Source organism: Babylonia areolata, chromosome 4, assembly GCF_041734735.1.
Source record: "Babylonia areolata isolate BAREFJ2019XMU chromosome 4, ASM4173473v1, whole genome shotgun sequence".
Taxonomy (NCBI): domain Eukaryota; kingdom Metazoa; phylum Mollusca; class Gastropoda; order Neogastropoda; family Buccinidae; genus Babylonia; species Babylonia areolata.
In genome coordinates this window covers 44,361,158-44,421,157 of record NC_134879.1, presented here as the reverse complement: position 1 = coordinate 44,421,157, position 60,000 = coordinate 44,361,158, and the positions used below count along the sequence as shown (strand labels likewise).

At 41.3% G+C, this 60,000-nt stretch overlaps 1 protein-coding gene and 1 pseudogene across 2 annotated transcripts in view; both read left to right on the top strand.

Annotated features, from left to right (window-relative positions):
- LOC143281466 (uncharacterized) overlaps positions 1 to 5,270 on the top strand; it is a 36,966-nt pseudogene extending 31,696 nt beyond the window's left edge. The window contains exons 4-5 of the transcript XR_013055128.1: positions 911 to 1,123; positions 4,420 to 5,270. The product of XR_013055128.1 is annotated as an uncharacterized LOC143281466 (transcript). The remainder of the gene's footprint in view (positions 1 to 910; positions 1,124 to 4,419) is intronic.
- A 6,426-nt stretch (positions 5,271 to 11,696) lies between these two features.
- On the top strand, positions 11,697 to 46,198 carry LOC143281465 (son of sevenless homolog 2-like). The gene is made up of 24 exons (XM_076586677.1): positions 11,697 to 12,142; positions 14,824 to 15,081; positions 16,509 to 16,592; positions 18,569 to 18,649; positions 19,234 to 19,431; positions 20,720 to 20,860; positions 21,641 to 21,751; positions 22,556 to 22,657; positions 23,332 to 23,459; positions 24,278 to 24,408; positions 24,832 to 25,032; positions 27,433 to 27,550; positions 28,192 to 28,488; positions 30,978 to 31,097; positions 32,194 to 32,350; positions 33,346 to 33,447; positions 34,606 to 34,761; positions 35,159 to 35,341; positions 36,369 to 36,486; positions 37,826 to 38,019; positions 39,527 to 39,643; positions 40,986 to 41,212; positions 42,351 to 42,364; positions 43,895 to 46,198. The coding sequence occupies exons 1-24, from the start codon at positions 12,041 to 12,043 to the stop codon at positions 44,392 to 44,394; spliced, it is 3,840 nt and encodes a 1,279-aa protein (XP_076442792.1). The 5' UTR covers positions 11,697 to 12,040; the 3' UTR covers positions 44,395 to 46,198.
- Positions 46,199 to 60,000: the final 13,802 nt, after the last annotated feature.

Sequence of the window (60,000 nt, the reverse complement as noted above, 5' to 3'; positions counted from 1 at the left end):
AAATTTGATCAGAGACTGGTCTTCTTCTTCTTTTTTCATATCGAGCGATACAGAAACAGGATTTTGCTTTGATTTTGGTTTGGTTTGACTTCTTTGTTTTGTGGGGTTTCATGGTGGTGGTGACTGCTGAGGTAGTAGTTGTTGTCGTTGTTGTTGTTTTCAATTTTGCGTTATGGTTTTCTTTTGCCGTTGTTGTTGTTGTTGTTTTGTTGTCGTTGATTTTTTTTTTCTTAAAGTGGCGTTACCTTCCTTCCATCCCAGAAAAAAAATAGATGGCAAAGGATCAGGTCTCACCACCTTAGCGGGTTCACACAGTGCTGCACACCCCTACCCCCTCCACACACGCTCGTAAACGGACAACGTCAGCACACTCCCTCTTATCATTATCATTATTCTTTTTTCTTTTTTTCTTTTTCTTTGTGTGTGTGTGTGTGTGTGTGTGTGTGTGTGACAACAGATTTCTCTGTGTGAAATTCGGGCTGCTCTCCTGAGGAAGAGCGCGTCGCTACACTGAGAGCGCCACCCATTTTTTTTCCTGCCTGTTTTTTTGTGGGGTTTTGTGTGTGTGTATTGATGTTTTTGTTTTGTTTTTCCTATCGAAGTGAATTTTTCTATAGAATTTTGCCAGGGACATCCCTTTTGTTGCCGTGGGTTCTTTTACGAGCGCTAAGTGCATGCTGCATATGGGACCTCGGTTTATCGTCTCATCCGAATGACTAAGCGTCCAGACCACCACTTAAGGTTGAGTGGAGTGGGAAAAAATACTGGCGACTGTGCCGGGATTCGAACCAGTTCGCTCAGATTCTCTCGCTTCCTATGCTGGACGCGTTACCTCTTGGCCATCACTCCACTCAACACTTGCACATCAACACTATTATGAGAATACCCTTCTCTCTGCCCCTGGCTTCAGATCCCTGGATGACGCTGCTGTGTCGCGCCACAGCGCGTGGAGCCAGCAGCACGCGCTCAGCTCGCGCCAGGGCACGTGCAGCGACGAGACGGAGGAGGACTCGGAGGTGCGGAACGCCTCCATGGAGAGTCTCTACAGCAGCTCTGACCGGGACAGCGACGTGGAGGCCATGGCCAACACCTACTGCGAGGCCGCGGCTTCCAGGAGAGCCAGGTGTGTTGGTCTGTGTGTGTGTGTGTGTGTGTGTTGTGTGTGTTTCTTTCGTTCTTGTTCTCGGCCTCCTCCTCCTCCTCCTTCTTCTCTTCCTTCTCCTCCTGCTTTTTCTCCCTCTCCTGCTTCTCCTCCTCCTTCTTCTCCTCCTCCTCCTCCTTCTTCTCTTCCTCCTCCTCCTGCTTCTTCTCTCTCTCCTGCTTCTCCTCCTCCTCTTCCTCCTTCTTCTTCTTCTCGGCCTCCTCCTCCTCCTCCTTCTTCTTCTCCTTCTTCTCATCCTCTTCCTTCTTCTTCTTCTCTTCCTCCTCCACCTCCTGCTTCTTCTTCTCCTCCTCCTCCTCCTTCTTCTTCTTCTCCTCCTCCTTCTTCTTCTTCTCCTTCTCCTTCTTCTTCTCGGCCTCCTCCCCTTCTTCTTCTTCTTCTCGGCCTCCTCCTCCTTCTCGGCCTCCTCCTCCTACTTCTTCTTCTTCTCCTCCTCCTTTTTCTTCTTCTTCTTGTTCTTCTCTTCCTTCTCCTCCTCCTTCTTCTTCTCGGCCTCCTCCTCCTTCTTCTTCTTCTCCTTCTTCTCATCCTCGTCCTTCTTCTTCTTCTTCTTCTCTTCCTCCTCCACCTCCTGCTTCTTCTTCTTCTCCTTCTCCTCCTCCTTCTTCTTCTTCTCCTCCTCCTCCTTCTTCTTCTCCTTCTTCTCATCCTCTTCCTTCTTCTTCTCCTTCTTCTCTTCCTCCTCCACCTCCTGCTTCTTCTCCTCCTCCTCCTCCTTCTTCTCGTCTTCCTCCTCCTTCTCGGCCTCCTCCTCCTACTTCTTCTTCTCCTCCTCCTTTTTCTTCTTCTTCTTGTTCTTCTCTTCCTTCTCCTCCTCCTTCTTCTTCTCGGCCTCCTCCTCCTTCTTCTTCTTCTCCTTCTTCTCATCCTCGTCCTTCTTCTTCTTCTTCTCTTCCTCCTCCACCTCCTGCTTCTTCTTCTTCTCCTTCTCCTCCTCCTCCTTCTTCTTCTCCTCCTCCTCCTTCTTCTTCTCCTTCTTCTCATCCTCTTCCTTCTTCTTCTCCTTCTTCTCTTCCTCCTCCACCTCCTGCTTCTTCTCCTCCTCCTCCTTCTTCTTCTCGTCCTCCTCCTTCTTCTCGGCCTCCTCCTCCTACTTCTTCTTCTTCTCCTCCTCCTTTTTCTTCTTCTTCTTGTTCTTCTCTTCCTTCTCCTCCTCCTTCTTCTTCTCGGCCTCCTCCTCCTCCTTCTTCTTCTCCTTCTTCTCATCCTCGTCCTTCTTCTTCTTCTCTTCCTCCTCCACCTCCTGCTTCTTCTTCTTCTCCTTCTCCTCCTCCTTCTTCTTCTTCTCCTCCTCCTCCTTCTTCTTCTCCTTCTTCTCATCCTCTTCCTTCTTCTTCTCCTTCTTCTCTTCCTCCTCCACCTCCTGCTTCTTCTCCTCCTCCTCCTTCTTCTTCTCGTCCTCCTCCTTCTCCTCCCCATCCCTCCCTCACACGATCCACCCCTGTCTGACCCCTTTGCCGTGGGCACATAGGATCGACGACACATCGCACCGTGGGCACATAGGGTCTTTGGCACATCGGGCCGTGGGCACATAGGATCATCGGCACAGCGGACCGTGGGCACATAGGATCGTTGGCACATCGGCAGTGGGCACATAGGATCGATGCCAACATCGTGCCGTGGGCACATAGGATCGTTGGCACATCGGGCCGTGGGCACATAGGATCGTTGCACATCGGACTGGTCGCGGGCACATAGGATCGTTGGCACATCGGGAGTGGGCACATAGGATCGCTGCCAACATCGTGCCGTGGGCACATAGGATGGTTGGCACATCGGGCCGTGGGCACAAAGGATCGTCGGCACATCGGGCCGTGGGCACATAATTATGATCGTCGGCACATCGGGCCGTGGGCACATAGGATCGTTGGTACATCGGCCGTGGGCACATAGGATCGTTGGCACATCGGCCCATGGGCACATAGGATCGTTGGCACATCGTGGGCACATAGTATCGTCCACACATCGGGCCGTGGGCACATAGGATCGTTGGCACATCGTGGGCACATAGGATCGTTGGCACATCGGTTTGACCCTCCGTTCACTCGTATGCGCGAGTGATCTTTCATGTGCATGTTCGTTTTTAACCACCACCACCCGTATCCTCACCGTGAAATTGTATTTATTTTTTTCAAGAAAGTGGATATTTCTGCAGAATTTTGTCAGATCAGAGATAATCGTTCAGTTGGCGGTGCTGGGTATTTTCTTCCTTTTTTTTCTTCTTTTTTTTTTTAACGTGCGCTAAGCGCATGCTACACACGGGACCTCGTTTATCGTTTCATCCGAATGACTACCACCCAGATTTCCATTCAATGTCTGCTGGAGGCGGAGAGTAAAAATCCCGGTTCGTATATTATGGGAATCGAACCCGTACACACTCACTTGCTAGTCGGGCGCATTACCACTGGGCCACCGCGCGCCACTGTGCTGTCTCAACGGCCCACATTCAGAACCAGATCGTCCTCTCAACGGCGGGCGAAAACAAGTTTCAGTATCATGTTCTTCTCGAACTTTGTCATGATGATATTGTACTGGTGAAGCCAGTCGTCAGTTTTACGAACTGGTGTCTGTTGATGGAGATACGTTGGTAAGACTCTCCGAGCCAGAAGAAAAAAATAAAAGGGGTATAATGTTTTGTGTAAATGTCCTGATTTCCACATACATGGTTTGATTATTACCATGGCTGTAATTTCTGTCCGTGTGTCTGCTTCATATGTCTGTGGGTTTAGTGATGTGCATGAGTGTCGTTTAGCATAGCATTTCCTTTTCTTTCAGTACAAGAAAGAATTATTTACGAAGTCGTCTCTCTTTGTTTCAAGTCCATTGAGGCTTCTGGTCCACATTATCTTTCTGATCTCATTCATCCTTACATACTCTCACGCCAACTAGTTTTCAGTGATGTTTGGTATCTTGTGTTCAAATTTTCCTTTTTGATATTCCAATATGTGTTCCATTTGTAAACGCCTAGGGCTTATTTTCAAGATTGGGCGTAAATGCTCTTAATAATGATTTTTTTTTCTGTTTTATGTGATCTTCCACCCTCCCAATTTCTCATCCTTCTCCCCCTCCTCCTCCACACTGGATCTCTCTTCTCTCTTTCTGTCTCTCTCTCTCTTTGTTTGATATGTTCCCGTGGTATCAGTTATATTTCCAATAGTAAATTGTACGTGTGTCACCCCCCTTCAGTAAGGGGCTTTGGCCTCAGACTATCTCAGTCATGGACACTATATCTAAACAAACCAACACACTGTCCACAGACTCAGCCGACAAAGACAGCAGCGAGAACTACGCCGCCCTCTTCTCCGCCAAGCTCTCCTGGGCTCCTCCACCTCCAGCACCTCCGGCGGCATCGGAACCGCTGCGGGCGACCTTTCCCGGCTACGGCTACGGCAGCTGTTGCAGCGGCAGCCACAGGAACAGCCTGGACAACGCGCAGCTTGGTGCCCACCTCCTCCCAGACCATTTTCTCCCGTGCACCGCCAGCATGGGGGACCTGGACAAGCTCGACACCGACACTTCCGGAAACGGCCGCGGCATGGCGGCGGGAGGGCAGAATGCGGAGTCCTCCACGATGTTGGCGCAGCTGGTTCCCACGGGAAAACGGCGCAGCATCAGCATGCTGAACCTGACCCCGCCGGGCCGGGCGGCCTACTACGTGCCGGATTCCGCGCTGCCCGACGCCTCGCCGGTCCGGCCCCCGTCGTCGGAGATGTTTCTGGACGACACGCTGCTGGACGGCAACTTGGCGGAGATACTGTTCTCTGTGGAGGCCCTGTGGCCCAAGACTAAGTGACAGACGGACGGACGGTCAGTCAGTCAGTGCATTGACACCAATACCCTCTAATATGATTGAAAAGTTAAACGAGACTTACCTTGTAAGTAGAAGTTTGACCGCTGTTCTACCCAATGAAGGGCGCGAGTGGGTCTCATATAGTATACCATCGCGCACTCAACTGAAATCCTGACAAGCGCCCTCTCATAGGGTAGAATTGATAGTTTAACGAAACTTACCTTGTATGTAGTAGTTTGACCACAGTTCTGTCCTGTGAAGGGTAGAACTGGTGCTAATAATTATGAAATATCGGTGTCGTTGATCAGTGTCATTACACCTCAGCTGGCGTGCTCCTCGTTCGCTGCCTCGTCGGTGTGTTTTGGGGCGTTTTATAAGCATTGCTGTTTGTCCTATTGTGTACTTGAACCAAAGAACTTGATGATATATCATGTTCTTTGCTTGAGCTGTGGGTTCTCTCTCTCCGTCTCTCTTGAAGCTTTGTTGCATGTCTCCTCCTCCGCCTTGATCTGTCAATCTGGCTGGCAGTTTGTCTGTGTCTGTCAGTCATTTTTTGTGTTATTTGGGTTGATTTCAATAGCTTACAAAATCGTTTCTCTTTTCTACAGTCTAGCTCTTTTCATTGTATGCATTAACTGTTATCTTTCTTCGGACCCTCCAAGTATTTTTTCTATTGGTTTAATTGATTATTTTGCTTGTTTTTTGGACATCCATGACCAAACTGTCTGGATCGTGACAATCACAGCCTGTGGAGAAAGTCGAAGGTTTCTGATGTCGTGTTTCAATATGTGATGTGTACAAGATTGAATTCAGAACCATATTTTGTGGTTTGGTAATTGTGTTTCAATATGTGATGTATACAAGATTGAATTCAGAACCATATTTTGTGGTTTGGTAATTGTGTTTCAATATGTGATGTATACAAGATTGAATTAAGGACCATATTTTATGGTTTGGTAATTATTCATGTTCCAACCGAACCGCAGTGTCAAAGGTTTTGAAATGTGTGTGTGTGTGTGTGTGTGTGTGTGTGTGTGTGTGTGTGTGTGTGTGTGTGTGCGTGTGTGTTGTATTAGAAGTTCGTCTTGATAAAGTACTATAATTTCATTCTTGAAGTTGAGGACTTCGAGGTAGTTGGTCGAAGAAACGGGTGTATACCTAGTCATTATTGCAAAGAATGGAAAACGAATTTCGTTTTCTTTGTGAGTTCTTTCATCTGTATCAAGGTATCAAGACGAGTATATTATAGATATATACTGTTTTAATGTAGTGGCCACAGCCATATTCTGCATTACGAATCAGTATAGACCACTTGGAAAAACATGCGACTTTGTTTCTACTTGTTCCCCTGCCCACCCCACGGGCCCCCGTGTCACATAACATTCAGTTCTACTCTGAAACGGATTTTGCACCCACATGCAGTTAGTGCCCTCCAGTCTGGTACCCAGTTTATGGAAGTAGAAGAGGGATGCTGGCATTAGCTGTTGCTCAATTGTTTTTGCAGACGAATCATTTTTCGCAGCTTTCGACGAGTATCTAATACATGACAGAGGTTACTGTTGACATTATGATTTCTTAGAACTTGATATAGATTTTTGTTTATGAATAAGAGAACTGCTTTGGATATATGTTATGAAAATAAATCATTTTTTTTTTTCTTTTTAATCAAACCATCACATTATCTTTCAATTCTTTTAACAACCCTGGTACTGATTTGCTGTGGAAAGGGAGATCATCAAGGAATGGGCAAAGAAAAAAAATGTTTAATGAAGCTACATGGAAAAAATAGTTTTTAATATCTGAATTTGGGAAAGGGAAGGGATATAAATGGTTGTAAAGTGATTGATTTTTTCTGACAAAACATGCACATGAGCGTTAAAATAATTGTATGAATATTTGTATGTATGTCTGTACGCCTTTCTGCCTTTCTCTATGTGTTCTTGTCTCTGTTTCCTCCCTTGCCTTGCCCTCTCTTTCTCTCTCCCTTGCCTACATGCCTTAATATATCTACGCCTTTTATTCCAAATATTTGTTTAACTTTTTGTTTGTTGAATTCTTGTCTCCAACAAATTGAAGTCATACAAACGCCTATTATAGATAGCACGTTTCGATTTACTGTTATCGAAGGCGAGCTTTTCATTTTCCCAAACAGATCCTGAAAATGTGCGATTTTGGTTGTAGTAACTGCATACATTACAGCCATTTCATCTTTGTTGCGAAATTCGCCTTCCCAGTCGCTGGAGATGTAAAGTAGTATGTAATCCTGGCCAATGATTTTTTTTCTTCTAATTTTTATTATTGAACATTCCATTACTTTTATTTTAGTATTTGGTTGTTCTTCAGTGTCATTATCTTGATTGTGAAGCTCAGACAATCACTCACGTTTGAGCGGTACTTGCTCCATCCTGAAAAAATATATATATCATCCATAATTATAGTATCCAAAGACAGTTACTCAAATTTGGTTTCTCACTATCTGGTGTCATGCGCGCTGCTCTCTTCTATCAGTGTGTGTCTATCCATCTGTCTGTTCCTTTATGTCTGTCTGTCTGTCTTTGTCGTCTCTTTCTCCGCACACATGCGTTTGTCTAACACGTATGGCACACACACACACACACACACAACCTCCCGCCCCTGACTCCCCCCAACCCACCCAATCCTCCCACACACATGCACACACAGTTGCATATAGCCGTCAAGTTACTTTGACTGAGTGATAGACTTAAAATTATCTGGAATTCTCTTTCTCTGGATCTCTGTCACTCATCAACTCTGGCCTCTTTCTAACGGACTCTGGATGTGACGAGGCATTGTCGTTTTCTTGTCTCTTCCCACCCTCTGCAACCTCCCACCTTTTTCTTATTCCCCACTTCATGTAGTGTGTGTGTGCGTGTGTGTGTGTCATTGTATGTGTGTGTGTATGATTGTGTGTGTGTGTGTGTGAGTGTGTGTGTGTGTGTGTGTGTGTGTGTGTGTGTGGCGCGTGCGCGCGAGCGTATGCGTACATGAGGCATATTTCATTGTGTGTGTGTGTGTGTGTGTGTGTGTGTGTTTCACATCTATTAGATACTCGGATATGTTGGTACGTGAAAACACGAACAAAACCAACACGACACCCCACCCATTCCCGAATACGGAGTACGGCTGCCTAAACGGTCAAACTGTAACGGCGTGTCTGTGAGGTGTGTGTGTGTGTGTGTGTGTATCACTGAGACCATCATGCGTGCCCAACAGAAAGCACGAGGAAATCACAGCAGCGCCTCAGTGGCAGAGCCTTCGACTTGTTATCAGCAGCTGCTGAGGTACACAGCTGAATAACTAGCTGTGAATCAGTGGTTGGATGACTAGAACTGAGGAAAGAGGTACGTTTGGATTCTGAGCAGTTTTTTGTGTGTTTTTTTTCTCTCCCGGTGAGTGATTTCTAAAATATAAAAGAGATAATATATAACCGGAATTGTTGTCTGGGTGTACTAGTATTATTTTTTTAAAGTATTATTTTCTATTCAGTTCACGCATAAGCTAAAGAGATTATTGCTCGTAGTTCTTGTCATATTCATATAATAGGGTATATACCGTTTAAAAGGAACTGTACGTAACGAAACAACATAACAGACTTAGACCACTGAAAAGTCCAGTAATGAGTAGTTGTTTCACTGACTGGAATTCCGTCGAAGGCAGTACCGTTGGAAACTAGCCAATCATTGATAAAGTAATTGGTCTATGCTGGGATTCGGAAGCAGTATCGTTGGATACTAGTCAATTATTAATAAAGTAACAATCTTATAGGTCTATATGCTGGGACTGAGGACGGAGTTCAGTTTTGGATTCTAACAGACTGTTTCTGGTCCAAGTTATACGTGTTACACAACGATACAGGGAAATCCTCACAGAGTCATTGCAGAAATGGGTACCTGAGTACTCGCTGGAGTTGCGACCAACGAACAAAAGCTGGAGATGGAGTTAGGAGAAAAGAGGAGGACGAAGGCGAAGAGGGGCAGCAGGAGGAAAGAGGAGGAGAACTGTCATCAAGAAACACATACATCAGCACTGTTGTCACATAACACTGACGTCTCCGTAACTATAATCATACAAACTATAACTAGATACATATGACTATAATCATACAAACTACGTACATATAACTATAATCATACAAACCAGCCAAATTAACTGACAAAACCAACTAAACACAAACAAAATTGACATCCATATTGGATTTCCTCTTCGAATTTTACCAGTGGACAGCATGCACTTTTGTTGCCATGTTTTTGTTTTTTTGTTTGTTTTTTTGTTTGTTTGTTTTGTTTTGGGTTTTTTTTGTTTGTTTGTTTTTCAGTGCACTAAGTGCTTGCTGCATACGGAACCTCGGTTTATCGAATCACCCGAATGACTAGACGCTCAGTTTGATTTTCCGGTCAGTCTAAGGAATGGGATCAGTTCGAGCCCAGACCTTCATGGACACTGTATTGGCAGACACGAGTCTTGAATATACTGCTACATTCATCCTAAGTATACCTATGCCATCACACCAACCAACCAAACAAACTAACATCCTCACCCTCCAAACTTGAACCTACTTCCAGCAGCAGCTGAACAACAAAACAAAACTGAACAGCCCCAAAATCATAGTATCGTTGTCTTGAACTTACAGTTACTGGCACCACACACTGAAAAATTATACGCCATCACATGTCGCGTCCTTAGTCGCTAAAAATATGTACCATCACACACCCAAAATACAATTACAACCTTCATTTAAAAAAAATAAAATAAAATAAAGAGAGAGAGAGAAAAAAAAGAGACTATTTTGATTGCCATCAAGTCCACACGCCGAAATACCATTTTATTTCGCGGTTACACAATCATGCCATAAAAAGGAGTTTAAAAAACGAACAAACAAACAAAAACCCAACATCTACAAATAGTTGTTTGAGATCTCTTTATAATGTCTTATATCAGTACCAGATTGTTATCACTGAATAATAAGAAGCTGGTTGCATCACGCAATCAAATCTTAAATAACAGTAACGACAACAAGCATTACGATGCGCTCATGCAATAGTTATTGACCACTGGCGTGTAAAATTTACAAGACTTCCTTGCGCTAAATCAACCATCACACACAAAACAATCCCAGCTCTTTCCTACCACCATACAGCCTTGGTAAAAAAAGAATACCCCCCTCCCCTTCCGCCCCTCCAATCACGTACATGCAATCCACACACACACACACACACGTGCGCGCGCACGCACTCACACACACACTGGGGCGCGTGCACACACACACACACACACGCTGAGGTGCGTGCACACACAGACACTGACTGACACAGACACACACTCAGTTCATTGTCAGAGCAAAACAATTACGTCACCGTCATTCTTGCGTCATGACGAGCTTTTGAAATTGACCCCCCCCCCTCCAGACCCCCCCCCCCCTCGCCCCCCCCCCCCCAAAAAAAAAAAAAAAAAAAAAATATATATATATATATATATAGTACCATAATCATGATAAGGATAATTATGATGATATGAGCTATAGAGGGAAGAGAAGAAAAAGAACAAGAAGAACTCAGAGCTCAAAACGTTGTTTTTTTAATTCAAGGATTAAGATTTTTGGCATGGCCTATTCTCCAAGTCTGTCCTTGCTAATCTGCATCCGTTACAATAGCACCGACACATGTTTGAAGGAAAGGGGAGAACTGAAGGGCAGAAGAGAAAAAATCGTCGGTCATGCGGAAAGATAGTTATATGATGAAGAACACACACGCACACACAGACACTCGCAGATTGACAACTGGATATATAGTAGAGTGAGAGGGGGGGGGGGGGGTGAGGAAAGAGAGAGAGAAAGGGCCGGTGAGAGAGGATGAAAAATGTTATCAGTATCCTACTATATGAGAACTTGAAAGCAAACAACCGGATGACTAAAGGCAAGCTGTTGTTAGTATCATCAAATCAACGAACGACAAGACAATCCTCCTCATTGTTGGAGCGTTCCCCCGTATATGCACTGAGTCATGAAGACCGGCGGAGAGCGTCCAAGTCGGTGTAATACGGCCCGTTTAACTTCAACTGCAATACAAGGCAGTAGCGAGCCCACACAATAGCGGGCCCCAACACACGTCGCGCGCTGCTGCTTAACTCTGAAAGCGGACGGTTGTAAGAAGAGAACGCATAACACATTGATCATTCCACAACGCATCTTTGAAGCAGAAAACAGTTCTCAGTCACAACTGTATACATGTGTATTTGCTTGTTTTTGGACCTTTTTGAGAGGGATTAACGAAGCGGGGGAGTATCGACACGGGGGACTATCGGGCTGACCCCTGTGAGAAGGGACAGCCTGCAGGTAACGGGATAGGGGATCGGGGTGGGAGAGGTGGGGGTGTGGTGGGGAAGGTGGCGTGGGGCGTGAGGAGGTGGGGCGGGGGGGGGGGGGGCACTGGAAGTGTTGTTTACTGCTTGGAGACCCTTGACACAAAAGTGTAAAGCGTTTTGGCCTCCACAGCTACTTGTCCCTCACCCTTCCTTCCCAGCTCGGCGAATGTAAACAATGCCGTAAAGTGCATTGCATCCAAATTGTCTACCAACATAATTACACCTAAAAAATATCTCGGATTCCACTTTTTTCTAATTTCAAATTCACTGCAGCAACCATAATGTTGACAGTACATATTCCGCAACGTTCTACGCATTGTCGTAAACATAAACCTGGAAAACCCTGCGCATGCGCATAGGCTTGTTACATGTATTTCCTCCGAATGTTTTCTGAAATTTTTGACATCGTGACTTGAGTAAACAATGCTGTGTTGGAGCTCTTAACGTGGGAGGTGACCAGAGTGTTGGCCTTATCTCAATGGACGTCAACTGTTGACCTCATGAGGCCAGACATACAATGACTTGATGTAGTTTTATCCTGACCCCCAAAATTTGTTACAAGGTTATGTCCCTTGTATGTTAAACATGACAGGGAAAAGTTCTTTTCATTTTCAATTGAATGACCACAGTCATTGTTGACTTTCTGTTAGTAGATAGGATTCATTATATGCAGATGATAGACGTTGGTGTAGCCGCATTTCACCGATATGTTCCCCACGCTATCGGCGAGTGATAACCCTTCACATGGTGCACTGTTAATGGAAAATGCTGCGAAATGGAAAGGCATTTTTGTTGATGCACTGCGAGGGGTGAGTTGCAATTTACAACCCATGAGTATTATTTTGTTGTTAAAAAAATCCTTCTCGTTCATTCCCCGTGTCTAATAACAAAGTATAAATTTTGGACATGTTAATTCGAAGATAAAACTTGGATTTCTTTTCACAAACCCCCACGATAGCGATATTAATGTTATGTCAGTTATTCTTATCTGTCTTCCTGAGGCTATGGGAGAAGATAGGAGGAAGATCTTTCCTTCCTTGTACGTGATCCGTTCGCTTATTGTTATTTCATAAGATTATGCAAGGCAAAAATCCCTGGGCACAAAAACAGTGAATGCAAAAGCTATAATTATTGGACCTTAGTGGAAACTACCAGGAAAGTCTGGGTCGATTGGTTTGGAATGTTCAAATTCACAATTTTTGTTTGTTTATTTACATATATATATATATATATATTCATTTCACAATGTGCGTGATTGTTCAGTGCTAAGGGCATCAGCCTTTAAGTCTGAGAGTTTTGGATTCACAACCAGGCAGTGCTTATTGCATGAAAGATGAAAACATGTCACACAGTCATTGGAGTACATATAGTGTATCCAAAACACTTGTTACAAATCATATAATCTATCATCCATGTCATGTTTTTATGGCCAATGGAAATTTGAAAATTCCCAACACATACCAGTAATCATAGTCAATAATAAATTGGTAACTGTGTAAACTTAAACCAGTGAAAGAAAGAATTTGAAGGAAGAAATGATTGATAAAATGACTATTAGAGACTATTGATCCAGCGACAATTGACTGTGAAGACCTATTAGTATTTCTGATAACTGCATTGTAGTGTTTTCATGTACTGTTTTATGCTAGTTCTTATGATTGCATGCAGTCCAAGGAATTTATTGAAATTATTCATAGTACCTTTGTTACTAATGTGTAATACAATAGTTTCTGGGTTTGTAGTTACTGTGGTATCGTATCACCAATGGTTTTCATTAATCAAGCCTTGAAACTATCCATGGAGTTTGTGCTAATTTGTTATCGCATGATAAGTGAACAAATGCCATGCAAGCATAAGAACCCATGCAAACATTACAACAGCACATGCATGGTATGTGGAAGATTTTCACTAGGTTTGCCACTTTTTGCCCTGTTCGTTTGACATTTGCCCTGGATAGTTGATATAGTAAAGAATAAGCAGGGCATTTCCATTTGTACTTGATGTGTGCAACATTCACAGTTAAAATAAATCAATGAAAAGTGACATGTCAAAGAGAACGCAAAGTAGGCTGGTGTACCAAAGTTATACTGGGTGTGAAAACTCCCTGTTCAGCTCATAATCATAAAGATCATTTTATTACAGTATACATGTCAGGCTTTTTCTACAGATAGCGATTGTGGTCTGTTTAGCTTTAAAAAAAAAAAAAAAAAAGATCAGATGCAAGGCTGCCCACCTTAACAATCTGTTGGAGAAAAAAAAGAAGAAAATACGGTTTTTGCACTTTGCTGAAAGTAAATTAAGCTTTAGCAGGGAGTAATAACTCTCCATCATTCTTTGGTCAGAATGGCATGACAAGTTTTACAGATCAGCCCTTATGGTGGTTTTTTGTTTGTTTGTTTTTGTTTTTTTGTTGTTGTTTTTTACAGGAAATCTCAGGTGAAGATGAAAGTCAAAATATGGTGAAATGGAGAAAACTCAGAAATGGTGAAAAGTGAAGGAATCAACAACAACAAAAAAGGAAGAAAATAAAAGAAGGCAAAAGATACCTTCTCAAGTTACAGTAGAGTTTGATTTAATATAATGGTTATTTGATAAACTAAAAGTAGACTATTAAAAATGGTATTGGCCATTTGATGAGCCACAGATTAACAGTCTTGAATTTAAAAAATAAGAGTTTCAAAGAAATATTGATAAAATGTCTTGAATACACCACAGCTAAAGTGTCAACCAAATTGAGTGATTATGTTATGAAGGGAGGGAAGAGTGGGGATAGGGGCTTAAACTAATTAAAGAGGGAGGATGAGGGGTTGGGGAAGTATTGAATAGATAAATGTATAGAATCAATAAATAAGAAAGAAAACAGGTGGTTGTACGTGTAGTTAGAGGCAATTCATAAAATGGGGAGGAGTATTAGGCAATTTGTCTTTGATAGCTTGTCCACTTTTTCACCCAGAAACGGAGAAGATAACAACAAGAACAGGAGAAGGTATACCTGCCTTTGTGTTTCACAATGCAGAATTACCCTATGAAGATAGTTTTAACTGATAAAAATGTTAAAATGATAGTCCAACTTGAAGATTCCTTCTTGGGAACCCCAAGATTTTTTTAAATTTTTATTTTATTTTATTTATTTATTTATTTATTTTTTATACTAATCAGAAGCCCTGTACATACTACCCTTGCAGATAATTATCAAGTCTTTCAAACAGGGAGAAAGAAAAGTTTGCTCTACTGTCATTCAGGTGCAAAATATCAAGTCTTTCAAACAGGGAGGATGAAACAATTTGCTCCACTGTCATTCAGGTGCAAATTATCAAGTCTTTCAAACATGGAGAATGACAACTGTTTGCTCCACTGTCATTCAGGTGCAGATTATCAAGTCTTTCAAACAGGGAGGACGAAACGGTTTGCTCCACTGTTGTTCAGGTGCAAATTTGATCAGGTCTTTCAAACAGGGAGAATGAAAACGGTTTGCTCCACTGTCATTCAGGTGCAGCGTCAGGTGCACCCCTCGCTGACGGCCAAGGATGATGCGCTGCAGTACATCGAGAGCCTGATGCTGCAGCTGCTGCAGCTGCTGTGCTCCTCGCAGCCCCACACAGTGCAAGATGTGGAGGAGCGGGTGCACAAGACCTTCCCGGACCCCATCGACAAGTGGGCCATTCGCGACGCCCAGAACGCCTTGGACAAGGGCAAGAAGAACTCCAGCCTTCTGCTGCCCGTGGACAAGGTGCAGCCCTTGCTCAAGGTCAGTTGATGATATATATAGACACAGGCTTCACAAAAATAGTTAAGGATCACTACATAAGCCCTTGCTTAAACCGGTTAAGGTCAGTCGATGATATATATATGTAGATATATATATATAATAATATATAGATACAGGCTTCACAAAAATAGTTAAGGATCGCAACATAAGCCCTTGCTAAAAGGTTAAGGGCCACTTCTTAAAAGCGGGTATGTTTTCATAAACTGTGGGGGAAAAAAAAATATATATATATATCAAGATGTGATTTAACACTTTTATGACTGGCCCTACCTAGGCCTTATCGGCCTGCCAGCCTGAACCTGCAGCCTAGAAACTAAAAAAACATCAACACTAGTTGTAGAAGAAAAAAATTCCTGCAGGCCTGAATGGAGCCCAGTCTTCGTAAAATTTGTGTACTCAACAACAATAGCAACAAAAAAAAGAGGATGCAGAGTTAAAGCTGTGATATTTTGAAGATAGTGCATGAATAGTTTTAACGTAAGGCGATGTCTTGGAAAACAAGAATAATTACTGCTGAGCACAAGGCAAGCGTTGAACACCCCTGACTCTACCACATTTAGTCTGTTGATTTGTACTTGCGACAGCAGGATAATCTAGCTCTTACATAGTTTTTATACCCGTTTTCATTGTCACTATCACTGCTATTTTCATTTTCTTTGATTTGATTTTGAATGAAAAAGTTACCAGAATACCTCCTGCTGGCAGAAATGTCAAGATAGAACAGATGAAGACTTTCCTTGTTTGACAAAGGTTGCTTTTGAGAAATTTTTATTCGAATTGTCAAGATAGTGCAGATGAAGAATTTCCTTGTTTGACAAAGGTTGCTTTTGAGACATTTTTACATAGAAATTTTACCAAACTGTGTGCAAAAATAAGTTCTGTTTCCAAAATGGAAGCAGTGCTAGAAAGGAAAGTTACGCTATTGCCGCCAAAAGTGAGAACATTTAAAGCAGAGATAAGTTTTTTACTTTATATCACTGAGATAACCTGCATCTCAGCAGTGTGCAGTATTGACAGAATAAAATTACTTACATATTTCATCATGGATTTGTTCAGTTATGCAGGCTGCATATGATCTATGATGATACAGACCACAAAACATTAGATATATATGTATATTAAGGACCACTTTATAAAAGCAGGTAGATGTGTTTTCATGAAATGTTGAAGAAAAATGATGAGGTCATTTATATATATTAATTTATGCAAGCTGCATATGATCTATCAATACACTAACAGTTGTATTGAGAGTCATTCAGTGGTTTAGAAGCGATAGTTAAGCACCTCTGGTTATGAGTTGGGCTGCATACACTGCTGTTTGCCAAATATTCAGCATCATTTTACCAGTGTGCACATTGTCCTTTGTCTACGAGCTCTGGTTTTTACTTGTGTGTTGTGTTTTCCAGGAAGTGCTTGGGTACCGAGTGGACTACAATGTGGCAGTGTACATCGTTGCTGTGATAGAATACACTGCTGCTGACATTTTGAAGGTAGGGTGGCGCATAGCATTTATCATAGATTTATATAGTAATTTAGGTATATTTCAATATTTTATGTTTCATATAAAAATGAATAAGATATTCGTTTGATATTCATATATACAATATATATTTTTGATTTATATGTATATTGTAAATATCTCATGATGTGATCTCTTATGAACAGTTATACAAAAACTTTATTTTTAAATCACTATGATTATCTGTGAAAAAAATTCCTAGAACTTTCAATACAGTAATGACAATAATGGACATTTATATAGCGCGTTTCTCCAGAAATACTGCTCAAAGCGCTTTACATTTTGTTCCTCACTCCCCACCTCCCCATCGATACTCCTGTCCACCCACACCTCCCCCAACCCCCACACATGGAAGCATGTGCCAGAAAACACATACCTGAACATTGGAAACCACCCACCCACCTATGGCGCCTCCAGAAAACACATCCCTGCAACACGCACTCAGACACGCACACACACACAAATGCACAGACGCTTACCAGCACCCCGCCACACAAACATGGCAAACAGCCTCTCCACAACAAAACATGCACCCAAAACCAAATCACACCAAGATCAGGGAGGAATATAAAAAATGGAGGGGGGAAAAAAATGCTGTTACTGCTGTTGCAAAAGATGTGTTTTCAGAGCAGACAAAAAATTTCAGCGAGACAGAATGACACACATTTTCTGGTAGTTTGTTCCACAGTGACAGAACCTGGAAAGAAAAAGACCTTTGACCCTGTTGTTTCTTCTTTACAATAGGGAGTTTTAAAAGCCTAGTATCAGAAGCAGAGTGGTGACGAGTTGGAATGTACACTTCAAGGCGGTCAGAGAGGTATCTAGGACCAGAGCTTGAGAGGGCAGTAAAAGTCAGAGCAAAAAGCTTTTCATCTTAAAGACTTTTTGGTAGTCACTTTACAAAGTACATTGAAAAAAATTTTAATTACTTGATGTTATTTATTTTTTTAATATTATTTATTTGTTATTTATTAAATTATTTAACATTTACCACACTGGAATTTTACAAATTAAATTAGATAATAAGATATATTTTATGGAACTACCTTGAAAGACTTTGCAGATATTATTCCAGATGAGAAAGTTCCCCTGACTGTAACAGAATTTCTGACTGGCCCATATGTTCATCCATTGCTGTGATGGATGATGCTCACATTTTCCTTTCAAAGTTCTTGCTGCATGAAATGATGGATGTTTTATCTGTCATGGCTGTAGACATACAACCGGATTGTAGTTTCCATTTCCGAGGCACATAAATCATTTAGGAACCTCCTTCAGTTGAAAAATGAAGTCCTTCAGAAAAGATTAAGAAAAAAATGGACTTATGCTGACAGTAGTACCTAGTTCAGCAACTACTAGTCCATGTATCTTTGCATCAGAGGCAAGTTAGAAAAGATTTTATAATTCTGTGATTTATTTTTAATGATTAATATAATGGTTACATTTGTAATTTTATGTGTATGTTGAGTGAATGCTGTTGATATTTTCTTTCTGTTACACATTTTGAATTTACTCTTTTGTCTATTTTCCTTTTGTACAAGCTGAATTAGATTGTGTGTGTGTGCGTGTGTGTGTGTGTATGTGTGTGTGTGTGTGCATGTTTGTGCTTGTGTGTGTGTGTGTGAATCACGATGTTAAACATAATGTTAAATTGAATGATTAACCAATTGAATTGAATTGATAAGGTGATATTTGTCACATGGTGATAAACAGATGGTGATAAACAGATTTGTCATGTCATTATCTGAAAGCTGGTCAGATTTAAGAGAACAGCTTTAAATGCAGGCTTCGGTTTTTTTGTTGTTGCTTTTTTTCGCTTTTGCTCCCTTCAAACCAGCAAAGCAAGGAATGGTTGACAACAATCACTTGTCAGTCTTATGTGTTGAACATGTGGACTTTTTGAATGATGTCTTGCTGGATATGATTTGCACAAATGATTTGTTGCAGTTCACTGGAATATATGTGAAAAACATCCGTCATACTGAAATTACTTCACAAGACATCAAAGTGGCAATATGTGCAGATCAGGTAATTAGTGTGTGTTTGTATATCTTATTTCACAGTTTAATCGGTGCATATCCCACTATTTTCCCCTGTGCTTTTTTTTTTAAAAAGCTACTTGTATTTGATTGTTGTAATTGTAATTTGTGTCATATCATCATATTGCATTTCTTGTTGATAGATGTTTGTTTCTTTTGTTTGTTGAGTATTTGAAAAGTTCTTTTTTTTTTCTTAATTGCTGGAATGACTTGAGCAGTTTAGTCTGTGTGTTGTCAGTCAGTAGAGTAGATCAAATCATGTTTCAGGGCCGACATTCTTCGGTCTCTCCCATACCTCAGTGTTTTGTTTGTTTTGCCTTTTTTGCTTTTTCATGGGGAACCAGACCATACTGTACCTGTACACAGGCACAAGCTGTAGCTCTTCTTTTGGGTTGTCAACAGTTTAATACATTTCTGAAGCACTGGACCAATGATAGAGCACTTTATGCTTTGGAATGTAACATGTTGAAGCTTGTTCTTGGACAAATGGATATAATTGTATTAAAATGTTTGTTTGTTTCTTTATCTCCTTATTTATTTTCAAAATATTAATTTTCTGTTGTTTGATTACAGGTGCTGGTAGACATGTTCACGCAGGAAGAAGACATCACGGCCATGATGATTGAAGACGAGCCTGTGAGACGAGAGTCCATGACGTACGAGGAAATCGTCAAAGACTTCATCGTGGAGGAGACCCAGTATTTGCGGGATCTCAATATGATTATCAAAGTGTTCAGAGCCCCCTTCGCCGACCTGTTTCCACGCTCCAAAGTGAGTGTGTGGAGTGGCATTTTAACACTGGTGTACAATATTATGGAGGAGTTTTTGTTTAATGTCCTATCACCATATGGTGATAGTTGCCATATTATGTGGATCAAAATGGGCGTAAGATGCAAAGAGAAAAAAAAACATGCTGGAATTTGTATGGTAAGTTTAAAACAAATGGCTGATAGTGATGAGATAATGAGAGGACAGACAAAGGAACAAAGGTGTGTGAGGGCAAGTAGAATGTGGGTCAGATGTGGGGAGGGGCTTGGAGGATGTGGATTTTGTGTCTCCGATATTGTAATTGAAACGCCTACAGGCCCCTTCTCTTCCTTCCTCTGCATGGTCATCACAAAAGCAACGCCGACAGTGTGCATCCTTTGTACAGATGTCCTTCAATCTGGTTTTTGACAAAGCAGATGACATTTTAAAAGTATAGACCTGTATTAAAAATGGTAATGTACTGGCAGTGCAATGGCATACAAAGAAAGGCTGGATGACATTTTAAAAGTATAGACCTGTATTAAAAATGGTAATGTACTGGCAGTGCAGTGGCACACAAAGAAAGGCTGGATGACATTTTAAAAGTATAGACCTGTATTAAAAATGGTAATGTACTGGCAGTGCAATGGCATACGAAGAAAGGCTGGATGACATTTTAAAAGTATAGACCTGTATTAAAAATGGTAATGTACTGGCAGTGCAGTGGCACACAAAGAAAGGCTGGTTGACTGTTATTCCCTGTGGATTCGTGGTGGTATTGAGGTCTCTACAAAATGAGCATGGGTGTGACTGTGTTTTATAAGGAAATTGGGAAGTGGGTTTGGACAAGTGAATGGATGCAATTAGTGCCATTGCAATGGTGTGGAAGATTGGAAAGAAAAAATGACTGATTTAAGGTGGGTAATGTCTTTCATTTAATGATTTATCATTCATTTTGATCATGTCTTCCATGTGTTGTCTGGAAGAAATGAAGAGCTAACTGTCAAAGACTGACTCAACAAAAATATAATAAAAGTTTAAAGATGTGGGTAGAAAATAAAAAACAAAACAAAAAAAACTGACACATTTTACTTTTTAGCTCATGTGTGTGTTCAAAACTTTGATCTGGATCTATATTATGTTGGGGGAGTGGGGGGAGGGGGGGGATGCGCACCTTATCTGCAAATTATAATTTTGGTGTTTTCAGTTTTGTTCTTGAAGTTATTGAATCAGCAGGAATCGAACATTAGTCACAAAAGCTTCGCTTCTTGTTTTCTGTTTAAGCTGAACATGGATCCTTCTGTTTGTGCAGGACCTTGATGTGATCTTCAGCAATATCCTGGACATTTATGAGTTCACCACTAAACTGCTAAGCTCTGTGGAAGACCAGGTAGAGGTGGCCCAGGAGGATGAGCTGCCCTTGGTGGGAACCTGTTTTGAAGATCTGGCTGAGGTATGCCAGTGGTGGGGGTTTTCTCTGAGAGAAAGAGAAGCAGAGAGCGAGAGAGAGAGAAATTGTGTTAAAAGGACAGCATGTGTGTGTGTGTGTGCATTTGTATGTGCATTTGTGTGTGCGTGTGTTCTGTCTGAGGTTTGTAAACGGAATATCAAGGAAGACTTTTTTTTCTTTTTTTTTTCAATAGATTTTTTAAAATTTATTTTTAATTGATCTAAATCACAATTTCGGAAAGATGCTTTTATGAAATAAACAAAGAAATAAGCAAAATGTGAAAGTGTGTGTGTGTGAAGACCTGTATATACTGATTTAAATCTGAATTCCAGGTTTTGATTATATTCTTTTTATAGAATTAAGACAATTTCAAAAAACAACAACAACCCATAAACATGACTTTTGAGTGTACTTCCATTGGATTTTTTTTTTTTTTTTATTTTTTTAATCTGTCATTGAAACAAGTGTTTCTTAGCAGATAAACCAAATCTTCAATTATATGTTGAACTTGAACTTCAACAGTTGCAACCTTAGTTATTTATAAACTGGAAGGAGAAGCTGTTGCTTGACAGATATTCATAATGTTTATGTATGTTATGGGTTTGGGCGAGGAATGCAGTATCCAAGCAGATGACGTGTTTGCTCATGACACGTGTTCTGAAACAGTGATTTTATGGTGGTTCAGGGTGAGGAATTTTTCAGCATGTACAAGCATTATGTGGTTGACATGAACAGGTTGCTCATGACAGATATTCTAAATGAGTGATCATGTTCTGGTTGAAGGGCGAGGAGTTCAATGTATACGAGCGCTATGTAGATGACATGCTCTCACCCAGAGGAAAGGAACGCCTCAACACACTACTGCAAAGGGACGATGTCTGTGAACTGTTGAAGGTAACCACATCAGACAAAAACTGTTTTCTCCAGCCTACAGAACCCACCTAAACTCCATTGATTTCTGCTTACTCAGTTACTGTTTTCTATAAAATAAAATAAATTATGAAAAAAGAAAGAAAGAAAGATATTGTTAAATCTTTTGTATCCTCCATATGTATTTCTTTTTGATGGAACTTGTAGATTTTTATTGTTGTTGTTGTTTCTTTTGCTCGTTGAGTGGGCTTTTATAGTTTAGATTGTGACATCCCTTTTTTTGTAGTTTAGATTGTGATCATCACTCTTGTTTTGTTTTTTTATGGTATGTGTAAAAGATGTATTCATGCATTGTTTCAATACCCCAGAGGGGCACACAAACTTCTTGCCTTGCCTTGCTTGGCACGCTTTGACATTGGATACAAGATGTAATGGCCGGAACTTACTTGAAGTGTTCATGTTAATTTTAGCTCACCCACATTCAGGAGTAATTGTTAATGATTTATCATCTGTGTATTTGACATACTGTAACTTTTTTGTTGTTGTTCATATAGCTTTGAACTTAGAAAACGAGGTGGTGTATACATTGTAATATCATTCACATGATTATGTATTGGTTGTCGTCTCTGAATGCATGTGTGTATATGAGACAGAAAGTGAGGTATGTGTGTACATGTGTTATGGTTACTTTATTTTGTTTTCAAGATTGTTTTGTTATACCAAACAGCTTGTCAAATGTGTAAGCTTGAACAAGCATAGATGCTTAAAAAAAACAAACCAAAAAAACCCAACCTTTTTCAAAGATAGTGACATTGTTTGATTTTTCAGAAAAGCGGAGGCCATGGATTCAAGGATGCTATGAAATATGTTCTGCCCAAACTGCTGATGGGCCCTGTGTATCACTGCCTGCATTACTTTGAAGTCATCAAGGTAAGTCTCTTTTATTGTGGGAAGAATTTCCACTAAAGGTTTGGGTTGGGTGTTTTTTAAACTCTTTTTTTTTTTTTTTTTTTAAAGAAATCTTACCCCCTCTCAGGAATCAATGGCTGGGAAACAACCTGGTTTGTTGCATTATGGTCTCCAGATTTATTGCCTTCCTTGAATTTTCTTTTTACAGTGCATGACTAATCATGAAAGAGGAATGTGGCAGAATGGTTAAGACACTAGTCTACCAATACAGAGGGTCCTTTAGGGTCTGGGTTTGAATCCTGCTCTCACCCTTTCTCCCAAGTTTGACTGGAAAAAGCGTATAGTCATTCAGATTAGATGATAAATCAAGGTCCTGTGTGTAGCAGGCACATGACGCACCGAAAAAGAGCCCACAGGAGTGAGAGTGTTATCCTCTGGCAAGATTTTGCAGAAAAAAATCCACTCTGATAGGTACACAAATATATGAGCATGCACTCAAGGCCTGACTAAGTATGTTGGGTTATGCTGCTGTTCAGGCATCTCCCTGAGTGTATGTGGATTTTTCCGTACGCAGTGACACCTGCTTGAGAAACTTAATCTAATCAGGAAAGTTTAGTTTCATTGTGACGTGAGCTGTAGTCTGAAATTGTCAAGTTATCACATATTACTACATTATGCTATTGATGGGTTTGCAGGCTCTGATAGACACCAGCACCAACGCAGAGGACCAAGAGGTGTTGGAACAATCATACGGCTTGCTGCAGGCCCTCAAAGTATGGCTGGAGAGACGCTTTAGCGGAAACATTCCCAAAAGGAAACCTTGGTGAGTTTTAAAAGAGAGGAGTTACAGCATGCTCTGTATAAATACAAACACTTGGTGAGCAGTTGTTGAGAGTAAAAAGTTTGGAATCATGGGTGATTTTAAGTTACTTTCTGTTTGAACAACACTCTGTTTTAAGAGAACTTAAAATGAAAATCCAAGACCAAAAGAATTTGGAAAAGTCCTTGAAAGAAAAAAGAAAGAAGTGAAGTCAATTTCATGGCACTGTTCATGATCTTTTCCTTGTATTATGTGGGTTTTTTACAAGAAAGATTGACTGGAAAATATATATTTGTGAAGCAGTCTCACTTGTATATACTTCCTTCAACATCCTTCTTCTGTCATTTTTATGTTTTTTTGTTTTTTCATTTTGAAACATACTTTCCAAATCATAGTTGGACTTCTGATGGCACAGTTGGCACTTTTATGCAATTTAACAGAGATTATAAGTTGTGATTTAAAAGGTAAAATATTAGAATGAAGTTCTTATGCCTCATCTGAGAGGGAACAAACAACCTGATATTTTGAATGATTTTATTGTTATTATTTACTTAAATGTTTGATGCTGTCAAAATATGTTAATGTATGATTAGAGTTTGTGTTTCAGTGTAAAAGTTTGTCGGAATTGTTTGCATATGTGGATGAAACTTAGAATTTTTTGCTTTTTATTGCATAATCAAACCACTGTTGGATATGTTTTCTTGCTTTATGCTATCTGTTGAACATGTAAGTTATTTCTTAATGGGATACAGTCAGAATGTGATTTCTTTGAGAACCATTGTTTGGTACCATGTTTGAACCTTGAGTCCTTGGTGTCGCAGGGAAATTTCCCTGAGGCTGCACGGCCGGTCGAACCGCCAGGCCCAGGTGCAGAAAATGGCAGAACTTCAGCGCAACATTGACGGATGGGAAGGCAAAGACATCTGGCAGAGCTGCAGTGAATTTATCCTGGGTGAGTGGGATGGTGCTGTAGATGTGCTTTTCAGGAGCTGACACTGTTGTTTGTTATTGAACCAAAGTACAAATATGTGTGTAGCTGTTGAATGAAGGAAAGAAAGGGAAATGAGTACATTATTGTAATATGATAATGATATGGTGTTATCGCATCTTACCGGACAGAGGGCTGTACCAGAAAACAAGTAAAAATCATTTATTGTCTTTAAGAATGACGTGATGTTTTACATAGTGTGCGCTAGCAAAATAGGATCTGATGTTTAATAGATGATGTATATATTTTACACAAGATAAATAACAAAAAGGGTGTGATGTTTAGCAGAAAATGTACTAGCAAAAAACAGGATCTGATATTACACAAAAGGTGTATTAACAAAAAAAATGATGTGTATTAACAAAAAAATGATGTGATGTTTCACAGAGGGTGTCCTGGCCAAACAAGTGGGAGCCAAGAGGTGGTCTGAGCGCCACGTGTTCCTCTTTGACGGCCTGATCATCCTGTGCAAGCAGAGCACCACCAACTCCAAACGCATCTCCGGCACTGCTCCTCTTGTGGAGTTCAAGCTCAAAGAGAAACACCTCATCCGCAAAGTGGACGTCGTCGACAGAGAGGATACTGAAGGTGGGTTTCTTTTCTTTGCTGTTGTAGTTTTTTACATGGGATGATTTAACCTTTTGGGGGGAAACGATGAAATGGCCTTGCACAGTTGGCTGGCCTATAAGCAAATAAGATGATGATGATAATGATAGTAATGATAATGATAATAATGATGGCCTCAGAGCCATGGCAAAGTTTTCGTGAAGCCCTCATCAGAGACATGCTGTTTGCTGACAACACAGCAGTAACGACACACACCCAGCAGGAGCTACAGGCACTGTTGCACCACTTCTCCCAGGACTGACCATCAGCCTGAGGAAGACAAACATCTTGGGGCAGGGCACAGAGGAACCACCAGCCATCACCATCGACAACTACAAGCTTGACATGTCCACCAGTTCACTTACCTCAGCTCTACCGTCTCTGATAACCTCTCCTTAGACAGTGACATTGACAAGAGGAACAGGAAGGCAGTTACAATGCTTGCTCGCCTCACAGCCAGAGTGTGGACAAACCAGAAGCTGACAGTGAAGACAAAGATGGCAGTGTACATTGCTTGCGTCATCAGCACACTGCTGTATGGCAGTGAGACATGGACCACATTGTATTGTATTCTATTGTATTGTATTTCTCTTTTTTTTTTGTCCAGATTTCTCTGCGTGAAATTCGGGCTGCAGTCCCCAGGGAGAGCACATCGCTACACTGAGAGCACCATCCATTTTTTTGGTATTTTTTCCTGCCTGCAGTTTTTTTGGGTTTTTTTTTTTGTATTTTTCTATCAAAGTGGATTTTTCTACAGAATTTTACCAGGGACAACCCTTTTGTTGCTGTGGTACCTTTTATGTGCGCGAAGTGCCTGGTGCATGTGTGACCTCGGTTTATCGTCTCATCAGAATGACTAGTGTCCAGACCACCACTCAAGGTCTAGTGGAGTGGGAGAAAATATACTGGTGACTGTGCTGGGATCGGAACCAGCGTGGTCAGATTCTCTTGCTTCCATGGCGGACGTGTTACCTCTATGCCATCACTCCACCAATTCACTTACCTCAGCTCTGCCATCTCTGATAACCTCTCCTTCAACAGGCATAGGCCAGGCAGGAGAGAAGGCTCAACACCTTCCACCAGAGAAGCATCCGCTGTATCCTGGGCATACCCAGGCAAGACGGAGTGTCCACGCCGAGGTCCTGTCCCGCGCTGACCATCCCAGCATGTTCACCTTGTCAGACAGCACAGACTGCACTGGATGGGCCATGTCCGCCACATGGAGAATGGCCACATCCCCAAAGACATTCTGTACAGTGAGCTGACATCTGGGAAAAGAACCACTGGCCGCCCACAGCTGCGCTATAAGGACGTCTGCAAGAGACACATGGAGGCGCTTACTGACACCTCATCCTGGGAGGATCTTGTAGGTGACCGCATAAGGTGGAGAAGTACCCTGAACCAGCTCCTCAAGACAGGGGAAGAGAAACTGTTGAATGCAGCAGCAGACAAACGAGCACACAGAAAAGAGCGCTTCACCTCCAGCAGGCAAGACATGACACACAGGTGCATTGTGTCTCTACAGCCATATGTGATGCTGCTCCAGATGAGCAGATAGCCAAGATGAACAGGATGTTCACCCATGATCAACCCTGATTGACGGATGCCTACCACCAATAATGATAATCATGATCATGATGATTTTGGAGAAAAAAAAAGACTTGACAGATTTCTGATGATGACATGGGGGCTACATTCTGTTTAAAAAAAATCAGAAGATCCTGGTTTTACTTAAAATGCTTCAAAGGCAGTTTTTCTGTCCCCATTTGATTTAATGGGGTTGAGTTTTAATTAATGTCTAGAGCTGGTAAAGCAGTATGATGATTCAGCAGTTTGATGCTGCAGGACTGTCTTAAGGCATCCAAGCCATCATGGTTATGCAAATAACTCATAACTTCGTACCATGTTTTCATTTGGAATTCAGCTCCTGCATTTTATTGTAGTTGATGCCATTATCTGTTACACTGGATAAGGTTTTCCTCGATAAGATCCACAAGAAAAAATGGATTATATTTCCCTGTGCTATTGTTTGATAAAGTAAAATGGTTTATCAGTATGACTGACTGATTTTGTGATTGGTTTGTTGTTTTCCAGAAGATTCACATGCCCAAATGATCATAAAATTGATCATGAAATGTCTTTACCTTTTCTCAAGGCAGAGTCAACATTGGTGTTGAAGGTGACAAGAAAAGTGAAGAAAGAAGAGTGTTAGGTGGGAGCAGTTAATGTTTACAGGATAGAGAAGGGAGGTGAATACTGCACATGACGTCACATTAACCCTTTCAGATTTGAATATCAGTTTGATTTTTAATTTTTTTTTTAGAAGTTGTATTGACTGAGAAAATGTAAAGTTGTGTGTTTATCATTTATTTGTCCATGCAGACCAGAAAAATGCCTTTGAAATCGTTCCTCGTGACCACATGCCAATTGGGCTGAGCACCAAGACGCCAGATGAAAAGTGCAACTGGATGGCAGCACTTATCACTCTACAGACACGAAGGTAAGGTTATGAACCTTTCAAGACGGTTTTGGTGGGGTGGGAGGAGATGTAGGAGGGGAGGGGTTGGGATGGCAATGAGGGAAAATAGGGGGGTGGGGGGGACAAGTGGGCTTACTTGATGCATGTATGTTTATGTGTGTATAAGCTTTTATTTTGAATGTGACAAGCTCTGTGCCTGGGATGTGTGAGCGTCAGTCTGCATTACTGTTATTATTATTACTATTATGACGGGCGCAGTAGCCGAGTGGTTAAAGTGTTGGACTTTCGATCTGAAGGTCCTGGGTTTGAATCTCGATAACGGCGCAGGGTGGGTAAAGGATGGAGATTTTTCCAATCTCCCAGGTCAACATATGTGCAAGACCTGTTTGTGCCTGAACCCCCCTTCGTGTATATATGCAAGCAGAAGATCAAATACACTTGTTAAAGATCCCGTAATCCATGTCAGCATTCAGTTGGTTATGGAAACAAGAATATACCCCAGCATGCACACCCCTGAAAGCAGAGTATGGCTGCCTTCATGGCGGGGTAAAAACGGTCGTACACGTAAAAGCCCACTCGTGTACAGACAAGTGAATGTGGAAGTTGCAGCCCACGAACGAAGAAGAAGAAGGAAGTTACTGTTATTTCGTCTGCTTCCCCAGCATGCTGGAGCGCATCCTGGACGGCAAGCTGCGAGAAGAGGAGAAGTGCCACCCACTGATCATGCCCCCGAGCGACAAGTACCGCTTCGCCGTTCCCGACTCAGACGAGAACATCCTGTTTGAGGAGCAGCCCGAGTCATCCAACGAGAACCCGCTGATCAAGGGTGGCACACTGATCAAGCTGGTGGAGCGGCTCACCTACCACATGTACGCCGACCCCAAGTTTGTGCGCACCTTCCTCCTCACCTACAGGTCGTTCTGCACACCCCAGGACCTCCTGGACCTGATGGCAGAGAGGTGGGTTTGTGTGGGAAAATGGGAAGTTACGGTGTGTACTGAATCAGTGAGGGGTGTTTTTTTGTTTGTTTGTTTGTTTTTTTGTTTTTTTGCTGCCCCATTTTCTGCACCATTTTAGTGGCATTACTACCACTACCACTCATTTTGAGTCCCCCCCATACACAGGCACACCCAGGCTGTATCATTGAGATTAACCCCTTCACTGCTAGTACGTTTTACTATAGCCTATGCTGAGAAAATTTTCAGAAAAAACAGAAAAACACGCCAATGATTTTAATTTGCTTAGATTTCAAAAAGCACTGAAGATAAATGCATAAAAGTATATATCAAATGAAAGGAAAATGAACCAAGATTTTGTTTTTAATACTCATGTTCAAATAATGAGAGTCAATCTGACACAAAAATTCCATAAAATGCAATAAAAAAAAAAAATTGGGACTGTCATTCCATCATGTAGGTGCTACAACATCAACCAGGTTATCAACCACTCTTTCTTGTGACTGTTGTGATCAACCACACACACTGTCAAGTCTGGGCAGTAGAACCTCACATCCTTTCTTTGCCCTTTCTTCCAGCAGACTCTGCACCTCCTTTGTAGCTGGGCCTTCTGTGGGGTATGTGGGATGACATCAATGAAGGGTTGTCCACACAGATGAACAGCATTGTCATTTTTAGCAGTGTCTGGGTCCTGGTCACCAAAAATAATGGCACTAATTACATCCTTCTGGAAGTCCAGGAATGTACTGCTGTTGCCTGCTTTTTTGTTGAGGACGTGTGCATTCAGCATGGCAATTTGTAGAAAATGTACACACAGATATTCGTACCACTTCTGGGTTTTCCTTGTGGCATCGTAGGGCTGCAGTTGTTGGTCATGATGGTCCGTGGCACCATGTTTTTGTTGTAATCCAGAATTGCTGGAGGCTTATTTACTGCTTTTTGGTCTTGTTGCTGCTGGTCTTCAGCTGCAGGTTTCTGGCAAGTTGTCAACTCAGATGGTCACAACAACAACAACAACAACAACAAAAAATCAATACAGCCAGCCAGCAAGCCACACCCCCTCGCGCAGCATTGGTCACACACAGTACACACGTGACTTTCTCTCTCTCACACACACAGACACTGGTCAGTGAGTGACGAAGCTACTTACCACAGCTAACACATTCAAAACACACACAATGCAGTTATATTCATTGTTACAACAAATAGAAAGCAAATTTATAAAGTGACAAATCTCGTAAACACCCACCTGCATCTTGAATCAGCTGAGCTTGTCTGTTCATTTTCGTCAAGGAACCCCACCTTCCACACCCCTGCATGTCAAAATCTGCGTCTTCGGCATCATCTTCACGCAGTTCTATCTCATTCAGTCCACAATCTTCATCTATACTATTTGCAGTTCTACTTCCAGTACTCGTGCAAGTGTTGGGGTTTGTCTGCGTTCAGCTATGGCTTTGCAAACACAACTTGAGCTTCGTACCAACTTGCAAAACTTTCGCCATGAATATGACAGTAGGTGAATATTTTTAGCTAATGGAACTCAGGAGATACAGAGCTCTCAGAGGAGCTGATTTAATGGTTAGCAGACTGTTTTTTCTGCAGTGCGGGACTCAAAACATAGAACGTTGTAACCTGACGTACGGCGCACGTCAATACAGCATTGGCGAATGACATTTTATGACGTACGCCGTACGTCAGCAGCGCAGTCAAGAGGTTAAAAAGGTTAAGGTTCAAGGTCCAGCAGTGGATTCATATTCTTTGTGTCCAGGTACCAGTTGCATTGCTTGGTTCTAACTTTTTGACAGTTACATGTGATTAAATGCCTACATTGACTGAACTACGCCATGTGGTCAGTTCCATACTACACACAGTAGCGGGTTACGACCATAGTAGGCTCTTCCGTCCGAGCAATGCAGCTGGCTCCAGGGCTCAGCGTTGGAAGGTGGGGCCCAGTCCTCTCCTTCTGTTGCTTTTAACCTTCCCTGGCCAGAGTCAGGTGCTCAGTCACTTCTGGGTGGAGTATGGAAAATTGGAGTGAAGTGCCTTTCCCATGGACACAACACCATGCTGGAATGTGGCCTTGACCCCTGATCACTGGTGAACACTGGATCACAAGTCCATCAGCTGATTTTGCCAGTGTTCCCAACTGAAGCATGGGGTTTTGTGTTATGAATTGACATAATGAACAAAAAATTGATCATAGAAGTCATACCGTATGAGTGCTTTTGTGTTGTTTAATTAATTTATTAAAAAAATAATAATAATAAAAGGATTTCATTCTAGGATTGAACAAAACGGAATGCACAACTCTTTGGCTTTGGTTTTTAAAGTGGGAACTTTTCAGTACAAGCCGTCCCAGCAGGAGAGCGAGATCCCATCAATCACTGTCTCAGCCGGATTTTTTTTCGGGGGGTCTGTGGAACTTTAACTTAACAGATAACAGGTGAGGTATTCTGCTGACGACTGACTGACCAGATTGATGTTGTTCCCAGGTATGACATTGTGGAGCCCCACGTGGAACCCCAAGAGGACAACAACTTTGAGCACAACATGCGCATCCGCGAGGACCTCAAACGTTTCCGCAAAGAATATGTCAAGCCTGTGCAGTTCAGGTGTGTGTTAACCCTTTGACTGGTAGAGCTGTTTGTAACTTTAGCTAAAAAGTCACCAACCTGACAAACATACCCACAAAAATAAAAATAATGCTCAAAAGTGTGTAAGAGCATACTTTTTATCAAGGGAAAATGAATGGAGTATATATACCTATAATATGTTCAATGTTGATAGAATGAGGTAACGCACAATCAAGATAAACAAGATTTAAAAAAAAAAAAAAAAAAATCATACATTTTGAAAAGAAATTAATGAAAATTCAAGTCAGTATTTTATATGTGAAAATGAAACTGATACATTTGAATTTGAGTAATTGTAACATGTTCCTTTGGAAAGAAAAGGACCTTCGCTGCACAGGTGGGAAAAAAGTCAGATCCTTTGTAATTTTCGGGGGAAAAAATCTTTTCCACATTTTTCTAAAGCAGTGAATATATGTTTGATCACAAGGTGGAGGGGATAAAAAGTCAGATTAAATGGTTGTAAAATGCTCCTTTGGAAGGAAATGAACCTTCACTGCAAGAGGGGGATGGGAGTGGGGGGGGGAGTCAGATTAAAAATGATTATAGGTGGGGGAAATTCTTACTTCGTCTTTTCCCCAAGTGGTGAATATATTACGTCGCTGGATGGAAAGGAGAAAAACATCCGGTGAAATGTAATTTCAGGGGGCAGGGGGAAGGATCCTTTCTCCTTTTTTCCAAAGCGGTGAATATGTCTTGCCACTGGGTAGAGTGGAAAAAACAAATCAGATTAAATGAAACTTTAGAGAGAAAATCTCCTTCAGATTTTTATCCCCCAGAGCAATGAATGTATAACTCCCACTGGATGGAGGGAATATAAAAAAAAACACACACTGTCAGATTGAATGCAGTTTTATATCCCCCAGAGCAATGAATGTATAACTCCCACTGGATGGAGGGAATATAAAAAAAACACACACTGTCAGATTGAATGCAGTTTTAAGGAGGGGGAAATCCTTTCCACTTTTTTCCAGAGTGGTGAATGTGTTGCGCCGCTGGATAGTGGGGGCAAAAAAAAACACACCATCAGATTGAATGTAATGTGAAGGGGGTAAAAATCCTTTCCCCTTGTGTCCAGAGCGGTGAATGTGCTACGCCACTGGGTGGAGCACCACTTCTACGACTTTGAGCGGGACAAATCATTGCTGGAGAAGCTGCGGGACTTCCTGCTGAACATCAAGGGCAAGGCCATGCGCAAAATGGCCGACTCCATCATCAAGGTCATCCAGCGCAAGGTCAGTGGGTGGTTCTTTCCTGAAGGCTTGTTTTGAAATGGGGCTTGTGTGTGTGTGTGTGTGTGAGCATGTGTGTGTGTGTGTGTGTGTGTGTGTGTGTGTGTGTGTGTGTGCGTGTGTGCGTGTGTGTGTTTGTGTGTGTGCGTGTGTGCGGGGGTGTGTGTGTGTGTGCGTTTGTGTGTGTGTGTGTGTGTGTTTGTGTGTGTGTGTGTTTGTGTGTGTGTGCGTGTGTGTGTGTGTGTTTGTGTGTGTGTGTGCGTGTGTGTTTGTGTGTGTGTGTGTGTGTGTGTGTGCGTGTTTGTGTGTGTGTGTGAGCATGTGTGTGTGAGCATGTGTGTGTGTGAGCATGTGTGTGTGTGTGTGTGTGTGTGTGTGTGTGTGTTTACTTGTGTGTGTTTGTGTGTATGCTTTACTAGGAACTGTAAGAAATTTTATGGATTCACTCATTATCATGAAAACTTTTTTCTTCATTTTTTGTATTGGTGGACAACTGTGACTTTCGTTATTTCTTCCCTTTTTTTTAATTTTGTTTTTAACAAATTAGATTACTGGCCAAATGATGCATCGCATACACTGAAGTTGAAAATGGTACACTTCTTACTGTAAGTCCAACTGACAGAGACTTGTTTGATGCAATGTGTTTCTCTCCTTTTTTTTTTTATTGAGTCAGTTGGTTTTTTGTATAATCTCTTTTGTGTGTGTGTGTGTGTGTGTGTGTGTGTGTATGTTTTAGTTGGAGAGTATAAACACTGAATGAGAATTTAATTGATGGACAAATATTGACTAGAGGAATTAGATAACTGGCTGGAAGATAATAACCCATACTGAAGTGGAAAAGGGTACGCTCAATCCTTACTTTAAATTTGACTGATGGAGACTTGTTTGATAAGAATGTTTCTGTTGTTGTTGTTGTCTCAGTTGTAGAAAACAGTGTGATTTCATAATCTTTTCTCTGTGTGTGTGTGTGTGTGCGTGTTCTGTGTTCTCTGTTTTAGCTGGAGAGTATAAACACAGAACGGGAGTTTACATACCAAGGGAAACCACCCAACTGTGAATGGCATCTGGCGCGCAAGATGGAGGAGTTTGAACTGATGGCTGTAAGTATTTGTATTTGTATTTCTTTTTATCACAACAGATTTCTCTGTGTGAAATTCGGGCTGCTCTCCCCAGGGAGACTGCGTCGCTACACTACAACGCCACCCATTTTTTTGTATTTTTACCTGCGTGCAGTTTTATATGTTTTTCCTATCGAAGTGGATTTTTCTACAGATCTTTGCCAGGTACAACCCATTTGTTGCCGTGGGTTCTTTTACGTGCACTAAGTGCATGCTGCACACGGGACCTCGGTTTATCGTCTCATTTGAATGACTAGTATTGTGTGGCGTCAACCCTCTGAGTGCTGCTGACGAGTGTGCTCATCCGTGAAGGGCTGTTGATGTTGAATAAGACTTGCGACGGGTCAGGCTGTCAGTCACCAGTCTTTATTTGTACTCCTTCCTCTCTGGGTTGCATAATTTTCATTTAGCACAATCAATTACGTGGCTTATAAGTACAGAAGAAGTATTTCTTATGTTTTAAATTCATGCCACTCTGCTTTCATGTCATCTGTGTTGAGCGATAACAAGGGGTAAAGCACCCCAAGGCCTGTGTCTTGTGTGTGTTGCTTTATTTTTTTTTGGGTTGTTGTTTGATATCATTTATATGTTTCTTATTATTTTTATTTATTTATTTACAGGAAAACAAACATTTTGTGAGTGTGTGTTTTGTCACAGAAAATGTGCTTCATATTTGGAGAGGTGTGGAAAAAAATTGGTGGCTTGTTTTCAGGGAGGTTAGTTTTATTATGGTTGTGTTCTTTTTTAGTGGGAAATAATTTCTTTCTTCCTTTTTTTATTTTTTTTATTTTATTTTATTTTTTAAGGTAGTGCCAGTAATCCTTGCATTGCAAAATGACTTGAAATTCATATTTCATTAATCACATCTATGATTGTTCTTGTCTGTTCTTTATCTCTCTTTCTCTCTTTCTTTTTTATTTTTTTTTATTTTTTAATTTTTTTTAATTTACAGTCACTCTTTCAATTGCTCACTGCATGAACAAATAATGGTGTATAATAACTATGCCAATGGCAGGTTGTGAGCTATAGAACTGTGTACATTGTCTTTTGACCCACAGTAGAAAAGGAAAGCAACCATCTGAGTTCTGGAAACATGCATTACCCTTTTTTTCTTTTTTTTCTTTTTTTATCTTACCTCAGCTGCATCCAGTGGAAATCGCGCGGCAGGTGACCCTGTTGGAGTTCGATCTGTACCGAGCCATCCAGCCCTCAGAGCTGGTTGGCAGCCCCTGGATGAAGGAGAACAAGCTGCAGCTGTCCCCCAACCTCATGAAGATGATCAACTTCTCCACCACGGTCAGTGGACAGACAGCTGTGGACAGACAGCTGGATGGGGGGAAAACCGTAATAGTAATGATATAATGATGATGACAATGATGATGATAATGGTGATGGTCATGAACATATATATATACTAAAGTAGAGTTTTTTTCCAGAAATACTGCTCAAAGCAGTTCACATTTCGTCCCTCTCCCTCCCCCTCCCACTTGAAGTGTATTCTGCTACTGAAGTGACCAACAACTAGTACTAACTACTACTACTACTAATTATGATAATCATTGTTAAGTGTTAAAAATAATGAGTATTTGGGGTACACTCTACCACCTTGTTCAATGCCTTGTTTGTTACGAAAAAGGATGAACACCTTCAGTTAAGTGATCATAGTTCAAACTCTGAAGATGATGTGTTTCAGTTCACGTTCTGGCTGGAGAGATGCATCCTGGAGACGGAGAACATAGAGGAGCGTGTGGCCGTGGTCTCCCGCATCATTGAGATCATGCTAGTCTTCCAGGAGCTGAACAACTTCAATGGGGTGCTGGAGGTGGTCAGTGCCCTCAACTCTGCTCCTGTCTACCGACTTGACCACACCTTCAAGGTAATGTTGATAAGCTTGGTCCTTACTTATAGGTAACTGTGCTATTAGCTGGACCATACCTTCAGGGTAACTGCTGATAAGCTTTTTCCTAACTTCTAGGTAACCATGCTATTGCCTGGACCTTACCTTCAAGGTAATGGTGACTGGCTTAGTCCTAATTTCTAGGTAACTGTGTTACTGGCTGGAATATACCTTCAAGGTAACTGTTGATAAGCTTGGTCCTAACCTGTAGGTAACAGTGTTATTGGCTGGACCATACCTTCAAGGTAGATGCTGATTAGCATGGTTCTAACTTGAGGTAACTGTGTTATTGGCTTGACCATACATTCATGGTAGTTGACTGGCTTAGTCCTAACTCCAGGGTAACTGCTGGATGATACCCTCAAGGTAATGGTGATTGGCTTGGTCCTATTTTCTAGGTAACAACATTGTTGGTTGGAACATACCTTCAATATAGTTGTGACTGGCTTGATCCTATCATCTAGATAACTGTATTTATTGGCTGGACCATACCTTCAAGGTAGTTGTTGATTGACTTGGTCCTAACTTGATGGTAACTGATGATGATACGTTCCAGGTAATTGTTGATTAACTGGATCCTAGCTTCTAAGTAACTGTGTATTGGCTGGACAATACCTTCGAGTGACTGTTGATTGACAGGATCCAAACTTCAAGGTCACTGCTGGATGATGCTTTGAGGGTGATTGTTGATTGTCTGGATCCTAGCTTCTGGGTAAGAATGTATTATGTATAAGCGTGTAAACAGCAACAAAAGAGTTGGCTGTTGTAAAATTCTGAAGAAAAATTTATTCTAATGCACATGTATGCGTGCACATGACTGAAGCCTGACTAAATGACACAGGAAACGAATGAAGAGCATCTAAATGCAGCAGTCCATCAGCTCTACCTAGGTAGGTAGCCCATTGAGCAAAAGACTCCATATTTGAAAAGCACCTTGACTCTGTGTGAAGACAAGCACTATGTAAGTATCAACGGTAACAGTGATACAAGCTGTGATGGTCCACAGGAGGTGCCCCACAGATACGTCCGGGCCTTGGAGGAAGCACATGAGTTGAACGCCGACCACTTCAGAAAATACGTTGAGAAGCTTCGCTCTGTCAACCCACCTTGTGTTCCTTTTTTAGGTCAGTATCACACATGCTTTTGTGTCTTTTTGTTGCTTTTTTTTTTTTCATAAGCGTATTGGACATAGTATATGCAAGCATATCTGTTCTTTGAGGCAAGTATATCATAGCCTTTCTAAAACCTGTTTTGTATGTATGTTTCACAGTCTGTATGTTTCACAAAGTCTGCAGTCGTACAATGTATTTGTTGCAACTTCATAATTTTCTGCATTTACTGTGCTTTAGGGGTCAAGCAGTTGATTCATAAATATATGTGCATGTGTGAGTGTGTGTGTGTGTGTGTGTGTGTGTTAGGGTGGAGGGGGCCAAGGGTGTTAGTGGAAGGAATGTCTGCAGAATTAAAACAACAACAACAACAAAAACAAACAAACAAAACCTTACATCAAACAGCTATAACAAAATCCTTTGGAAGTTTGCATCAGAAAACATCTTGAAATTATTATTTTTGATACATTCAACTCAATTTCAGTAGAGTTCTAAAAAAAAAAAAAATGGTAAGAATGCTTTCAAGCTCTGGCATACACATATGGAGTGGTAGCTTGTGGTAGCTCTCTCTCCACTTAGCATTTAGCATCTTTCCTGTGATTCAATGATGAAGGCATTCAGTTTTGTCTTGTATAATAATGTATGAAGCTGTCTTTATTGGTAATAATGTAGATATTTGATTTGTTGTTTTTCAAATAATCAGCTTTGCCTGGCAATGAATAGGTAGGTACCTAGGCATTAAGTTTTATCCTGTGTGATAAGTATGTATGAACATGTCCTAATTTGATAAATAGCAATACATATGTTTATCATCTTCAAATTATGAACTTTGCTTGTTGATGAACATGTAGGTGCCAAGATGTTCAGTTTTATCCATATGATAGTAATATATGAACCTGTCTTGATCTGATAAGTAAAAGCATACATACTTGGATTTATCATGTTCATATCAGCAACGCTGCCCCATACCTGCTATCTCACTTTGCATTCAAGAAGTATTTTACAGATGGGATTGGGGAGTTTGGGTGGGGGTGGGGGGGAGGGAGATGTTATGAATGTTCAATTTATATGTAATTTTTAGCTTTTTCTTTCATGTAAAACACCCTGAGCTCTTAGAAAGGGTATACACGTGAATATATGTTTAATATGGCTAAATTACAACTTTCAGTGGCAATGAAAGGGATAGGTATCAAGGTGTTCAGTTTTATCCAGCATGATAATTAAGTTTTATCCTACAAGACAATTTTCATCCTGCATGATGATAATGTATGAACCTGCCTGAATTTGACAAACAATAATGGTGTGTATTTGATTCATCATTTACAAAATGTGAACTGTTCATGGCGGCTAACAGGCAGGTACCTGACCAACATCCTGCTGACGGAGGAAGGGAACCGTGACTTCATCATGACGCGCTTCGAGGAGAACAGCAAGGCTGGGGATGGGCTGATCAACTTTAGCAAGCGCCGCATGGTGGCTGAGATCACCAGCGAGATCCAGCAGTTCCAGAACCAGCCCTACTGCCTGCAGTCTGAGGCCAACCACAGGGTGGGTGGTGCCACACCAAGTGTTCGTTTTTACTTGTGTGTATGGTGCCGCACCAAGTGTTTGTGTGGTGCCGCACCAAGTGTTCATTTTTACTTGTATGTATAGTGCCGCACCAAGTGTTTGTGTGGTGCCACACCAAGTGTTCGTTTTTACTTGTATGTATAGTGCCGCACCAAGTGTTTGTGTGGTGCCGCACCAAGTGTTCATTTTTACTTGTGTGTATAGTGCCGCACCAAGTGTTTGTGTGGTGCCGCACCAAGTGTTCATTTTTACTTGTATGTATAGTGCCACACCAAGTGTTTGTGTGGTGCCGCACCAAGTGTTCGTTTTTACTTGTGTGTATGGTGCCACACCAAGTGTTCGATTTTACTTGTATGTATAGTGCCGCACCAAGTGTTTGTGTGGTGCCACACCAAGTGTTCATTTTTATTGTATGTATGGTATTGCACGAAGTGTTTGTATTTATTTGTATGTATGGTGCCGTACCAAGTGTTTGCATGGTGCCACACCAAGTGTTTGTATTTATTGTATGTATGGTACTTTGGGGAGAGGGAGGGGGGGTAAACTTTCCCTTCATAATGCGGTGTGTTTTGGGCACGTGAAATCTGGTGGAGCCCATCCCTCTCCAGAAGGGATTTTCCTGTTGGGTTTACTACCCACATGCAGTAGAAAGGACTGGGTTACATGGTTTACCGGTAGCAAAGGAGAACCTCTGACCTGAATATAGTAGTCAGTAGCCTTGCTAAGGCAGTCCTCTGAGGATGTGGCCTTGCTAAGGCAGTCCTCTGAGGAACTGTTGAGGGAGGGAGAAGGAGGGGAAGACAAAAAAAATCAACAAAAAACCAACAGATGGATTGACAACATAGCAGAATGGAAGGGAAAACCATTATTTGCAGAGACCCAGGCTGTGACACACAACTATCAGACCTGGAGGAATCTTGTGAACAGTCCTTCATTGCAGCACCCCAATGACTCATCACAGAGTTAGGGAGAAGAAGGAGAAGAAGAGTACTTTTTGTCACAACTGTATGCTCTGTGTGAAATTTTGGATGCTCTTCACATGCAGAGCACATCACCACAGTGTGGAGCCACCCATGTCTTATCTCCGTCTGTCTGCAAGTGTATTTATGATCAAAATGAATTTTTTCCAGCAGAATTTTACCAAGGATAACCCTTTTTGTTGCCCTGGATTCTCTTTTATGTGCACTAAGTGCATGGGTTCAGAAATTATTTCCAAAGCAGGCAGGTATTGTATTTGAATTCCATTTTGGTGGGGGTTTTTTTTTAGCTAGTTTTGTTCGCATAGATTGTACGAGGACAAGGAAAAACAGAACATGAGTGTAGTTATATTTTACTTTGGCAAGTGTTTTTACAAGTTAAAGAAAAGAAGAAGCGATACCTAAACTGAATCAGTTTTACTTTGAGAATTGTTGTGCAGTTGAATCTTGTTTTAAGGCTAAAAGTCCCACAGTCGAAAGTTTGCATTGGACGTTGTCTTGTCATGCAGGAGTTCTTCAGAAGCCTGAGTCCTCTCGACGGCATGACAGAGAAGGAGCTTAGTGATTACCTCTACAAAAAATCACTGGAACTGGAACCACGCAACGCCAGACAGCCACCAAAATATGTGAGTCATGGCAGCTTGTCACAGGGAGGGGGTGGGGGGTGGGGTGAAGGGGGGGTGGATGGTGAGAGAAAAAGAGAGATGACAGACGTGGAGAGAGAGAGAGAATCAGAGAGAAAACAGTGTGCATGGGCATTTTGAACTAATTTCTTTCCAGAAAGGGATGTATGGCCCCAATCTTACACTTGTGAAAGTGAAATGATTTAGGATAAGCTGTGTGTGTGGATGAATAGAGTATGCTGTGTGTGTGTGTGTGTGGATGAATGGAGTGGTCTCTATTCTTTATTGTGCAGAAATTTACAAGTATGATATATATTTTTTTAAAGTTGCAGTTGAGTTGATGTTTCTTTATTCTTTATTGTGCAGAAATTTACAAGGATGATATATTTTTTTAAGTTGCAGTTGAGTTGATGTGACATCAGGCTGCATGGGCTGTATTATATGCTTCATCTCATAGTGCTTTATTGTATTGTATTAATCTTTCTGTCACAATAGATTCCTCTGTGTGAAATTCAGGCTGTTCTCTCCAGGTAGAGCGTGTCGCAATACCGAGAGCGCCTCCCTTTTTTCTGGTTTTTTTTTTCTGCCTGCAGGTGTATCTGTTTTCCTATCAAAGTGGATTTTGCTACACAGTTCTGCAGGGACGACTCTTTTGTTGCCTTGGGATCTTTTACCTGTGCCAAGTGCATGTTGCACACGTGACCTCAGTTTATCGTCTCATCTGAATGACTAGCGTTCAGACCACCACTCAGGGTCCAGTGGAGGGGAAGAAGGTACTGGCGACTGTGGGATTCGAACCAGTGCGCTCAGATTTTTTTTTTTTTTCTACAAATTGATCTCTTCCTTCCAACCCAAAGTGTTTTTTTTGTTTATGCCCAGCAAGATTCATTCCTCCCATACAACACCTTCTGTATGTGGGGGGAAAGAAAACAATGTAATGTCTAAGATTTGATAACATTTCAGTTGTAAGGGAAAAAAGTTTTATCAGAAAATCATTTTTTCTTCTTCTTCTCCATACTGCGTGCTATGTGAAAGAAAAAAAAAAGTGGTTTGTAAAGCACCTAGAGCAGATTTCTGGATGGTGTGCTATATAAGTATCCATTATTTTCATTATTAGTATTATTATTGTTGTTGTTGTTGTGGCAGCTGAAGAAGTTTGTGGAGTTTGGAGCAGATTTCTGGATGGTGTGCTATATAGATATCCATTGTTATTATTATTACTATTATTATTGTTGTTGTGGCAGCCGAAGAAGTGTGTGGAGTTTAGAGCAGATTTCTGGATGGTGTGCTATATAAGTATCCATTATTATTATTATTACTGTTATTATTGTTGTTGTTGTGGCAGCCGAAGAAGTACGTGGAGTTCTCCCTCAAGTCGCCAGGGATCAAACCCTCCAGCCACCGCCACGCCTCCTCCTCCAGCAAGGTGCACAGCATTCCGCCCAACGTCAGCGTGCCCAAGACGTCGGAGGGGGACGACAACCCCTCCCCCATGTGCATCACCCCCCCAACACCCAGCACCCCCCAGACCCCGCCCCCCCATGAGGCAGGGGCTCAGCAATGTCTTTCCAGGTAACATGATCCCAGTTTCCTTGGCGGATTTTTTTTTTGTTTGTTTTTTTTTGTTCACCTCCTCCACCCAGGGTGGTTGGTTGGTTGTGATTTTGTTCACTCCTTTTTTTTTTGTTGTTGTTGTTGTTGTGTTTTAATCTCTGATAAATGCTGTAAATGTTACATGCTTTCAACTTTTTGCAGTTTTTCCAGTCTTTAGGTTGTTTTTGTCGTGTTTTAATCTTTGATAAGTCCTGTAAAATTAAATGTCAGTTGCTTCAGCTTTTAGCTGTTTTCCAGTCTTTCACATTGTTTTGTTGTGTTTTTATCTTTGATAAACCATATAAAATTAAGTGCTACATGTTTCAGCTTTAAGCAGTTTTCCAGTCTTTCACATTGTTTTCTTGTGTTATAATCTTCGATAAATCCTGCAAACTGTTACATGCTTCAGATTTTAGCAGTTTTAATCTTTGATAAGCCCTGTAAAATTAAATGTTACATGCTTCAACCTTTAGCAGTTTTCCAGTGGTGAAACTGGATTGAAGCAGGTTTGATGTATGGTGGGGTTTAGAGGGAGTGAACAGGCTGGGATCTGGATGTGCAGGGTGGAATGGGATGGGGCATGGTTGCAGAGTTCCATATTAAAATTGAAAAGCTTTGGACATTTGTCCTTGCCCAAGGAAAATCTGTTGAACATTTATGAAATCTATAGGACAAAGTGTCCAGACACTTAAGAAAAAAATGTTTATATTTTTTTTTTACATTAATTGTTTAGGTTCTCTTTCATCTGAAGAAAAAAAAAAAAAACTACACTGTGGATTGTTAACACACTTTTCAAAGTGATATCTTGTAACTTAAGATTTAGATTTGGAACTTTTTTGAAAGAGCTCATTTTACTAGCTTGATCAGTTGATCTCGTATAACCTGCACTTGAAATTTATGGTTCAGGCTGCTGTGCACAGATGACAGTTCTCTTTGCCCTTGGTTCACTTGACTTCCACTTTTTCAGAGCAGTTAGAAATGTAAAGTCCGGCCCGTATGAGGTGCAAGAGCCTGACTTTAGCATCAGCTGATACACTGCCCTGGCAACAGCTTTGAGTTTTTTTGTTCAGTGGCATAAGATAAGACAAGACAAGAACAGCTCCATTATTTCATGTAGAGAAATTGCATCAGGTATGGAAAAAGTAGATAATTTACCCAACCCACACAACACCCACATACACACTAAAACATTAACATGACTTGATTAAACAAGAATCCTGCACTCTAACCGTTCAGCCACAGTACCTGTTGTTGGATGTTTACAATGAGGAATAGGGTATGCAGAGAGGGGGCTGGGAAGTTCAGGGTAGGGTAATAGTTGGTAGGTCTGCACATCCCACCACCACGCTTCACCGCCACATTCCTCTGTGTTTTTCTGTGCGTCCCACACCACTGCCCATCCCACACACCACACTGCCCTCCATCCCACACACCACCCCCATGCTTCACGGCCACATTCCTCCATGTTTCTCTGTGCATCTCACACCACTGCCCATCCCACACACCACCCCCATGCTTCACGGCCACATTCCTCCATGTTTCTCTGTGCATCTCACACCACTGCCCATCCCACACACCACACTGCCCTCCATCCCACACACCACCCCCATGCTTCACGGCCACATTCCTCCATGTTTCTCTGTGCATCTCACACCACTGCCCATCCCACACACCACACTGCCCATCCCACACACCACCCCCATGCTTCACGGCCACATTCCTCCATGTTTCTCTGTGCATCTCACACCACTGCCCATCCCACACACCATCCCCATGCTTCACCATCACATTCCTCCATGTTTCTCTGTGCATCTCACACCACTGCCCATCCCACACACCACACTGCCCATCCCTCACACCATCCCCATGCTTCACCATCATATTCCTCCATGTTTCTCTGTGCATCTCACACCACTGCCATTCCCACACACCACCCCCATGCTTCACCATCATATTCCTCCATGTTTCTCTGTGCGTCCCACACCACTGCCATTCCCACACACCACACTGCCCATCCCACACACCACACTGCCCATCCCACACACCACCCCCATGCTTCACGGCCACATTCCTCCATGTTTCTCTGTGCATCTCACACCACTGCCCATCCCACACACCATCCCCATGCTTCACCATCATATTCCTCCATGTTTCTCTGTGCATCTCACACCACTGCCCATCCCACACACCATCCCCATGCTTCACCATCATATTCCTCCATGTTTCTCTGTGCATCTCACACCACTGCCCATCCCACACACCACCCCCATGCTTCACGGCCACATTCCTCCATGTTTCTCTGTGCATCTCACACCACTGCCTATCCCACACACTACACTGCCCTCCATCCCACACACACCCCCATGCTTCACCATCACATTCCTCCATGTTTCTCTGTGCGTCCCACACCACTGCCATTCCACACACCACACTGCCCTCCATCCCACACACCACCCCCATGCTTCACCATCATATTCCTCCATGTTTCTCTGTGCATCTCACACCACACTGCCCATCCCACACACCACCCCCATGCTTCACCATCATATTTCTCCATGTTTCTCTGTGCATCTCACACCACTGCCCATCCCACACCCCATCCCTGCATCATGAATGCATGTAGTCTGAAGCATGTGGTGTAGTATGTTTTTCCCTGTGCAGAGTTCGGCCCTGGGCACCACAACAGTGGCACACCCAGCATTCCGGAGGAGTCTGAGGAGCCTTGCCTGCGCCCCCCTCCACTGCCGCCCCGCCGCCGACCCAGGGAGTCCATATCCAGCGAGTTCGGTTTGACGAGGTACAGCGAGCCGCCTCCCCCCCCTCCCCGTCAGGACAGCTCAGTGCCTCCCCCGGTCCCTCCCCGTAGAGACTCCATGCCGGGGATGAGTGGCGCCCCCTTGTCCCACCCTCGCTCCCAGAGCGTGTGCCACCCCCCGCGCCCCATCTCCCACACACATGTCAACGTCAACTTCCACGTCAACACACTGCCGCGCCACAACTCGGAGCAGCTCGATTCCATTCTGGATCAAGGTGGGGGCCTGTTCACTGCCTCGCCTTCGTCGTCGTCGGTGTTTGACATCAACGGGGAGGGGGACAACATTGAGAGACCTGTGCCTCCCCCAAGGACGTACAAATCACAGTCACGAAAACAGAGCAGCTAGGACTGGGCTTGTGCAACGTTCTTTCACGATCGCCTCACCTTCCCGGGTTTTCTGCTGTCCGGACAGGTTGGGAGGTCATGTCTTCACCGTGTTCAGAAAGTCTTGCAAGTGTGATAACAGTGGCTTGTTTTTTTTATTGGTGGATTCCAAACTGGTGGGCTTTGGGGATGAAACTTCAGAGGAGATCAGCTCATCTCAAACTCTTTGATTTTGGCTTCTGGTTATCAGCAGTTTCCTCCTCCTGTCTGTGTATGCGAACAACTTTTGGAACAGGAGATACAAAACCATTCTCTTATAGTGTTAGGAGTTCTGACTATACTTTGAAGCAACAGTGTTCACAGCTGTGAACTGGTGTGTCTATGTAAATGTTCAGTGATGTTTCTCTGTGACAAGTGGAAAACTAAAATTCACTGCGGCTTTTTTAAACAAAATATACACAAAGATCATTTGTTGCGAGAATTCAACATTACATCAGAATAGGCAGCACACATATAATTCAAACTGATTTACAGCATTATGTAAATAAGTTGAAAAAAGCAACATAAATGTTTCTTTGCGAGGGTTTGTACAAAAGGAGTGTGTGTGTGTGTGTGTGTTTTCATACATGTTGAATGGTGTGCACAAGTGTGTATGTCATTGTGTTAAAGGCACATGGTGTGAGAGAGAGTCCTTCTGATAAAGTTTTGTGTGTTCATGTGTACATTTATATATGGATGGGCTTTGTACACATGTGTGCTGAGATTTACAATATTTTCACAATTTAGGAGAGATGATTTTTTTTTTTAATTTTAATTTTTATTATTATTTTTTTAAGTGGATTCAATTCACATTACTTAATAGTGTGAGAGAATGATTTACCAAGGTGCAAATCTTATTTTTACACACCACAGCTTGAGTGCTCATGTGAAATATTTCAGTTTACTGATAGTGTCTTTCAAAGCAGTAGCAGATACTGGATTTACTAGTATTGTTCATTTTGACATAAAGTACATGAACACAATAATCATCAGAATGTGAACTGTCTGAGCATTTTCTCTTTCAGTTTGATAACAATATATTTTTAAACTTTTTGTTGCTTTTTTTTCTCCAGCGTGATTATTTTTCATATCTACAACTCTTCTTCTGTTGATACAGCGTTAGGTAAAGAGATGAGTTGGAATAGTTGTTGTTAAAAAATATATATATATAAAGAAGAAGAAATGTTTAAGATGGAGGAGTATATTCCACATCACACAAGATACTAACATCATTTCCTGTTAAGAAAAAAAAGAAAAATGATTTATCTTCTTTGTCATGGGGTGAGAGGTGAAAAGAGTAACATGGTGATGAACATCTACATGCCGCTGGCAAGACTTGTGTGCAGATGTGTGCCTCAAGAAACCTGACATAAAAAAAACAACTGAAGGTACCAACCACCATCATGGCTTTGGCTAGGTAGGCTGTGCCTTTTGCTTTGTTTGAATCCTTCCTTTGGAGTTTGGTGCACGATTAGAACCCTGGACAGCAGCTGTATGCTCTGCTGCATTTTCAGTCTTTCGTGGAGAGAGAAGAGGTTTGGCCCAGCTTGGATGTGTTTGCTGGGCTGTTTGTAGATGGTTTGATGAATTGAAAAGGATCCCATTTTATTTGTAATGAAAAAAAAAAAGAAGAAGAAGAAAATATGGTGTTCATTTTGACTCTATTGACATGTGGAGAAACTTTGCTCAGAGATTGTTTACAAAGCTATGTGATGATGATTATGAACGCATGTGCATGCTTGTGTATGTATGTATGTATGTATGCATATATGTATGTACAAAAGAAGGCTGTATGAGAGGGAGAATGCGAAAGAGAGAGAAGTAGAGATGCAATAAACACTTTGGTGGATTTTTGTAACCTATGATTGATGATGAATTGCATAAAAAAGTGAACTGTAGTAAGGGTGGTTTTTTTTTGTTTTTTGTTGTTGTTTTTTGCTGATGGAAGATGCATTGTTTTCAGTCGGTGGTTTATGAAGCAAGTATGAAATAAGAAAAACAGGAAAACCGCAGGCCCAGGCTGATATGTGGAGGTCTGGCCTATTGTTGTTATTAGTATAAGCATCAACTTAGGCAACTGAAGAGGATAGTGATTCTTGATGAAGTAATTAGCCTTTTATTTTCCCATTCAATTATTCATTTTTTATTGAAAATATATCTTAGCAATTGAAAGGAATTTGCCTTTCTTCCCCCCCCCCCCCCCACTCCCCCCCAGTTGAATATTGAAAGCACACTTCAGTGATTAAAACTTTTAATTACTGAGGTACTACAAGATGCCTTTTGATAAAAGGCATCTTTAAAGCAGTGTAGTCATGTGAGCATAAAGATGAAGAGGTACCGACAACAAACCTGGAAACTCAATAGTCTGGAATCAGTTATTCCATGGTGTTCGGGGGGGAAAAAAATAAAAGGTTCAATCCACCAAGGGTGCTATCAGATTGAGGCTTTCAAGTCATTTTTTTTTTTTTTTTTTTTAATCCACTTATGTTGAAGTTGTAATACATTTTCTTTTTTTTTTCTTTCTTTCTTTTTTTTTTTAAATTACAAAGCACATCAGTATGAAAATTGCTGCCCTGAACTTCATATAAGAGAGAGAGAGAGAGTTTCATGACTTGCCTGGATCGCCACAATTAATTTATGAGAGACCTGAATGAGGAAGACAACTGAAGGCAGTTTTAAACAGTCCTGCCGTGCCACTCTCAGTTGTTCAACTTGTTGGTTTTTTTGTGTTGTTTTTTTGTGTAGAATATGATAATGCTACTCTCAGTTCTTGAATAGAATAATGCTACTCTCAGTTCTTGAATAGAATGTGATAATGCCACTCTCAGTTCTTAGAATATGATACTCTCAGTTCTTGAATATGATAATGCCACTATCAGTTTTAAATAGAATATGAAATTGCTACTCTGTTTTTTAATAGAATATGATAATGCTACTCTCAGTTTGAATAAAATATGATAATGCCACTCTCAGTTCTTGAATAGAATATGATAATGCCACACTAATTTTTTTTAACAGAATATGATACGTGGCTGCCACTCTCAGTTCTCGAATAGAATATGATATTGATAATGCTACTCTCAGTTCTTGAATGGAATATGATAATGCCACTTTCAGATTTTGAAGTGACTATGAAAATGCCACTGTCAGTTTTTGAAGATTATATGGTAATGCCACTGTTAGGTTGTGAAGAGAATATGATGATGCAGTCTCAGTTTTTGAAGAGAATATGATATTGCCAGTCTCAGTTTTTGAATAGAAAATAACAATACCAGTCTCAGTTTCTGAGTCAGACTCTTGTGCTGATGCCAGAGTTGAATTTATATGAAGAGTCTGTTAATTGAAGGAAAAAAGTGTGCAGAACACAAAAAGTTCTGTTCTTGACCTCAGACTTCATTAATTAAGTTACTCAACATTGTGGCTATGCCATATATTTCTTTCATACTACACACGCACACACACACACACACACACACACACACACAGACCAGAACAAGCACTGGCCTTTTAGAACACATTTGTACACTTACTATTGTTAACTGATAGTTCTGAGAATGCCCACTGACTCCCACTACCCCACCTCCCCACCCCCTTTTGAAACATGGTTTCTTTTGAATTATTCAGGTTTCTTGTACAAAACTATAAAATAAAAGAAAAATTAAAATTAAAAAAACACATGACTTTATGCAGCCCATCAAAATGCCATGGGAAGATATGTGCAGAATTTCCAGTCACTGGCATGGAAAAAAAAAACCCCAAAAAACTTTACTGCAAACATGAATAACGTTTAAAAAAAATTTCTGTTATTTTTTTTCCCACCCATCATTGTACAGAGCACCAATAGACTATAAGGAACCCACTGGCAAACACAACTATTCTGAGGATGTCAGCAGAAATCTGATGACTGATGTCTGCAATTTATCCATGTGTTTCACAAAGAATATCTGCTGAACTGCCAATTGCAGAATAAGTATATGCATGTCTGCGTTAGTTTTCATTCACATGAATGCTTCAATTTTGAATTTTACAGAAAAACAAAAAGAACTATAACTACAGCTCTATCAAACTTTGTCACAGTAGTATCATTGATATTTTACCAATTCTTTTTCCGAGATTCACAGGCTTATGGTGTGTAGCATGCAATAAATTGAAAACTTTCAGAAAATAACATTACTAACTGCTGAGAGGTAGTTCAAATGCACATCTGTAAACATTGTATAACCGTGCTAACGTAACGCTGTATGTGGTTTACCTTCAGAAATTAGCTTTTGAGCCAATATTGCTAAGTGGTCAGTACATAGTGTTTCATATGTCATGATTTTTACTTGACAGGAAACATTTCTTTTTCTCACAGTATAGTTTAGTCCAGCAGTTTTAGAGTACTTTAGTACGATAATAGATTTGAGTTGTGAACTATTTAAACTTGTACCCTGGTACAGTTCCATGAAAAATCAATTCCAGATACTAAATGTTGTCAAAAACCATACAGCTATGAAACAGCAATCAACTGCACTGTAAATAAAATGTTTTACACACATATTGGTCTGGAAGTGGAGTGCAAAGGACTGAATGCTGGGATTCAGAATAGAACTTGTACTCGTCAACTTAGGTGGAATACTCTGTCCCATTGCCAACTGGCTTGTGTGAATTCAATTCAGCAAAGGGGATGGGGAAAAAAAAAGACTGAGCAGTTAGTTCCCATTTATATACCATTCAACTATTTGTTTATTTTCTCTCTCTTGCTTTCCCTTTTCACACACACAAAAAGATGATGTGATCTCTCAAGTAGTATTGTAAAAAAAAATATAAATAAAAAATATTAATAATGATAAATGAATAAAAAGAAAAAAATGATAAGCTTTTTGATGGACTTTGTGATCACAGTGAAAGTTGACCAGTGAAATTTATCGGATTTATCCTAAATAAAGTAAAAGAAGAAGGTCAGAACGATTTCCATATTGTAAAGCTGTAATAGCCTCGACAGAAACTGAGATGTGTACTGGCAATGTGTTCAGTCAAGAATGAAGCTAGCAGGCAGTTGTTCTCCTTTGCAATAATAATAATAATAATAATAATAAAGACAAAATTGTTGATGATGCCTCAGTGATTCATTCTCGATGGCCAGCATATTATTACTGCATCCTCAAGTCTTGAATCCTACCATGTTAATCTTGTTTTTTCTTAGCTTGTTTGCAAAATGTTTGATGTGTCTGTGAATCAAATGTGTTTTTATAACCTTGAGTATTGGCGACTGAGCTGTGCGTCTGGTTTAATCTGAGTGCAGGAGGGGGTGGGAGGGGAGAAAAGAAAAGAACTGAATTAAAATGAAGATCTACAGAATGGTCTTGTGTGTGTGTGTGTATCAGATTTTTTTGCTTACATTTAACATCTTTTTCATTTACTTATGTGTGTGTGTGTGGAGTGATGGCCTAGAGGTAACATGTCCGTCTAGGAAGTGAGAGAATCTGAGCGCGCTCAGATCACGGCTCAGCCGCCAGTGTTTTCTCCCCCTCCACTTGACCTTAAATGGTGGTCTGGACGCTAGTCATTCAGATGAGACGATTAACTGAGGTCCTGTGTGCAGCAGGCACTTTGCACACGTAAAAGAACCCACGGCAACAAAAAAGTTGTTCCTGGCAAAATTATGTTGAAAAAATCCACTTCGATAGGAAAAACCAATAAAACTGCACACAGGAAAAAATGCAAAAAAATGGGTGGTGCTGAAGTGTAGCGACGTGCTTTCCCCTGGGGAGGGCAGCCTGAATTTCACACAGAGAAATCTGTTGTGATAAAAAGAAATACAAATATATGTATATGAAGGTGTGTGTGTGTGTGTGTGTGTGACTAAGCATGTGTATGTACATGTGTGTGACCACTTTCCCTATGATGCATGTGTGTGTGTGCATGTATGTGTTAGTGCACTCATTCCAATGCATGTTTTCACTGAGGTAGACAGATATTTTGAAACTTCTCTTTCCCAACATTCATGAAACTTATATACTTATAATGCACACGCAACACTGCTGTTACAGATTTGATCAGTGTCCATAATACTGTTCATTTACCACTACAATTTTGATTAAAAGTTATGAGGAAATTTCTAGATACTTATCATTATTGTTATTATTATTATTATTATAAAGAAAAATGCCAATGGACATTATTTTTTCACTGTTTCTCATAGACTGTGGAAAGGAAGGAGGTCAAAGACTGAAATTCTATGGAATTTTTTTTTTAGAAGTCAAAATGACCAGAACAGAGATTGATTATGGGATAATTTGAAACTAATACTCATTTGTATAACTCATTCAAAATTGTAGCAGCAAACTGTAGTGTCATGAACAGGAGTGAACAGTACTGAATGACATATGTACTTTGTGCCATTTGAACAAGAACAAAGAAAGGGGAAAAAAAATCACGATAGAAACCCATTTTTGGTTACCCCCCCCCCCCCCCCCCAAACCCTTATTACCCTCCCACTAAGCTTGTAAATGGGGTAATATACATGTGTAGGATTCTCAGAGAGGTACCTTCTTCTGGCGTTTGAAGCTTAACTTTTCGTTTAGTAAGTGTGGCTGGTGACTGGCTGCAAGTTGAAAATTGCAGTTACATGTGTATGACAACAGTTCACACACAGAGACAAAGATAGGGGTTGAGGGTTACATTTCCTCCCCTAACGCACACAAATGTGATGAAGCAAAAACAATACTTGAAGAAAATAGAAACTTGATGTAAACAGAAACATGAAGAAACAAAAGCACTGCCTTATGTAAACAGAAACATAAAACAAAAATGATGCTTGATGTCAGGTTAGGTTATCAAAAGTACAGTTTCAGTTTCAAGGAGATTTCCAAGCATGCAAACTCATCCATATATTCTACACCATACCTGCCTTAAAGGGAAAAAAAAACTAAAACCTAGAATAAAAAGAAAAGTATTGAAAGTACAAAGGAAACATAATTCTGTTCCATGCTTAAACATCATGTAACAATGGTCACTCTTAGTTTGTTTGCTGTTCCCCATTTCCTGTTTGTGAGCTTTACTTTAAAGCTTCCTCAGTAAACTTTGTGTTTTTGAGTCTATTCTGTTTTGAGAGAACTACATCAACACAAGCACAACACTAATTTGCAAACTTTTAGGGCAAGGGGCCAGTAGAGATGGGAAGGAAGCAAGACTGAAATAGAATGAATTACTTAAGGTATTGAGACCAGACTGTAGAGTGGACAGGAAAACCTGTTTGCACAGACCCAGGCTCTGACTCACAACCGACGGGGCTTTGGGGAATCTGGCAAACAGTTCTGTGGGGCGCAGCAGTGACTCTACACACAGTTTAGAGAGAAGAAGAGGAATATTTTAAGATAGCAATGAATGTCCAGTGCTGAAAAGACCAGCCACAACACTACCATCACTGTTGGTATTTACTCTTCAGGGACAGAAGTTATGAACTGTTCAAAAATTTACTTACGACACCACCATCCCTGTTGATACAAGTGTCTAGAGACAGAAGCTAGAAACTGTTCAACAGTTCACTTACACACACGGCTATTGCGCCTGTCACTCCTCATTTGATCTGTCTTGTTAGTAAGTCTTGATTATAGTGCCCTGTGGTGTTAAGTTTTGTAAACATTTTTCCCTGAAAATGGAGTATGGCTGCCTATATGGTGGGGCAAAAATGGTCATGTTGTATGTGTAAAAGCCCACTCATGTACATACGAGTGAAAGTGGGAGTTGCAGCCCACGAACGAAGAAGAAGGATTTTAGATTCTGCTTTCTTTGAAAGAGTCGTCATCAACAGAAGAATCAATTTATTGTTCTATGCACTTTTTGTCATCATGTTTGATTTATTAGATTGGTTGAAGTTACAGGATTGTTGGATTTATGTCATTTCTTTTGCCCACTTATCTTGGGATGATATTGAAACTGGCCTCTTATAATTAAGCCAGAATCAAGTGTGTAATGGGCACAGAAAATAAAATATGAATAGATAGTTATATAAACAAGTAAATGAATGAATAGTAAATAAACAGACAAAAAAATAATATTTTAATGGAGAAAGTGCAGTATGAACAGGTCATTGATTTGATAGATACCACTCCAGGGTAACTAACTTTGTAATCTTGCTACAGACAAATAACGATTTGTTTCCCTTCTCTCTCTCTCGTCTTTGCTAGAACCACACTAAATACTAAATCACATTTATTTCTCATATCTTATCTGTCTGTCCGCCTGCCCATCTGAGAGAAAGAGCGAGAGAGAGAAAGAGAGAGAGATTGTGTAACGTAATACCATTACTTTTTTCATTTCTTTCCTAACCGTGTGTCTATAACATCGAAAAGAATCACACATCAACAACACGCCGGTTACAAGTGCAATCCTCCACGCACGACGCAACGCATGCAGTCAGGCAGTACCAGCCATTTGACGGGCGCATCAGCCGAGTGGTTAACTCACTCAGTACGGCCAGTCCTCTCTTCTCCTCTACACAGACCCCTCCGGATGTCCAGTGGGTGTCTGAATGACCCAACCTTGAGCTTCCGCCGTCAGAATTGTGGTATTCTTTGTCAACATTCACCTCTTCAGTGTAAGAGCCTTCCACTCGCAATATTTTGATGATGGTAACTGGGGTGAAACGCTGTTAACATCGTCTCTTTCGCCGTTCGTATGGAGAGAGTTAAAGCCTTGGACTTTCTATCTAAGGGTCCCTGCCGGGTTCGATTCTCGGTAACGGCGCCTGATGAGTAAAGGGTTGAGATTTTTCCGATCTTCCAGGTGAGCACATGTGCAGACCTGCTTGTACCTGAACCCCCTTCGTGTGTATACGAATACAGAAGATCAAATACGCGCGTTAAAGATTCTGTAATCCATGAGTGTTCATTGGGATATGGAAACAAGAACATGCCCAGCATGCACACACAATACCTGTGTGTGTGTGTGCGTGCGTATGTATGTATGTATGTATGTATGTATGTATGTATACACCCATCCCTGCCCTAAATAGGGTCTACACTACGCAATACATAATGATAAAGGAATAAGCGTAATGATTTTCAAATACGTAATCAAATAAAAATTAGAAGTAAAAAAAAAAAACAGAAAGAAAAAAAAATACACACATGAAACAATAATATATATATTAGTCTATAACCGCCCTAAATAGGGTCTACACTACACAATACTAAACGATAATGGAATAAGTGTGATAATTATTATTGGGAAATATACAGAAGAAAAAAAGAAAAGAAGAAGAAAAAGAAAGAAAGAAACACATATAGAAATTAACGATAAGAACAATGTTTTAAAGTTGGGAAGGAACGAGAGAGGAGGGGTGGTGGTGGTAGAGTAGGATGTAGAAGGAATATTGAGAGAGAGAGGACATGAATAAATCAGGAATTATTGACGTGTGTGTGTGTGTGTGTGTGTGTGTGTGTGTGTGTGTGTGTGTGTTCACTGTATGAACCGGGTAGACAAACGGAGAGAGGCAGGGAGGAAGAATTTCACCTTATGAATGAGAGGCTGACAAACAATCAGACATTAAAATTTGTATGGATGCATCAAATAATTTATAATGAAAACAACTGCACAATGTTTCGTTGTTGTTTTTTGTTTGTTTGTTGTTGTTGTTGTTTTTGTTGTTGTTTTTTTGTGTTGTTTTGTTGTTGTTGTTGTTGTTGTTTTCTTTTTCTTTTTCTTCTTAATTTCCTGGCCATTGTAACTGATGAAATAAACATTCCACAAGAGATTAAAAAAATAATAATAATAAATTAAAAAAAAACAAACCTGATAACGTTCACTCGTTGAAACAATAGTGAAACCGTTTTGTTGTTGTTATTGTTGTTTTGTTGTTGTTTTTTGTTTGTTTGTTTGTTTGTTTACAATACGTCATTCACAAGCAACAACCAGCCTGTGTCTTATCTGGCGATCAAGGTACCGCTAGCTGTTAGTGTGTCTTTCTGAAATATGCAGCCAGAAACAGACAGACAGGCAGACGCCTTCCAGCTGAAGATTGCTGAATCACTAACAACATTCGCTGTGGTTACTGCCGCAGAGAACTGGTTGCCAGGTGATCTGTGATGCCCCTGCGGTCGCGAGACAATAGGACAGAAGAAGAATAAGACAAAGACGACGACGACGACGACGACGAAAAAAGAAGAAGGAGTAGAAGACGTTGATGATGGTGATGGTGATGGTGATGATAATGAAAAGAAGGAGGAAGAGGAGAGTGACTATACTGAAGAGAAAATAGATACAGCAGTTTTGGGGTTTTATTTATTTTTCTTTTATCTCTACTCTCTATTCACTCCCTCTGTCCGGTCTCTCTATCACACACACACACACACACACACACACACACACACACACACACAACACACACACTCCATTATCTGAGATAATGTGACGGCCCCGGGGTATACATGAGTGCATCGCTTTCATTGAAAGTGATCGGACACAGAGACACAGAGAGAAAACCTGAGAGTTGAACACCTTGGAAAAACCGTCGTCACGCGCAGAACCGAAATTTTTTTTAGACTTTTTTTTTTCATTTTTTTTTTCAACTCTTTCAACGAAGCGCGATACAACTTTCAGCCAGTTAATGAACTGTGTCAATTGCGTAAGTAGGCACTTCAGTTCATCAGCTTGCTTGCCAAGCAAGTAATTACAGACCACTGATATCAGTAATGTATTATACAGAGCACCAATCCAGGAGACATCGTCTTCTTTCTATTTAAAAAGAGAGAGAGAGAGATAGAAGAAAAAAGAATCGATAAAAATAGAAACAATAAACAAAAAGCTCCCTGTGTCTGCCAAGGGAACTAATAAATTCAAAAATTTCAAATAGAATTGGCTTTCCTTTAAAATTCGATTGCATTGCTTGTCTGGATTAAAAAAAAAAACAAAAAACAAAACAAAAACAAAACCGAAAACAAAACAAAACAAAACAAAACCAACCAACCAACCCCCACCCACCCCAACAACAACAACAAAAACCAATGAAACAAACAAAAACTACAACATGAAACACCAGAGCTCTCTCTGTGGCTGCGTTCGAAACACAATACAATACAATGTATCTATAATGTATGTTGACATACAAACAAACGTGCAAGCAGAGCAGAGAACACATTATTGCCAATTGCCTTACTCACGTTACGCCCCCACCTCCCATCCCCCACCTCTTTCCTAAAAATTAAAAGAAAAGAAAAAAAAAAGCAATTACACAAAACAAAACAAAAATATCAGCAGCAATACTCGCGGACAGATACCTGGCGCTGTGTGTGCCCCTCACCGCCTATCCACCCCTACCCCACTGCAACCCCCTTAAAAAAAAAAAAAAAAAAAAAAAAAAGACAATGGACGCAGGAAAACAAAAACTTCATTATTCACGGCCCAGGTGAACGGAGTGCTGAAGTGTAATTGAAACTGATGATGGAATGAGAGAGAGAGAGAGTGAGGGGGTGGGGGGGTGGGGGGGGGGGGGTCTATTGCCAAAATTGCAAGGTAAACTGAAATGCGATTGGTTACGGTTAATGTCATTAACCCCAAAGAGAGAGAGAGAGATAGGGGGGGTGGGGGGGGGCAGAGAGACAGAGACAGACAGACGAGGGGATCTATAGCAAAAGTAAACTGAAATGTGATTGGTTACGCTTAGTGTCATCAACCCCTGACACAGAGACAGGGAGAAAGAGGGCGAGAGGGTGGGGGTGCTGGGAGGGAGACAGAGACACACAGAGACACACACACAGAGTGAGTACATCATACACAGACAGAGGCAGACGGACAGACAGGCTGACATCTAGACTCCAGACAATTCTGATTAAATTTTATGAAATGTTGTTCATCAATGGGGAGGTTTCGATAAGGTGTGTGTGTGTGTGTGTGTGTGTCTGTGCACGCGAGCGTGCGTGGTGTATATGTGTGTGTGTGTGTGTGCACGCCAGCATACGTATGTGTGTGCATATGCGTGCGTGCCCGTGCGTGCGTGCGTGTGTGTGTGTGTTTGTATGTGTGTGTGTCAGTGTATGTGTATGCGTGCGTGCGTGTGTGCGCGCGCGCGTGTGTGTGCGTATGTATGTATGTATGTGCGTGCGTGTGTGTGTTTGTGGGCGTGCAAGCGTACGTGCGTGCATACGTGTGTGTGTGTTTGTGTGTGTGTGTGTGTGTGTGTGACGGTGCTGCGTATTCCACCAAACAACTTCCCCTCGGAGGCTTCAGTCTTCACCGACCAAAGCGACCCGTCCTCCACCAATACGCTTCAGAATCATCACCCGGTAGGCGGCCACGTTCGGTGGCCAGGCTAAACGGTCGTTACGTTTGCGAATTGCCCTCATACCCTCACCTCTCTCATCACCAGGCGCACCAACAAAAGCAAAATGCAAACACGCACGCACGCACGCACACACACACACACACACACATACACACACGCGCGCGCACACACACACACACACATACACTCACTCATACACACGCGCACACACACATGCACACACACAATATATATACATATAGAGATATCGATATGTGTGTGTGTGTGTGTGTATCCGCAGATATTGCCACTACTACTACTGCTACTACAACCAGTAGTTCACACACACACACACACACACACACCTTTCATTCTGCTTCATAGTACACACACACACACACACACCACTTCACTCTGCTTGATAATATTTAAGGAAAAAAGATGATAATTAAGGGACAGAAGGACAAACAGTTCCACAAGAGACACGCGAATCGGAGAGAACTAGTTCAAACATTTATTGTGGAGCAACGAGGTGACCAGGAACATCCTCCGGGACATCTCTTGCATTATTCAACGCCCCCCCCCCCCCCCCCTCTCTCTCTCTCTCTCTCTTTCTCGTCTCCGTTCCATACCCATTCCTGCCCCATCCCCCATCCCCCTGGGGTAGGCCTGCATCTTGGAGCCATTGAAAAATCCCCCCCAGGGATATTTCTACAGGTAGGTGCTAAAGTTACACGTCACACCGAGTCTCAACGAGGGACAGTCACGTCACGGCCGGTGACATCGTTGTCAGTGCACGTGCTGCTACTCGGTAGCCAGTTTCCGCGGATTGTTAACCCTTTCTCTGCTGATCTTCGGTGAAAGTGAGATCATTAAGAAGAAGATATAAGTATGCACAATCATTCATCATTCATTCATTCATCATGCAGTGTGTCATGAGTTTGAAGAGCAGTCACTATTTTTGGGGTGTGTGGCCTATACACATCAATGGAGTCACTGATTTTTTTTTTCCCCCGAACAAATGTAATGCAATCCCAAATCATCTTTCGGTCAGGTCAGGCCCCCGAAAACGGAGTATGGCTGCCTACACGGCCATACACGTAAAAGCCCACTCGTGTACACACGAGTGAACGTGGGAGTTGCAGCCCACGAACACAGAAGAAGAAGATGAAGGTCAAGTCGGGGGTGGGGGGTGGGGGTTGGGGTGGGGGGGGAGGGGAACCTCTCGGTTGTTTTAATTTGTGACTAAAAAGTTACTCTGGGTTAAGGTTGCAGGCACAAGGATTGAAAATTAAATACATAGTGGAAAGTAAACAATCAAAACAATCTAACGAACAGATTTGTAACACAGCCAAAAAAAAAATAAATAAATAAATAAAACAACAACAAAAAGGGGGAGATTTTTTTTTTTTAAGGGGAGACAGGAAGCAGTGGGGGTTAGGGGTGGGGGTGCGAGGGGTGGGGGTGGGATCTGATTTCGATTTCTGTGGAGACAACTTTATATGATGTGTCCCTGTAAATTGCCAGGTGTGCAATCAACCGGGAAAAAAAAGAAAAAAAAAAGAGAACACGACAGCTGTTTGTTTGTCAGGCCAGTTTTTTTTTTTTTGTTTTTTTTTTTATCACGGGAACTATAAAGAAATTGTGAAGAATAAGGGGATAGGTATGGAAAAGAATGTATGCACGGACAAAGTGATCATGGAAGCGTGAAGCATACAGGCAGAATGCGGGCTCACAGGAGCAGAAGAAACTGGCTGTACTTTTGCGTCATTGGAAAAGGGAAATGGGCTAAGAATGAAGTAGGACAACGTTAAATTAATATAGGAAGGGGGGAAAAAAAACAGATTCAGAGAGTTATCATCTATCGATCAAACTAATTTAACTCACAGAGAATAGATCTAAACATCCACGAGTCAACCTGTTTTTTTTAACCATCGTAGATCTAAAATTCCAGCAGGCACTCTCACAGAGACTAGATCTGAATGGGTCAGCACCGAGTTCAACTATTTAGAATTAACAAAGAAAACAACGATTTGGAATTATCAAAGAAAACCATTTGCAGAGACCCAAGTTTTGACATACAACCGACAGAGGAGGAATCTGGTGAACAGTTCTTCTGTGCGGTGAACCAATGGCTCTTCACAGACTTTAAGGGAGAAGAAGACGAAGAAGAAGAGAATATAAAATGGCCAACTGTATCACAGAATCACAGAAATGTTTGGCTATAGGCTAAAAGCCTTTTGCCCTCATAATCAGCGTCCATTATGCACTTTTGGATCACTTGTTGTGAACAGACCCTTGTTCAAATCAGGCATAGTGTATACTACATTTATCTACAGCTCAATAAAGATTTAACTCTGTGGAAAATACATGGTCCTTAAACTTTTTGTCAATCCACAGATTTATGATACGGTTAGTAAAAAAAACTTGCGGAACTGGTTAGTTACGAAATTAGTTTTGTTTATTTTGAAGTTGTGTTCTCGAGTTTTATCGTAATTAACCATAGTAAACAAGAGGTGGTGCAAAGATCATAAATATTGTGCATGATCTTGTATATTTCAATGAGATCACCTCTTAATCTTCTAAACTCTAGGCTAGGCATATTAAAAAGAGCCAGGCGCTCCTCATAACTAAGATCTCGAATACTATTAGTATTACTAGTTATACACTTGGTAAATCTGCGTTGAACACATATTTATGTGCTTTTTAAGGTAAGGGCACCATACTGAGTTTCCATATTCAATATCCACACACATGGCAAGTTTTGTTTGCTTACCCTGTCTAAAGTGCTGAACAGGTCGGTCCCCATTGATCTGAAAACTGTGGGATGAGCCCGAGTGAAGACGTTACTGTTGTTTGCTATTCACTTCTCGTCTGAGCGTTGTGTTGTCATGGTCTCCGTATACACGGATCTAATCACTAGCAACGTGAATTGCGTCCCTTCATACATAATTATTATCTTACAGTGGTCGGCACCCAGTAACGCTTTCGTGCGTTTAGGCACTCAGACTAAGTTCTATCGGCGTTCCGAGGCGTAAAGACTCTCCAGCTCAGAGTAATTAGCGTGAATTAATAAGCCGATGTGCCACTGCACCACTGCGATTCCACACGCATGGAGTCTGCATCTGACGTCATTTTCTGAAACTTCAGGCCTCACGCCTCAGGCCCATAACTACAGAGTAGTCGTTGGGGGAAACCTGAGGGCCGCAGATGCAACCTCCCTTCTCCATCTGTCTCTGTCAGCAGCCGCCGGCAGCAGCTCACGTGTAGGGAGTCCGGTCCATTCGTTCATGTTCTCATGCCAGTTCTTCCGCTGTCTTCCTCTTCTTCTCCCGCCCTCGATGG

Bases quoted from the DNA above. Each gene is read 5' to 3' on its own strand.
- LOC143281465 (XM_076586677.1), top strand. From the start codon at position 12,041: ATGTTCCCCACGCTATCGGCGAGTGATAACCCTTCACATGGTGCACTG. The intron at 31,098-32,193 runs GTGTGTGTTAAC...CCTTGTGTCCAG, and splicing joins GTCAAGCCTGTGCAGTTCAG to AGCGGTGAATGTGCTACGCC. The intron at 38,020-39,526 runs GTGGGTGGTGCC...CTTGTCATGCAG, and splicing joins AGTCTGAGGCCAACCACAGG to GAGTTCTTCAGAAGCCTGAG.